Source organism: Hordeum vulgare, chromosome 5H (genome assembly GCF_904849725.1).
Source record: "Hordeum vulgare subsp. vulgare chromosome 5H, MorexV3_pseudomolecules_assembly, whole genome shotgun sequence".
NCBI lineage: Eukaryota > Viridiplantae > Streptophyta > Magnoliopsida > Poales > Poaceae > Hordeum > Hordeum vulgare.
The window spans coordinates 443,034,047-443,106,135 of NC_058522.1; the positions used below are offsets into that span (position 1 = coordinate 443,034,047).

The window sequence follows — 72,089 nt, forward strand, 5'->3', positions numbered from 1 at the left end:
GGCTTTGGGATAGCTTGGCATGGCGAGTGATGGGAATGGGCTGTCCCTACGGCATTGAACGTTGACACCTGCAAGTTCCAAGCTAGGGCCATTGGAAAATTCGGTCTGGCGGTTCAAATGGAAAAAGTACCAGAACAAAGGAAATGAAGGTTCCATCCACAAGTAAGCTTCGCAGAACACTTGGAACTAACATAAGTTACTAATCGAGTTAGGTCCTAAGTCTTGGAGGCGGACGTTCATGAAAGTCATGGCATCTCTGAGAAATTTGGACCCTGGCGGCTTAAAACCCCGTTCGAGGTACTCAGCGAAGACAACTATTCCCCTTCCTTCGGGTTAGGAATTTCTTCTCCAAACCCGGATCGCCATCCGATAACCTCTTTCGGGTTGAGATTTCCCGTCTTCACACAGTCATCGAGAAAAGCTTCAGTAACTTTGGTTGGGAGCCAATCGGCTTTGAAAACGGTACCCATGGCTACAAAGGAAAAGATTACAGATAAGTTAACTCGCCGAGTGCTTACTGAGGGGTTAAAAAGGTTAATTAACTCGCCGAACAATTGTCAGGTGACTACGGGAGTCTGTTGACTCGCGAACAAGGAGCCGGGTCAGAATACAAGGGCGATTTAGGAATTTCCTATTGCTCAAAAGGAGACAACTCGGAGCTTCAGAGATGTTCGCTAAAATGGTGAAGGGCGAATTTATAAACATGTTTTACACAGCAAGCAGTAACACATAGATCTACGGAGCAGGCAAAAATGAATGAAAAAGGCCTGGATAAAGTAGAACAGCCTATGGCTAGGGTAAGAATAGCAAAGCTGATTTGATAGGAGCCTTTTTTGGATCTTCAAACAAGAGCTAGTCAACTAAGGATATGGTCGATGCTATCATACCTATCATTATCATTGTGATCTAATCAACGTCTATGGAGGCATTCGAGGTGTTCTAAGAAACCGGCAAGCGATGAACCTTGAGGAGCTAAGATCTACCTCTAATGGCAAAAGACTGACCTGATGGTGGCCACCGGAGGTGACCGAGGAAGATCCGTGACGAATGTTGCGCACTTAGTCGGCCTGGGGATGCGTCGGACGCGGCGGCCAGAGACGGAGGTCCTTGGGCGGCGATGGGTTTCTCGGTGCAGTCGCAAGGAAGAAGGGGTCGATGAAATGGGTAGGTGGGGAAGTTTCCTACCCCCTTCCCCCAGCCTATTTATTGGGTCGGGCGCTGGAATCGAGGCGCCTCGTGCGGGAACTGACGACAGGATAATGATTCGCTATAATGGCGCCCAAAATTTTCAGGATATCTGTGCCGAAGGATCCGTTGGGGATTGCGTCATCATTTCTTCCGAGATTAAAGGGATAAGATGATGTCAACAAGAAGCGATTCGGCGACTTGGATATCTCCATGATAGAATGGTGGATAAATCGTATGATGTATAAAGGAAGCAGAGTGAGTCGCCCCTGGCAAGGTGAGAATTGGCATGAACAGGTTCAGGTCAATCTGGGGCCTAATGTTGGGGATATTATCTGTTGTCTGACCCGCCCTAGTTGGGCCGGGTCACCAAGCGGGCGACTCATCCTTTGGCGATTCAAGCTTTGGCCTGTGAGCCCAGAAGCTAGACGGCGGTTCAAGATCCTCGTGGAGTGTCAATCATTGGAAAGACCTCTAAGTCTTGGAAAGCAAGGCGACTTAGAGATATAAATAATCATGACTTGCATAATGGTAAGGACTCTTGTAAACCCTAAGGGCTTGACCTGTATATAAAGGCGAGTCCTGGGGGAGGAGAGGGTAGGTTAGAAATCATCGAGTGCTAGGTCAGGCGAGTTACGACCTCCTTGTAATCGAAACACCATCAATACAACACAAAGCAGGACGTAGGCTTTTACCTCCTTACGAGGGGCTGAACCTGGATAAATCTTTGTCTCGCTCCCGTTCAACCCCTTTGAGTCGCCCCCAAGGTGCGATGGCTCCAACACTAAGTCCTTTCACGAGGACATCTGCCGTGACAAAACCACGACAGTTAGTACCTCAGGGATTTCTTGCAAACCTTCAGATCTCTCCTACCTTGGAAGATCAGGTCCGAGCAGCATAGCTTCTTGATGCTATGGTGAAGAAAGTCAAGATTGGCGTGGCAAAGAGTCTTCCAAAGTATAAGTGCTTCACTGTTGATGCCAGAGACACGTTGTTCTTCGAGGATCGCCTGGTCGTCCCGAAAGGTGATCTCAGAAAGGTAATCATGGAGGAAGCTCATAACTCTCTGCTCTCTATTCATCTTGGAAGCTCCAAGATGTACCACGACTTGAAACAAACCTTCTGGTGGACTCGTATGAAGCGTGAGATTGCTCAGTTCGTAAATGAATGTGATGTATGTCGAAGGGTGAAAGCAGGACATCAACGTCCAGCAGGTCTTTTCCAGCCTTTGCCGATTCCCGAGTGGAAGTTCGATCACATTGAGATGGATTTCGTCACCGGGTTTCTGAAGTCGAAGAACGGTAATGATGCCATCTTCGTCGTCATCGACAAGTTGAGTAAAGTGGCTCATTTTCTTCCAGTCAAGGAATCCATTTCAGCAGCGCAGCTTGCAGAGTTGTACACCTCCAGGATTGTGTCCTTGTACGGTGCCCCTACAATGATCTCTTCGGATCGCGGAAGTATATTCACTTCCAAGTTCTGGTACTCCTTTCAGTCTGCTATGGGCACGAAGATCCGCTTCAGCACAATGTTCCATCCTCAGACTAGTGGTCAAGTGGAGCGAGTGAATCAAGTTCTTGAGGATATGCTGAGAGCATGTGTTATCTCTATTGGCATGAAGTGGGAGGATTGTCTGCCTTTTGCAGAGTTCTCGTATAACAACAGTTATCAAGCTAGTTCTGGCAAGGCTCCGTTTGAAATTCTCTATGACAGGAAGTGTCGTACCCCGCTCAACTGGTCCGAGACCGAAGAGCGCCAGATCCTTGGGAATGATTTGATAGAAGAAGCTGAGGACATGTGTCGGGTCATTCGTGACAACCTCAGAGCAGCTCAGTCCCGTCAGAAGAGCTATTCTTATGAGCTTGATGACTTCGTCTATCTCAAGGTGTCGCCTATGAAGGGCATGCAACACTTTGGCATCAAAGGCAAGCTTGTGCCTCGTTTCGTTGGTCCGTTCAGAGTGGTTGGCAAGAGAAGCGACCTTGTGTACCAGCTCGAGCTTCCGTCAAACTTTGCAAATGTTCATGATGTGTTCCATGTTTCTCAGCTTCGGAGGAGCTTCAAGACCCCCGAGCGCACTGTTGATCTTCTAGACATCGACCTTCAGCCTGACCTTTCTTATCATGAGCATCCAGTTGCGGTTCTCGAGGCGACTGAGCGCAAGACCCGCAACAAGACCGTCAAATTTCTCAAAGTGCAGTGGTCACACCATTCCGATAAAGAGGCTACTTGGGAACGCGAGGATCACCTCCGTTCTGAATTTCTGGGGTTCTTTCAGGCGTAGATCTCGGGGCGAGATCTTTTTTGTAGTGTTGTAGAGTTTGTAATGCCCCAGATGTGTAACCTTCCCTATTTGGAACCTTCCTATGTGGTTCCACCTTGTCAATGCTATGAGAGTTATCTGTGTTATGATTTCATGTGTTGTCTCCTTATCATTTCTTCCTTTGCATGCATGCATATCATATCATTTCATGTGTCAGGTGTTGTTGCTTTGAGTCATGTGGTTTCATGTGATCTTATGTGGTGATGTGAGATATGATCTTGTGTGGAGTATGACTTGTGCAAGTAGGTTCATCTATGTTGGGTTGCTTAGGATTTAAAACCTTTCCTCTCTCTTTTATTCCAAGTTCAAGATACTCTTCTTCCTTTCCTGTTTTAAAAATGCCTATGAGTTAGCAGTTTTTGTGTTGGATATGGAGGGGTATGTTTGCTATTTTGAAAACAAGTTTAAAAGGTGCAACTAGTTAAAAAATAGCCAATGATAATGTTGTTTTGTAAATATTTAGTTGCCCCAAATACATCTTAGTTATTTTATTCAAATAGGTTGTATTTTTCCTTGGTCAGTGGTATTTTTGTTGTATTTTTATCTCCTTTCCTGGGTATTAATATCTCCTGGGGCTTTTCCTGTAAATAGAAAAGGCACCAGAGTATTATTTTCTTTTAAGTGGCGCCACCTTGTGGGCTCCCTCCCACAAGGCCGCCCATCACTCCCATTCCTTCACGCACAGGAGCCCAGCATGCGCGACCTCCCTTCTCCTCCTGCAGACGGCGTTTACCCCCCTCCTCTGCACCTTTCCTTCAGGCATTTCAGAGAGCGAGAGTTGCCGTCGTGAGGCACTAACGTCGAGGTCACCCCCCTTATTTATCTCGGCGTCCATGCCCTCTCCCTCTCCTAGGTTTTCCCCCTCTCCCATCCGCTGCCGCCACCATCTCCTTCCCCATCTCTCTTCTCCTCCTCCTGGTAAGGTTCTGCAGATAGGAGCAGAGAGAGAGAGAGCAGCCCGCCGTCGTCTAACCCCCGTTCTCATTGATGGTCGCGCCATCCGCCATGTACACGGGCGAGGGGTTGCTCCCCGCGTCCCATTCCCGACCTCACTGAGGCTGGGGAACGCCCTCCTCGATGGCCAGGAGCTCGCCATCGCCGCGGCTTCGGTGAACTCTTTCATCGTCCTCGGTCTGCAGCAGGGTCTACGTCAACTCCGCTTCTTCCTCTTCGGCTCGGCTCCAGAGCGCCTCTTCCTTAGTTCAGCGCCCCCTCTTCCTCCCTAGGTGAGCCGGCCGCCTTCCTCCCCTCTCCTTCGAGTAGATCCGGTTAGGTGCAGTAGCGATGCACCCCTGTCCCGAGCAGCAGCCGTGGATCTGATGTGCGTGTATGTTGATGGGGTGCTCTGTGTAGTTAGTTCATGTGGTGGTGCAGATGGAGTAGCACCAACCGTAGCTAGTTACATGCATTTGTCAACCTCCCTGGCGCGGCGCAGCTCAGCAGTTAGCCCCGGCGGCCTCCCTGTCACCGACACTTATTGGTGCAGAACAGAGCATGCAGTAGATATAGTATTCCTTGCAATATGTTCCTTTCTCCGAAGCTCCTGTCGTGTATCCCAGTGGTGGTTGTGAGGGCGCTGTTGTTTGGACTAACCGCAGGTGCAGGGTTCGAGTCCTATGTGGTGCACCCCTTTTTTCCCTGTTTCCTTCCTGTTCGACAGTAGATGCAGCACCAGAGGTATAACCTGCTAGCTGAGTCTTCTCTGTCAGAGCCTGGTGTCTAACAGGGTGGCAACAGCAGCAGTGCACTGCAGAGAGGGCTTGGCTTCGACCCCCCCAAGCCTCTTATTTTTTTCCCTAATTTATTTTTCTTTGTCGTGTTGTATTTGCTGCTAGCAATAGTGTTTGCAGGTGTATGTGTTTCAGATTATGTTAGGCTAGATTTTCTTTTAGTTTTTGTTGCCCTTGTTTGCTGCAAGTGAAGATTACATGTTGGAGCATTTTGGTATTTTGATGTGTGTGTGTGCACTAGGTGTAGTGGATGTATATGTGCATTTGGAGTTGGGTGCGAGAGTGTATATGTGTGTGTGTTTATATACTTGGTAGCAGCATGTGTAGTTACCCCTCATGAGATATAGTGAAGTGATGTGATTTGCGATTGTGATCTGAAGAGTGTGTAGTGTAGGTGATGGTGTTGTGTTGTGTGTGTGTGGTAGCACACATGCAAGAGGTGGATGTGTGTGTTTGCATCTCACACACATGAACAAGAGTTCATGTGCATGAGTGTGGTGCAATCACCAAGGGTGACCTGCTTGTGCACCTTGAGTAGATGTGGTGTAATAGTTGTAGTGTGTGTGTGTGTAGTTGTGTGGGTGTATGTGGGTTCACCCCACCTACTAAAGCTAGGTGCACCAACACATGTCCATATGTGTGAGTGTGTGCCCTTCCTTGTGAGTGTGTGTATGTTCATGGTGTAGGTGTTGAGCTAGTGGAATCACATGTGATGATGCATATTCATCTCTATGTGAAACTATGTAGTTTTCTTTCCTAGTTTGTGCTCACTTGTTCCAAGCAAGTGCATATGTATTTTATATGCTTTTGGGGTAGAATCATCCCAGGAATCCATTGCTGAGATTAGTTTTAACATTGGAACAATTTCTAGATATGACATATTATAGATTTGTTCCATGTTTAGAGCTTGGTTCCATGTGATTTGATGAGCACAAAGGTTTGCTTCTTGGTTGTGCTAGTAGAGGGTGACCCCCTCTACCACAAGTTGGTTTCATTTCATGTTTAGGAATCCATGTGTGTAAGTTGTGCCCACTCAAAGTAGGCATGTGGCTGAAATTCCAGATTAGTGAGATTTTCACTAAGTGTGAGAATCTGTTTATATTTTCTTCTCCTATAGATGAGCTTGTGCAGGTCAATGTGTTGTGATCTAGCCTTAGGTTTTAACTGGAAAGTTGAAGCTGATATGTTTGTCTAGCTCCCTGTAAATATTCATTCCATTTGGAGTCCTGTAGATGTTGTTTTGGCTGGTGTCAAAATGCTTCAGAGCATAGACAAAAAGTGAGAATCTGGAATTTTCACTAAGTCCCTGAAATCTGGTATTTTTGGGCAAGTTTGCAGCCTTGTAACTTTCTGTGTTTAATTACTTTGTGTGTGATTCTTGGTTTTGATTCTAGTAATCTTGGATAGCTACAGCCACATATATTATTTGTCATATTTGGGTGGTTGTAGGTGCTTTGCATGTAGCTCACAAAGTGCTATGATGCAGTTTATGGCAGATTGTGTAGTTTTGGTATTTTGATGTTTGTGAGTGCTTAGTTGATGATGTGGTGTTCTTCCTTGCTCCACCCCATCCATGTTGGTTTTTTTTATGTCTTGGCTACCTGGAAATACCAGAGTTGAGCCATTTGGGTGTGGTGTGATGAATTTGACACGCAGCTCTTCATGTCTTGCTTCGTCGATTCACGTTTATCTATAGCTCCGATTGATATGTTCTTTATATGATTTTGCATTGTATTATCGAGACGCATCTGATCATGTCATTCTCATGCATGTCAATATAGCTTAGGATGCAGTTCTTTCTAGGAACATGTATTTACTTCTCATGCTTGTGCTAGTGAGTAGAATAGTGATGCATGCTCATATTCATCTCATGCATCATGTGCTTGTTGCATCTTGAGGTGTTGTTGTTCATTGGGTGTTATTCTTATGTTGGGTAGCACCGGGAACGGAGAACGAGTACGTGGATTCGGGAGAGTACGTGCAGGACGAACAAGAACCATTCCAAGCTGAGGATATCACAGGCAAGATGATATGACCTTGATTCCATCTCTAGACTTGTTATGCTAGTTTAGGATTCCTTGTCATATTCTCGCTTCCTACCACTGAAATAATTGCCTCCTGAATTGCCATGAAACCCAAACACTTATCCCTTCCTAGCAAACTTGAATGGCTAAGTAGGCTTTGCTCAGCTACTAATGTTAGCGTTGCTAGATGCAGGTGCTTTGCCTCATGTGATAACATGAGCTTGATATCATTATCTTAATTTTGTTATTTAATTAATGCACCTATATACATGGTAAATAACGGAAGGCCTAGCCTTTTGCTGGGTGTTTTGTTCCGTTATTTCCGCCATAGTTACCGGCTACTGGTGTTTGGTTCCATATTGATCGCTCCTAACACGTTCGGGGTTGTTATGGGGACCCCCTGGATAAATCGCGTAGTGTTAAGACTTGTCCGGCAGGACCCAACATTGGTGTTAATTTTCTAATCACTTAATAATAATCTGCATAGGGAATGATCACCCCGAGGATCTTTAATCAACAACCCGGGCCAGTGCTCCTCATGAGTGTTGGTCCAAAATGGACACACTGCGGGGGCCACCACAGGGAAACTTGAGGTTTGGCTCCTTTAGGCTTTTCCATCCGTCGTGTCCTGAGACTGAGATACACGGCTCTTATTGTTGGGGAACGTCGCATGGGAAACAAAAAAATTCCTACGCGCACGAAGACCTATCATGGTGATGTCCATCTACGAGAGGGGATATTCGATCTACGTACCCTTGTAGATCGCACAACAGAAGCGTTAGTGAACGCGGTTGATGTAGTGGAACGTCCTCACGTCCCTCGATCCGCCCCGCGAACTGTCCCGCGATCAGTCCCACGATCTAGTGCCGAACGGACGGCACCTCCGCGTTCAGCACACGTACAGCTCGACGATGATCTCGGCCTTCTTGATCCAGCAAGAGAGACAGAGAGGTAGACGAGTGTAACATCCCAATTTCCCTAATTGGGAATGTTTTACATTGTAGCTAAGCATCTATGCATATTGATTGAAATAAAATTGGCATTCGAATTCTTTCGTCTTTTGTTTTTGCATTTTCTATTTTTTCCTCACACGAGAAATGCCGGGAAAATACTCTCTTGCACGCAAGAGAGAAAGCGGAGGAAAATGACCCTCCAAAGTGCGGGCATTTCTGAAATATTGGAGCCAAGAAATCCAAAGTTTATTTGCAAAAATATTTGCAAAAAGAAAATAAAGCATTTTGGGGAATTTCTGAAAAAAAAACATTTTTTTAAAGTTTTTATTTTTTGCTTTGGAAAAATGTTATTCGGGTAAAGGATATTTTTCTGATTTTTTTGGTATATAATACTCCATATTAAATATTTGATTTACTTCCTTTTTATTCACTTTTGTTTTTCTGTTTTGGAAAAGATTTAAATTAGGAAAGTCTTCTTTAAAAGAGGCAACCGCCTGGGCGTTTAATAGCTGGGCCGAATCCCCCCCATAGCCCGGGATCCGAATTTCTTTCGGATCGGCCACCGCCCCCTTCCTTCCCCCGCCTCCTCCCACTACCGCTGGGTCCCCCCTGGCCGACCCCCTCTTCCCCGCGGTCACCCCCCACCTCTCCCCCTCCTCTCTTTCCTAACAGAGCACCCCGAACCAGCCCGTATCCCCACCACCGGGATCCTCTCGGACCCCCTCTCCCCTTCCTTCCCCAAGCCCCTCCCCGGCTATAAAACCCCGAGCCCCCGGCCGCACCCCGTTCCCACCACCAACTCGCCGAGCCGCCGCCCCGAGCCCCTGCCGCAGCCACCACCGGAGCCCGAAGCTCCAGTTCGGCCGCACCTGGGGCATCCACCCCAGTGCCACCCCCGACTCCGCCCGACGCCCCCAATCGCCGGAGGGAAGCCGTCGCCGCCTCCCCGTCCCGTCGCCACCACCGGAGCCCCTCCCCATCGCCGGCTCGCCTCGCCTCGCCGGAGTCAACCACCATCGGAGCACCACCACCTCGTGTGAGTTCCCCCCCCCTATTCTCATCTGTTGGATCGTATTCAATGGTGTAGATTAGAAGTAGGGTAACCTTTCGGTTTAGATCAGAAAACCGTCGGTTTTTATTTCGCTTAACTGTTAGCCGGAGCTTTTAGTTAGAATTCGGCCATTTTCTTATAAGCCTCGCAGCAAACACCCCCTTAGCCAATCACAACGCACCACGTATACCCCTGTCTGTTAGCAAATTAGTTTCTTTTTTTCTGTCTAGTTGCAAAAACAGCAAAGTTTTGTTTTGTTTTGGCCATAACTTTGATCCCGAAGTCCAATGATATTGATTCTTGTTCCAGTAGACTCCAATTTTTCTGTAGTTTAAAAAAATATAATTTGTCTATGTTTGAAATTTTCAAATATAAGTTAGATCAGATTTAGTTTAAACCTTGTTTTGCCTATTCCAGGAGTTTAAAAAATGATTTTGAGTTCATTCTTTTTGCTACTGCTTCCTAGTGATTATATCTTACTGTGGTAGAAGTTTCAAATTTTAAAGTATTTTTACTGGTGTTTTTAACAGAAACAAGTTTCTACCTTAGTAACGCATGTTGAATTCTTTCACTTAGGCCATAGCAAACTTTTACTTGTGATGTTATTTTTACTTGTTGCTTGATTGTAGTGCTTATGGTGTGTATTGTCTTTGTATCGGTAGATCACCCGGAGTGCGAAGCGTGTTACTTAGAAACGCTCGATCAAGACAACTATCATCAAGGCAAGTCATTTTGATCATGTTATTTTTCCTATGTTTTCGATGCATGGTAGTTCACCTTTCTTTGCCCAATTGCATGCTGCCTAGGTACTTGGAAATTTTAGTATAAGTTGTAGTATCATGTGGTAGGCACACAACAACCCCCATACTTGGCCCCGGGACGACAATTTCTTATTGCTATGCTTGAGTAGACGGGTTTTCGGTTGAGTGCATAACACGAGTGATGCGAGGTTGATTAAATAATCAAGACCGGTTAAGACAAGATTTTCAACACCTCGGACGCAATGCAACTCTGGGTAAAGGACGGTTGATCGGCTCCCTGGAGAACCCAGTGGATGACCCGGGATACTGGGGACGGCCATGACATCCTGCGGAAAGCTTCACCCAGGCTCGAAGAGACGGACGGAGACTTCAAGACTCAACGCTTACCTGCACAGCCACAAGTCATTATGGGCTCTGGCTTGGTTGGACAATGCGGCGACTCTGGACAGGCAGTGCTAGCAGATGTAGAAGAACGGTAGGAATGGATGGGCACCGACAGGGATTCAGAGGGACCCGTTGAAAGACCATGTTTTGATCATCCGGTCTTCAAACACCTTGAAGTGCGAGGACAAACACGGAGGCGATCAAATCTTGTGGGGAACGTGTGCAAAACTCTGCAGAGTGCCCAACCTAATCGATTAGCCGTGTCCACGGTCATGGACAACTTGAGCCGAAGGCATTGAAATTCCCCTGAACTCTCGACACAACTTAATATGTTACTTGCCCGAGATTCGATCGTCAGTATCCGCATACCTATTTCAATCTCGTTTACCGGCAAGTCTCTTTACTCGTTCCGTAATACAAGATCCCGCAACTTACACTAAGTCACATTGCTTGCAAGGCTTGTGTGTGATGTTGTATTACCGAGTGGGCCCCGAGATACCTCTCCGTCACACGGAGTGACAAATCCCAGTCTCGATCCATACTAACTCAACGAACACCTTCGGAGATACCTGTAGAGCATCTTTATAGTCACCCAGTTACGTTGTGACGTTTGATACACACAAAGCATTCCTCCGGTGTCAGTGAGTTATATGATCTCATGGTCATAGGAACAAATACTTGACACGCAGAAAACAGTAGCAACAAAATGACACGATCAATATGCTACGTCTATTAGCTTGGGTCTAGTCCATCACGTGATTCTCCTAATGACGTGATCCAGTTATCAAGCAACAACACCTTGTTCATAATCAGAAGACCCTGACTATCTTTGATCAACTGGCTAGCCAACTAGAGGCTTGCTAGGGACAGTGTTTTGTCTATGTATCCACACATGTATATAAGTCTTCATTCAATACAATTATAGCATGGATAATAAACGATTATCATGAAATAAGAAATATAATAGTAACTAATTTATTAATGCCTCTAGGGCATATTTCCAACAGTCTCCCACTTGCACTAGAGTCAATAATCTAGTTCTCATCACCATGTGATTTCAACGAATCCAACACCCATATAGTTATGGGGTCTGATCACGTCTTGCTCGTGAGAGAGGTTTTAGTCAACGGTTCTGAAACTTTCAGATCCGTGTGTTCTTTACAAATCTTTATGTCATCTTATAGATGCTGCTACTATGTGCTATTCGGAAATACTTCAAATATCTACTCTACTATACGAATCTGTTTCACTACTCAAATTTATTCGGATTAGTGTCAAAGCTTGCATCGACGTAACCCTTTACGACGAACTCTTTAACCACCTCCATAATCGAGAAAAAATTCCTTAGTCTATTTAGTTACTAACGATAAATTTGACCTCTGATCAGTGATTCAATCCTGGATCACTCTGTGTACCTCTTAACAGACTTGCTGCAAGGCACATATTAGGTGCAGTACTCAGCATGGCATACTTTAGAGTCTACGGCTAAGGCATAGAAGACGACCTTCGTCTATTCTCTTTATTCTGCCGGGGTCGGGTTTTGAGTCTTACTCAAATTTACACCTCACAACACAACCAAGAACTCTTTCTTTGCTGATCTATTTTGAACTCCTTCAAAAACTTGTCAAGGCATGCATCTTGTTGAAACTTCCATTAAGCGCTTTCGATCTATCTCCATAGATCTTTGATGCTCAACGTTCAAGTAGCGCAATCCAGGTACTCCTTTGAAAAACCCTTTCAAACAACCTTGTATGCTTTACAGAAATCCTACATTACTTCTGATCCACAATATGTCAACCACATATACTTATCAGAAATTCTATAGTGCTCCCACTCACTTCTTTGGAAATACAAGTTTCTCATAAACCTTGTACAAAACCAAAAATCTTTGATCACCTCATCAAAGTGTATATTCCAACTCCGAGATGCTTGCACCAATCCATTGAAGGATCGCTGGAGCTTGCATACTTGTTAGTATCTTTAGGAACGACAAAACCTTCTGGTTGTATCACATACAATGTTTGCTCAAGGAAACCGTTGAGGAAACGATGTTTTGACATCCTATGTGCAATATTTCATAAATAATGCAGCAACTAACATAATTCTAACAGACTTTCAGCATCGCTATGAATGAGAAAGTCTCATCATAGTCAACTGTTTGATCTTGTCGAAAACATCTTTGCGACAAGTCGAGCTTTTCTTAATAGTGACTTATCACCATCATCGTCTGTCTTCCTTACAAAGATCCATCTTTACTCAATAGTCTTATGACCATCAAGTAGTTCTTCCAAAGTCTACACTTTGTTTTCATACATGGATCCTCTCTCGGATTTCATGGCCTCCAGCCATTTGTCGGAATCCGGGCCCACCATTGCTTTCTTCATAACTCGTAGGTTCACTGTTGCTCAACAACATGACCTCCAAGACAGGGTTACCGTACCACTCTGCAGCAGTACGCGACCTTGTCCACCTACGAGGTTTGTAGTAACTTGATCCGATGCTTGATGATCACCATCATCAGCTTTCACTTCAATTGGTGTAGGCGCCACAGGAACAACTTCCTGCGCCCTGCTACACACTTGTTGAAGTGATGGTTCAATAACCTTATCAAGTTCTACCACCCTCCCACTCAATTCTTTCGAGAGAAACCTTTCCTCGAGAAAGGATCCGTTTCTAGAAACAAACAATTTGCTTTCGGATCTGAGATAGGAGATGTACCCAAGTGTTTTGGATATCCTATGAAGATGCATTTATCCGCTTTGGGTTCGAGCTTATCAGACTGAAACTTTTTCATATAAGTGTCGAAGCCCCAAACTTTCAAGAAACGACAGTTTAGATTTCTCTAAACCTCAGTCCATACCGTGTCATCTCAACGGAAATATGCGGTGCCCCATTTAAAGTGAATGCGGTTGTCTCTAATGCATAACCCATAAACGATAGTGGTAATTCGATAAGAGACATCATAGCATGCACCATAACAAATAGTGCGTAGCTATGACGTTCACACACATCATCACACTATGATGGTCCAGGTGGCATGAACTGCGAAACAATTTCCACATTGTCTTAACTGCGTACCAAAACTCGTAACTCGGATATTCATTTCTATGATCATATCGTACACAGTTTATCCTCTTGTTACGACGAACTTCACTCTGAAACAGAATTGAACTTTTCAATATTTCAGACTTGTGATTCATTAAGTAAATACTCTTGCATCTACTTAAATCGTCATTGAAGAAAGAACATAATGGTATCCACTGCGTGCCTCAGCACCCATTGGACTGCATACATCAAAATGTATCACTTCCAACAAGTTACTATCTTGTTTCATCTCAATGAAAACAAGGCCTTGCTCATGTGGTATAATTAGCATGTCACTTAGTGATTCAAAATCAAGTGAATATAAAGATCCATCAGCATGGAGCCTCTTCATGCAACTTATACTAACATGACTCAAGCGGCAGTGCCACAAGTAAGTGGTACTAACATCATTACCTCGTATCTTTTGGCACCAATATTATGAACATGTGTAACACTACGATCGAGATTCAATAAACCATTGAAGGTGATTATTCAAGCAAATAGAGTAACCATTATTCTCTTTAAATGAATAATCGTACTGCAATAAACACGATCCAATCATGTTCATGCTTAACGCAAGCACCAAATAACAATTATTTCGGTTTAACACCAATCCCGATAGTAGAGGGAGCGTGCGACGTTTTGATCATATCAATCTTGGAAACACTTCCAACACGTATCGTCACATCGCCTTTAGCTAGTCTCCGTTTACGCCGTAGCTATCATTTCGTGTCACTAATCACTTAGCAACCGAACCGGTATCCAATACCCTCATGCTACTAGGAGTACTAGTAAAGTACACATCAACATCATGTATATCAAATATACTTCTTTCGACTTTTGCCAGCCTTCTTATCTACCAAGTATCTAGAGTTGCTCCGCCTCAGTGACTGTTCCCCTCATTACAGAAGCACTTAGTCTCGGGTTTGGGTTTAATCTTGGGTCTCTTCATTAGTGCAGCAACTGTTTTGCCGTTTCACGAAGTATCCCTTCTAGCCCTTGCCTTTCTTGAAACTTAGTGGTTTTACTAACCATCAACTATTGATGCTCCTTCTTGATTTCTACTTTCGCAGTGTCAAACATCGCGAATCGCTCAAGGATCATTGTATCTATCCTTGATATGTTATAGGTCATCACGAAGCTCTCACAGCTTGGTGGCAGTGACTTTGGAGAACCATCACTCTCTCATCTGGAAAATTAACTCCCACTTGATTCAAGTGATCGTCGTACTCAGACAATATGAGCACACGCTCAATGATTGAGATTTTCTCCTTTACTTTGTGGACAAAGAATCTTGTTGGAGGTCTCGTACCTCTTAACAAGGGCACAAGCACGAAATCACAATTTCATCTCTTTAGAACATCACTTATGTTCCGTGACGTTTCAAAAAGTTTTCGGCGCCTTGCTTCTAAGCCATTAAGTATTTTGCACTGAACTATCGTGTAGTCATCAGAAACGTGTATGTCGGATGTTCACACCATCCACAGACGACGCTCGAGGTGCAGCACACCGAGTGGTGCATTAAGGACATAAGCCTTCTGCACGGCAACGAGGAAAACCCTCGGTTTTACAGACTCAGTCTGCAAAGTTTGCTACTATCAACTTTCAATTAAATTTTCTCTAGGAACATATAAAAACAGTAGAGCTATAGCGCAAGCTACATCGTAATTCGCAAAGACCATTAGACTATGTTCTTGACAATTAGTTCAATTAATCATATTACTTAAGAACTCCCACTCAAAAAGTACATATCTCTAGTCATTTGAGTGGTACATGATCCAAATCCATTACCTCAAGTCCGATCATCACGTGAGTCGAGAATCGTTTCAGTGGTAAGCATCTCTATGCTAATCATATCAAATCTACGATTCATGCTCGACCTTTCGGTCTCATGTGTTCCGAGGCCATGTCTGCACATGCTAGGCTCGTCAAGCTTAACTCGAGTGTTCCGCGTGTGCAACTGTTTTGCACCCGTTGTATGTGAACATTGAGTCTATCACACCCGATCATCACGTGGTGTCTCGAAACGAAGAACTGTAGCAACGGTGCACAGTCGGGGAGAACACAACTTCGTCTTGAAATTTTAGTGAGAGATCACCTCATAATGTTACCGTCGTTCTAAGCAAAATAAGGTGCATAAAAGGATTAACATCACATGCAATTCATAAGTGACATGATATGGCCATCATCATGTGCTTCTTGATCTCCATCACCAAAGCACCGGCACGATCTTCTTGTCACCGGCGTCACACCATGATCTCCATCAACGTGTCGCCATCGGGGTTGTCGTGCTACTCATGCTATTACTACTAAAGCTACGTCCTAGCAATATAGTAAACGCATCTGCAAGCACAAACGTTAGTTTAAAGACAACTCTATGGCTCCTGCCGGTTGCCGTACCATCGACGTGCAAGTCGATATTAACTATTACAACATGATCATCTCATACATCCAATATATCACATCACATCGTTGGCCATATCACATCACAAGCATACCCTGCAAAAACAAGTTAGACGTCCTCTAATTGTTGTTGCATGTTTTACGTGGTGACCATGGGTATCTAGTAGGATCGCATCTTACTTACGCAAACACCACAACGGAGATATATGAATTGCTATTTAACCTCATCCAAGGACCTCCTCGGTCAAATCCGATTCAACTAAAGTTGGAGAAACTGACACTTGCCAGTCATCTTTGAGCAACGGGGTTACTCGTAGCGATGAAACCAGTCTCTCGTAAGAGTATGAGTAATGTCGGTCCAAGCCGCTTCAATCCAACAATACCGCAGAATCAAGAAAAGACTAAGGAGGGCAGCAAAACGCACATCACTGCCCACAAAAACTTTTGTATTCTACTCGAGAAGACATCTACGCATGAACCTAGCTCATGATACCACTGTTGGGGAACGTCGCATGGGAAACAAAAAATTTCCTACGCGCACGAAGACCTATCATGGTGATGTCCATCTACGGGAGGGGATATTCGATCTACGTACCCTTGTAGATCGCACAGCAGAAGCGTTAGTGAACGCGGTTGATGTAGTGGAACATCCTCACGTCTGTCGATCCGCCCCGCGAACCGTCCCGCGATCAGTCCCACGATCTAGTGCCGAACGGACGGCACCTCCGCGTTCAGCACTCGTACAGCTCGACGATGATCTCGGCCTTCTTGATCCAGCAAGAGAGACGGAGAGGTAGATGAGTTCTCCGGCAGCGTGACGGTGCTCCGGAGGTTGGTGATGATCTTATCTCGGCAGGGCTCCGCCCGAGCTCCGCAGAAACGCGATCTAGAGGTAAAACCATGGAGATATGTCGTCGGGCTGCCGTGGCAAAGTTGTCTCAAATCAGCCCTAAAACCTCCGTACATATAGGGGGAAGAGGGGGAGCCTTGCCTTGGGGTCCAAGGACCCCCAAGGGGTTCGGCCGAGCCAAGGGGGGCATCCCTCCCCTTCCAAACCGACTCCAACTAGGTTTGGAAGGAGGAGTCCTTCCCCCTTTTCCCACCTCCTCTTTTTTTTCTCTTTGATTTTTTTCCTATGGCGCATAGGGCCTTCTTGGGCTCTCCCACCAGCCCACTAAGGGCTGGTGCGACACCCCCAAGGCCTATGGGCTTCCCCGGGGTGGGTTGCCCCCCCCCCCCCCCGGGTGAACACCCGGAACCCATTCGTCTTTCCCGGTACATTCCCGGTAACTCCGAAAACCTTCCGGTAATCAAATGAGGTCATCCTATATATCAATATTCGTTTCCGGACCATTCCGGAAACCCTCGTGACGTCCATGATCTCATCCTGGACTCCGAACAACATTCGGTAACCAACCATATAACTCAAATACGCATAAAACAACGTCGAACCTTAAGTGTGCAGACCCCGCGGGTTCGAGAACTATGTAGACATGACCCGAGAGACTCCTTGGTCAATATCCAATAGCGGGACCTGGATGCCCATATTGGATCCCACATATTCTACGAAGATCTTATCGTTTGAACCTCAGTGCCAAGGATTCATATAATCCCGTATGTCATTCCCTTTGTCCTTCGGTATGTTACTTGCCCGAGATTCGATCGTCAGTATCCGCATACCTATTTCAATCTCGTTTACCGGCAAGTCTCTTTACTCGTTCCGTAATACAAGATCCCGCAACTTACACTAAGTCACATTGCTTGCAAGGCTTGTGTGTGATGTTGTATTACCGAGTGGGCCCCGAGATACCTCTCCGTCACACGGAGTGACAAATCCCAGTCTCGATCCATACTAACTCAACGAACACCTTCGGAGATACCTGTAGAGCATCTTTATAGTCACCCAGTTACGTTGCGACGTTTGATACACACAAAGCATTCCTCCGGTGTCAGTGAGTTATATGATCTCATGGTCATAGGAACAAATACTTGACACGCAGAAAACAGTAGCAACAAAATGACACGATCAATATGCTACGTCTATTAGTTTGGGTCTAGTCCATCACGTGATTCTCCTAATGACGTGATCCAGTTATCAAGCAACAACACCTTGTTCATAATCAGAAGAACCTATCTATCTTTGATCAACTGGCTAGCCAACTAGAGGCTTGCTAGGGACGGTGTTTTGTCTATGTATCCACACATGTATATAAGTCTTCATTCAATACAATTATAGCATGGATCATAAACGATTATCATGAACTAAGAAATATAATAATAACTAATTTATTATTTCCTCTAGGGCATATTTCCAACACTTATCGGGGTCGTCGACACGACGGGAGGTCCTCCTAGAGTTGTCTTACCTTAGCGATATATCTTGCGTATAGGAATCCTGGTGAAGCTTTGGTTCTCCCCAGAGTTGAGGTTTTCCTCTAAGGAATCCGACGAGATCACGAGATTCGTGATAGAGGATTACTTTGCGGCCCGTGTACGTTTGTGATGGACTAGTTGGAGCACCCCTGCAGGGTTTAATCTTTTGGAAAGCCGTGCCCGCGGTTATGTGGCAACTTGGAATATTTTGTTAACATCCGGTAATAGATAACTTAAACATAAGCTAATAAAATTGCCAACTGTGTGCGTAACCGTGACTGTCCCCTCGAAGACCTCTCTTAGATTGGGAATACGGTGGGGTTATGATTGACGTAGGTAGGTGTTCAGGATCACTTAGTGATCAAGTATAATCGACCGCTAGTATAGACCACCTTCATACAAGTTCTACGTAAGATAGGCACCATATCAAGCTTAGGATGCTGCAACCTAAATACTCCACCTATCCAACCTAATAACTTGACTAGTTCTGGCACCGAGGTCATAGATTGCTGAGTCCCCGTGGCTCACAGATTCCTTCACAACACCAACAGGTTCAGGTACCCCCAAGACAGATGATCCCGACGACACGCAGCTGGCGTGGCAGTACGATGAGGAGAACGACCGCCTCTACGTGAACTATCTAGAAGATTGAGGCGTGGTCATGATCGTGGGCCAGCAGGCAGGGTAGCATAGTCATTTCCCTTGTTTTGTAGTCCGTATCGGAACTACCTTGATTGTATGCATGATGTACTCTGATATATTAATGTGATGGCAATTGAACCCCTTATTGTCATTCTGTTGATTATATGTATGTGTTGTGTTACCCAGTTTGCGAAACGCTTAGATGCGCTCCTTTCCAATTCGGGGCCTCGATTCCTAGATCGGAAAGGACCGCATTTTAGTCGTTACAGTGGATGAGCAAGGGATAGTATGATACGACTATCGACTGTGCATACCTGACCAAGAGGACCTCAAGGCAAAGATTTTAGAAGAACCCACAATGCGCCATACTCGATCCATCGAGGAGGCACAAAAATGTACAAGTACATTTAGAAAAATATTGGTGGCACGGAATGAAGAGAGATATCGCCTCTTTTATTGCACGCTGCAATTCATGTCAACGAATCAGGGCCGAGCACGAGAAACCAGTGGGCCTACTATAACCTATGAAAGTACGTGAGTGGAAGTGGGATGAGATCGGCATGGATTTCATTGTTGGACTACCTTGGACACGACGCAATATGGGTTATGTCGTGGGAATGAACCTGACAGTAGAGGTGTAGGGTATGAAAGGAGAGGGTAGAGTCCTAGCTACAACAAGCTTGTATGCAAGATGTATGACTTCAGGCCCCTCTCGTAGAGGTAACAACCCTACGTCTCAGTGCTCATGGGCTCTTGCAGTGTAGAATGCATGTTACACGGGGTGCGAACCCTTGTGCCAGAGGGGAGGGGCGTCTTATATAGAGTACGCTGCCCTCATCAATACCACGTCGCTAAGGGTTCGATCAATGGAGTTTAAAGGTGTACATTATTGATAACGTTCGTAATTAATGTTACTTATGATGACTATCCGAATGCTCGTTTGTTTGCCTCCCAGGAGTGGCTTCTGGTCTTCTGCACCGACTGGCTTCTGGTTCTTTTGAGTGGAAGTTGGTTGTCGAGTGAAGGGGGAAATCCTCCGAGTGATTTCTTACCGAGTGACTCGGACGCTATGGCTATCCAATCGGAATCCTCCTTGTAGTCTTCAAGTCTTTAATGAGATGCCCTTAGGTAGGACATCTACGTCAGGCATGTGACCCTACCCTAGGTACATGTCCCCATCATTAGCACCTGAATGGATCGGGTTTCGAGTGAGAAAGGGGTCAATGCAGATTCTGTCGAGGCATACAAATCTTGAACGTGCTTCCGGGCTTAATAGAACTATTCGTCGATTGAAGTCTTTGTTATTCACCCTCATCGATTCTGTTGTGAAGTACGTCGTTGAGCATTGAGGTTGATCCGAGTGACTAACGAGATCTTGAGATGTGACGGATCACTTCGTGAGGTATGGATTTATCAGGATTCGGAATTTTGGTTAGCGTGCGCTGCGCGATGATGACGCAACAACCAGGGCAAGTGGGGTAGCGACGGTTTGATTATCGTGCCGCCCTTATCTCCATGTATTGCGTCCCCTTTGTTATCGGGATAGATAGAGATCCGTCGGGTCCACCAGTTAGTGACTCACTCGGGCTGTTATAAATCTGGCGGACGCTAGGGTTGGAGCAGTGCTTTCTCTGATTCTCCCTGCTTCCTCTACCTCTTCGGCTTGCAGATGCTGCTTTGATCTATCTCTGCCACCGCTACAATGACGAAAGGGAAGACGAGCCAGCTCGAGCGCGCCAAGAAGGGCGGAAAGTCAAAGAGGCGAGGCGGCCGATCTACGCTGCCGCCAGGGTGGGTAGAGGGAGATTTTCTCTTGTCAATTGTCCGGAAGGAGGATGTTTCGGAGCTTGTCGAACATGGGATGATAGCTGAGAAGTCATGGAGGCTGTCTGAAGGGGAGATGGATCCAGAACCACAGTAAGGGGAACGAGTCCTCCTCCTTACTCACATTGAGCGAGGTTTTTCTTTGCCCCCTCATCCTTTCATTCGTGGTTTTCTGCATTACTTTGGTGCGCAACTTCATCGTCTTCCTCCCAATTCCATCGCATACCTTGTTGCATTCGTTACGCTGTGCGAATGCTTTTTGGGCTGTCCTCCTCAATGGGGACTATTTAAACACATCTTAACTCTGCGCTCCCAATCAGCGAAGAAAGCTAATCCGAGTGACAGTAGGACCAATGTCATTCAGTTGTGTGGTGGTCTGGGGATTCAAAAGAGGAGTAGGAGTACGTATCCTCAGATGATCCTTCCCGAGTCAGTCCGGAACTGGCAGTCGACTTGGTTTTACTATAATGATATTGCATCTCCAAATACGTCGATGGCCTCCCCCCATTCACTTTGGAGTGACCGACTGCTCCTAGAACGATAAACGTGTCGGATGAGGAAAAGACTCAAGTAGGGATCCTGGTAAATGAGGTGGTGAACTTGGTCCGTGGTGGAGTGACCGGAATGGACTTCCTTGCAACATTCCTTGGTCGGTGTATTCAGCCTCTTCAGGTGAGGGATCATGATATGTGGCACTATTCAGGCCCTGAGGATTCCACTCGGTCGCACCCGGAGGAGGTTTATGAAGAAACTATGGCTCAGTGGCTCAAAGGCATCACTCGAACCTGGGAAAACCATTAGGAGCCAAGCGGGTCCTGCCTTTCTCTGCTGAAAACAAGCCACCGAACGTGGTCAGTTATTTCCTTGTTGATAACTTTTATATCTTTTTCGAGTGATTGACTCTTCGGTCGAATGAGTTTGCTATCTTTACATCTTGTAGGATCGGACAAACATGTATTCACCCGTGCGGAACGGGGATCAGCTTGACGTAGGTGGGCAAAGAGAAGGTGGCAGCATTGACAGCGACTATGCTGAAGACAGCGAGGGGAGTGAAGATGACTCGGATGTGGGTGATGAAGGGAACTAGTCTCCTCCGCGACCCTAGTCTCGATCCAAGCATCTCCATGATCCAGTGGCTACCCAAAGCAAGACCTTAGTGTCTAGCACTAGGAATGTGAAGCATGACAGAGCTGCCGCAACTGAGTCGACAGAAAAAAAACACCAAACTGTTGGAAATATGCGCTAGAGGCAATAATAAAATAGTTATTATTATATTTACTATTTCAAGATAATCGTTTATTATCCATGCTATAACAGTATTGAATGGAAACATAAATGCATGTGTGGATATATAGACAAAACTGTGTCCCTAGTGAGTCTCTAGTTGACTAGCCTGTTGATTAAGGATGGTTAAGGTTTCCTAGCCATAGACAAGTGTTGTCACTTGATGACAGGATCACGTCATTAGGAGAATGATGTGATGGACAAGACCCAAACTATGAACGTAGCATATGATCGTGTCATTCTGGTGCTATTGTTTTCTGCATGTCAAGTATTCATTCCTATGACCATGAGATCATGTAAGTCATTGACACCGGAGGAATGCCTTGTGTGTATCAAACGTTGCAACATTACTGGTGACTATAAAGGTACTCTACAGGCATCTCCGAAGGTGTCCGTTGAGTTAGCATGGATCAAGACTAGGATTTGTCACTCCGTGTGACGGAGAGGTATCTCGGGGCCCACTCGGTAATACAACATCACATATAAGCCTTGAAAGCAATGTGACTAAAGAGTTAGTCACGAGATCTTGTATTACGGAGCTAGTAAAGAGACTTGCCGGTAACGAGATTGAAATAGGTATAGAGATACTGACGATCAAATATCGGGAAAGTAACATACCGCAGGACAAAGGGAATGGTATACGAGATTATATGAATCCTTGGCATAGAGGTTCAACCGATAAGATCTTCGTAGCATATGTAGGATCCAATATGGACATCCAGGTCCCGCTATTGGATATTGACCGGGGAGTGTCTCAGGTCATGTCTACATAGTTCTCGAACCCGCAGGGTCTGCACACTTAAGGTTCGGTGACGTTTCGGTATAGTTGAGTTATAGGTGCTGGTGACCAAAGTTTTTTTCGGACTCCCGTATGAGATCCCAGACGTCACGAGGGTTTCCGGAATGGTCTGGAAACAAAGATTGATATATAGGAAGTTGGTGTTTGGATTCCGAAAAGGTTTCAGTCATTGCCAGCAGTGTACGGGGAGTGACGAATGGGTACCGGGGCCCCACCAGGTGGGCCCACCACTCCCCAAGAGGGCCACATGGACTTTATGGTGGCGCAATATCTCTTAGTGGGCTGACTAGTCTACCAAAGAAAGCCCATGAGGTAAAAGGAGAAAAAACCAAAAGAGGTGGCCAATTTAGGAAGGAGTCCTACTCCAAGTAAGATTGGAGGAGGACTCCTCCTCTCTAGCTTCGGCCGAGCCCAAGGAAGTTCTCCTTGGTGCTCAAGGCTAGACACCTCCTTCCTCCTATATATACTAGAGGTTTTAGGGTTTTTGAGACACAATTTCAGCCACGTGCAACCCTCTCCTCTAGTTTGTAGTTCTTCCTCTAGATCGGATTTCTGCGGTGCTTAGGCGAAGCCCTGCACGAATAGATCACCAACACCACACGCGCGTCCTCACTCTGCCGGAGAACTCGTCTACTTCCCCGTATCTCTTGTTGGATCAATAAGGCAGAGATCGTCATCGAGCTGTACGTGTGCTGAACGCGGAGGTGCCATCCGTTCGGTACCAGATCGGGACGGATCGTGGGACATCTGCGATTTGGATCGCGAAGACATTCCACTACATCAACCACATTTCTTAATGCTTCCCGCTTAGCAATCTACAAGGGTATGTAGATCCGATCTCCCTCTCGTGGATGATCATCACCATGATAGGTCTTCGTGTGCGTAGGAAATTTTTTGTTTCCCATGCAACGTTCCCCAACAGTGGCATCATGAGCTAGGTTCATGCATACATGAAATCTCGAGTAGAACACAAAAAACTTTTTGTGGGCGTTGATGTTCTATTTGCTGCCCACCTTATTATTTTCTCGATTCGGCGGTATTGTTGGATTGAAGAGGCCCAGACCAACCTTACTCGTACACTTACGAGAGACCGGTTTCATCGACTAACATGCAACTTGTTGCATAAAGATGACTGGCGGGTGTTTGTTTCTTCAACTTCGGTTGAATCGGATTTGACCGAGGCTTTCATTGGAGAAGGTTAAATAGCAATTTGCATATCACCGTTGTGGCTTTGTGTAAGTAAGATGCGATCATACTAGATACCCATAATAGCCACTAAAATATGCAACAACAAATTAGAGGACGTCTAACTTGTTTTTGCAGGGTATGCATGTGATGTGATATGGCCAAAGACATGATGTGATATATTGGATGTATGAGATGATCATGTTGTAATAGTTAAATATCGACTTGCACGTCGATGCTACGGCAACCGGCAGGAGCCATAGTGTTGTCTTTAAACTAACGTTTGTGCTTGCAGATGCATTTACTATATTGCTAGGTAATAGCTTTAGTAGTAATAGCATAGATAGCATGACAACCTCGATGGTGGCACAATGATGGAGATCATGGTGTGGCGCCTGTGATGATGAAGATCATGCCGGTGCTTTGGTGATGGAGATCAAGAAGCACAAGATCATGGCCATATCATGTCACTTATGAATTGCATGCGATGTTAATCCTTTTATGCAATTTTTTTCTTAGAACGACGCTAGCATTAGAAGGTGATCCCTCACTAAAATTTCAAGATAAAATTGTGTTCTCCCCGACTGTGCACGGTTGCGATAGATCGTCATTTCGAGACACCACGTGATGATCGGGTGTGATAGACTCAACGTTCACATACAACAGGTGCACAACAGTTGCACACGCGGAACACTCGGGTTAAACATGACCAGCCTAGCATGTACAGACATGGCCTCGGAACACAAGAGACCGAAAGGTCGAACAAGAATCGTATAGTAGATATGATCAACATGGAGATGTTTACCACTGAAACTATACTCAACTCACGTGACGATCGGACTTGAGTTAGTGAATTTGGATCATGCGACACTCGAATAACTAGAGAGATGTCTATTTGAGTGGGAGTTTATTAGTAATATGATTAGCTAAACTCAATTATCTTGAACATAGTCTAAGTAATCTTTGCAAAATTTTATGTTGTAGATCAATGGCTCGCGCAGTAGCAACCCTGAATTTCAATATGTTCCTAGAGAAAGCTAAGCTGAAAGATGATGGTAGCAACTTTGTAGACTGGGCTCAAAATCTGAGACTTATCCTTCAAGCTGGGCAAAAGAATTATGTTCTTGATGCAGCGCTAGGAGATAAACCACCAGCTACAACTGACCAAGATGTTTTGAACGCTTGGCAAGCTCGTAAGGATGACTACTCACTAGTTCAACATGCAGTTTTGTATGGCTTAGAACCGGGACTTCAACGATGTTTTGAAAGTCATGGAGCATATGAGATGTTCCCGGAGTTGAAGTTTATTTTTGAGAAGAATGCCCGGATCGAGAGGTATGAGACCTCCGGTAAATTCTATGATTGCAAAATGGAGGAGAATTCGTTTGTCACTGAAGATGTGCTCAAAATGTCTGATTACTCAAACCGTCTAGCTGAGCTGGGGATCACTCTCCCGCAAGAAGCTATCACTGACAGAATTCTTCAATCACTGCCACCTAGCTAGAAGAGCTTCGTGTTGAACTATAACATGCAAGGGATGAATAAGTCACTCGGCGAGTTATTTGCGAGGCTGAAAGTCGTTGACTCAGAAATCCAGAAAGAACATCAAGTGTTGATGGTCAATAAGACCACTAGTTTCAAGAAGAACGACAAAAGCAAGAAGGGTAACTCCAAGAAGAGTGGCAAAACCGTTTCCCCTCCGACGAAGAAACCCATGGTTGGGCCTAAGCCAGAAACTGAGTGCTATTATTGCAAGGTGACTGGTCCCTGGAAGCGCAATTGCCCCAAATATCTGGCCGATAGGGTCTAACTTTTTATTATATCATCATGGACTACAACTAAGGAAGGCCTCGTTGACACATCAAGTTCATCTTCCATTCCTCAGCGACGGTGTCCTAACAATACCTCTCCATTTCGTTTGTTCAACAGAAGGATGCATCTTTACAGCAGCACCGCCTATGCATCGTCGCAGAGCACTTTCCACTGGTTTAGGTAGACATTCAGCTTAGCAAGTATACATTTGACACTTCTCCATGTACACCCCTGAAAGAAAAACTCGTTCCTTAATTTTTAAATGCTCCACAAGGAGGCAACAATAACCAAATTAAGCACAATATTCCTTTTGGGATTCTTCCACAATGCAATAACATCACCCAAACCAACAATCTTATTAGTACAAAAAAATTCAGAGACAAAGTATCACAATTACTGGGCAACCACACAGTCAAAAATAAGATGTTGGTAGTTTCATCTTCTCCACAAAACAAGCAGGAAAAATCTTCTACTGGCCTACGTTTTGCTAGATTGTCTCATGTAAGAACCTTATTGTACACATATAGCCAAAGGAAAATATGAATCTTCCATGGACAAGACATCTTCCATAGCCACCAATAGCTGATACTACGCCCCCCCAAAGGTTAATTTTAGCATACATAGATTTGACTGAGTAAATTCCATTCAGTTCTAGAGTCCAAATTGGAATATCAACTTCCTCAAGGGGAGGGAACTTATTCACTAACGTAAGTAGCTGGTGCCACAGATCCATCCCAAAATGGTCAACACATCTTTTAAAGGTCAGTTTTAGATTAGCTCCGTACCAGACCTGTGCAACCGAGCTATCTTGTTGGTTATACATTTTAAACAGGTCCCAAAATTGCACTTTAAGGGAACAATCCCTTGCCTAGGTGTCGTACCAGAAACTAATCGATTCTCCATTACCTAGTTTCCATTTGTAAACATTCTTAGAAGCAGCAAAGCCCACGTAATACTCTTCCAAAAGGCAGATCATGTCCCCCCCCCCTTGGCCCAAAAAATATTTGGATCATCCACCTTATATTTATATGAATTAATCTTTTTCCAATCTGTATCAGAGCCATCATAGAACCGCTTCCCCCACCAGGCCAATAAGGCCATGTTAAATTTCTTAATATTAGGAATACCTAGGCCACCGAATTCTTTTTTCCTAGAAACCGTACCTAGTTAGCAAGGTGATATTTGTGTTGATCACCCATGTTTCCCTAAAAGAAATGCACCATTTGTGAATTAATGGCATTGATAGCTCATTTGGAAAAAATTTACGCAAGAATACTGATAATACAAGCACATATCAAAATACTTTTACCCCTATAAGTGAGATATCTCCCCATCCATCCCGACAACCCTTTAATGATCCTATCGATCAAAGGTTGTAGGTCTTCCCTTTTCAACTTGTCATAGTGCAAAGGCACCCCCAAATATTTGATAGGAAAAGAGCCTAATTTACAGCAAAAATCTGGGCAAATTCTTTAGCAACATCTTCCTCAATATTAACAGTCATCAAGTCACTTTTATGGAAAATGATTTTCATGCCACAGAGGTTCTCAAAACAGGATAATAGCCATTTAAAATTCCCGGCCTTATCAACTAAATCCTCCAAGAAGAGGATAGTGTCATCTGCATATTGCACACTGACAACACCCCCAGGAATGACATGAGGCACAAGCCCCCCAATCAAATCTTGATCTACTAATTTTTGAAGCATTTTAGAAAAACATCTGCCACTAAGTTAAAAAAGAAGGGAGTGAAGGGTCCCCTTGTTTAAGCCCTTTCCCCCACAAAGTGGGGGCCTATCTCATCATTGATTCTCACACTAAAGGAGGCATATTGCAGACTGATAACAAAGTGGGGCATGAAATCTCTTGTCGATTTGCTGATGTTGGCGGCGGCAACACCTACGGGCTTCGGGTGTTATCCCTTTTTTGGAGACGCGGTCATAGCCTTCTCTCCCCACGCTACGCGACTAGCAATGGAAACCCTATCCGGTTCGCTCGACTATACAGCAGCCGTGTTTCGATGTTCTCCCCTTCATCAAGACATTGTCTAGGTTGTTCACGATGTGCTCAATGTTGGATTTGAAGATGGTGGACATAATGCTTGGTTCGGGCTGCTAAAGTCGTGGGCATTCGGGACGCCATGTACAACATTGTTGACGCTTCCCTCCATGGCTTCATCCTTCGGTCCGGGCGGGTCATGCAACCCACTTGCAGACTCTACTAGACACTTGAGGTGGGGGTTAAGTTGATCCAATCAGTCCTGGAGTCGCGACCTAGTGTGATACCTCCCTCTCTCATACTCCCTCTGTCTTAAAATAAGTGTCGCAAAATTTGTATGAAATTACTAATACACATGCTCGTGCCTTGCACCGGGCGAAAATTAAATATGCAAACATTTATTTCTATATCAACTGGTGCCCTTGCTGGAACATGCCAAAAAGCGAAGCTTTTACGATGTCCTATACTACTCGTAACACTGCTGGATTATGCAGAAGTGACACAAAAACATACATGTTTTCACTGCAAAAAATGCACATTTCAGGACCTATTTTTCTAGTACAAAATCATTAGCACATCAAGGATTTTGCAGCCATATGGAACAAAGGGAAGGAACATGTATTGACTTGTCGTTAAATTGTTGAATAAGAAAGGGTGTCTTTCTATATTTGCTAGAAGAATGTGAGGCTGCCTAATCATGTTCCTACATTCCACATACGACGCACCAAACTGAAATCATGTTCCTACATTCCACATATGTGAGACTGCCTAATCAGGTCCTGCTCGGGTGGCCGACCCTCCCAATCTCCCGTTCGGCCGCCCACATAGAAAAAACATTGAAGATTGGAGATATAAAAGTACATGTTATAAATCAAAGAATTACCTTGTGGGAGATAGTCATATGGTTCATCAACTTTGATGTGTGTATCCTCATCTCTTTCATTATCATCTTCTATTGAAACTTTTGCTTCATTCATCAACCCGAAATATGGAGATAATGTCAAGCTGTTTGGAGAATGAGGTGATTGCAATGGGTATCGGATTCCGGCACACTTGATGCAAAACATTCAAAAATCAAAGATGATGTTGAGATCGATGGTGACGTAGGTGATGGCTCCAAAACACCTAATCCAGAACATTTTGCTTTTTTCGAAGGCCGGTTATCGAAATCTTGTACAAAGGTCAATTCAGCGATGACATTCACTTTCTGTAATAAGAACACAATTTAAAGTTAAACCTTCAATTATGAAATCATCTAATAATATTGAAAAGCTAATTATAGGGTGGATTTTCGGATTCCAGCAAGATATGGGCAGAGAACTGTGTATATATGTAACCAGCAAGCTGAGTCGGATCAAACCAGCTATGTCATATTAATAAAAAAATAAGAGGACGGTGGTATTGTGATACACTGAAACTGCAGCAAAAAAGAATTGTATTGTACAACACATACTACACAATCGGGAATTCTTGTTCATGGTTACTACATCTTGTTCATGGATTTTCGGATTCCAGCAAGATATGGGCTGAGAACTGTGTGTATATGTAACCAGCAAGCTGAGTTTGATCAAACTATCTATGTCATCTTAACATAAAAATAAGAAGAAGGTGATATTATGATACATTGGTACTGCAGCAAACAGAATCACAAACATCTTGTTCATGGTTACTACATCTTATTCATTGTTACTACTTGTACTGTGTGCTAATGAAATACAAAATTAAGATGATATGTTGCAATACTGTATTCTGGTCGCCCATCTACATTAGCAATATCTTTATGTAAATAGCTGTAAATAAAACATAGTTCCATTATAATTTGCATAGAGAAAACATATAACGGGTAACTTCTTTTTAGAAAATGGAATTGTTCCTTATTTTCAATTAAGATACAAAATTAAGATGATATGTTGCAATACTGCGTTCTGGTCAGCCATCTACATTAGCAATATCTTTATGTAAATAGCTGTAAATAAAACATAGTTCTATTATAATTTGCATAGAGAAAACATATAACGGGTAACTTTTTTTTAGAGAATGGAATTGTTCCTTAATTTTAGTTAAGATACAAAATCCTCCTCCCAACAAAGAGTTAATAACCATGTATATGTCCAGTAGCACTGACTTTAAGTGTACATGCATCTGCGGACGTATGCGCTAGCTAAAGAAAAATACAAAATCCTCCTCCCAACAAAGAGTTAATAAACATGTATATGTTCAGTAGCTCTGAAAGGCATCCGCATATGGCAAAGTCGGCGGAGACGATGACAAATGGTCTTGTAGCGAAGTCGACGACGGTGAAGTCGATGGAGACGACGGCGACGAAGTCGATGGAGACGACGGCGACGAAGTCGACGGAGACAACGGTGGCGAAGTCGACGGACACTATGACGAATGGTCTTCAGGCGAAGTACACGGAGGTGACGGCCAAGTACGCGGAGGCGACATTGATCTGTTCGTCTTTAGAACTTGTGATCTATTCAAGTGGAGGCTTTCTTTTTATGACACCAAAGAATATGTGAAATCGAGGTCACGCACCCATGAAAATCCTGCTGGAGTAGTTCCCTGACCTGGCAATGAATCCGATTTTTGATCCAAGTCGGACATGGCTGCCAGCGCAAGAAGATCGACATGGAGGAGGCTGGGTGTGGCCCTGGGTAGGATTGAGGGTGGGTGGGAAGGGGAAGAAGAGCAAGGGGCTGGAGAGAAAGCGGAGAGTCCAGATCGACGGCGTCATTGAGAGAAAGGAGGAGTTGTGAGCGTGTGCATGTATTCGTGCAAGTTCAGAGGAATGAGAAAGAGTTTGGAAGTTTTTTTAATACAAGATAGTGGACGTTTGGAAGTTTTTTTTTTAATACGAGCAAAGGAGGCCCAATACCAACTCCACACGAATCATATAGGCCCAAATCGAAAACCTTCTTTTTCAGTGGCCCAAATGGCATTGGTGTAACTAAAAATTTGAGCAGGAAGTGTGTAGGGCTTGGTTGGTTCTTTCTTCGTGGTTTGTACAAAGAGGTCATGGGTTCGACTCCGATTGTGTGCATCATTTATTTTGTCACTTATTAAAAACCGTGGTTTGATTATTGATAAAGTCAAGGCTAATATTGCAAAATCTGAATCATTTTTTTAACTTATACCAATACCGCAGGTTTATAAAAATTGAAGGGGATTTTGCAAAATGTCATGACAGATCAAGAATACATATTTCTTTTATTAGTACGTATAGACATATAGATATAGAATATAAATTTTATATACTAGATGAACAACATTTATTTTAGAATGAAGGAAGTATATGTTATTGTTGTTGTTTCCTCCTACCTATCAGTTAATGATACACAACCTTTGCATATTCACGGCATTAGAGAAGTGGTGGCCATGGAAAAGTTAAAGTTAACCCATGCAGTCGAGCCAAAACCAACCCAGTTTGTTGAAAGTTGGGCCCGTAACGAATGGTAATTTGCAAATGACTAGTTGATTGCCCATGCGTTGCCACGGGATAAAAACTCAAACATAGGGACATTGATCAAACATCTTGTACTTCACAACGTTTACCTTGATGTCGATGATGAAGCTCATGTCTGCATGCTCCCCTATCGTCACACGCCATGTCCGCGTGATGATGGTGAATTCATGTTTATTTTTTAATCTATCCCTCTCCTTTATGTTATCCTCCCATTCATGTTTATTTTTTAGTTTATAGCCCTCTCCTTTATCTTATCCTCACCAACCCTACCTAGCGCCCCGCATGGCTGCTGTCTTTCTTTGTCAACCCAAACACGCACCTTACTTCAAATCTTTGGTCTTTTCATCATTTTTGTAAGCATCCGGGGCACTATGTATTTCATCATCAACACCTCTTTGACGACGTCTTTTTCGAGTTTGTTTTTTTAACTTGACTGACATTCAATTGACTTAGAAAGATATATGATGTATATCATATTAAAAGGAACACCAAGAACTTGTGTAATTAAAACTAACATGGCATTACTTGTTAAGTGCATAAGTGTGGTTTTCACACAATGGTAAAACGAGGGACAAGGTTGGTTTTGACACAAGCCTAATGACGATCTGCACATACATTCGTGTGAATAAGATATAAAAAACAGCGCTTGCGAGAGATCAAAATGACACACTTGTTCATGCACGGTACATAATGGCATCTCTCCCATGGGTACAGTAGACATCATCACACTTCACAATGGCTACATGACCCATTACGAATATTACTCCAAAACCACAACTGTGCTCAGTCCTATCTACAAACAATTCTGAGAAAATGTTTTAACCATTGTCACCTTATAGTCACTCGGTACCTTCATCCAAACAACCATGGCCGCTTTGTCGAGTGTTCATGCCCCTATTCTTCTTCTTGGTCTCCTAGTCTATGGCGTTCACGATGGCAATGGTGACGACGATGGGCAGAAAATACCCGGGCCTCCCAAAGAACTTCGATTGTTGAAGAATCCCATCGATGCCATCAAAATTATACACAATGAGGATGACATGGCTCTTCAGCCCAACGAGTACCAGCCTGGGCAGTTACTGCTAGTCCATGTTCACCTCCCAGCTATCCAATGGCCCAATTTTGTGGCTCGCTTTGGCGTAATAGGTTGCTGCATAACTATAGTGTATAAATCACTGTGATGAGAAATGAAAACATGTATGCTTTTGAAAACTATAAATGATAAGGTACAGCTGCACATGTAGTATGCACGGAAGAATAGAGCAGGTAGCATGCCTCGTTATTCTCTAGAAAATCGACAACACTCAGTGTATAACAAGAGTTCAACCTTTAGATTTATATATCATTAGTTCTTTAGTAGTCCATGACTTACGACAACCACAGCCAAATTGATGGCAAACTCCTGAATGAACGTATGTACCTGTTTATTAATTAGCATATCACTCGGAGAGTGTTGTTCCGTGAAGTAATCTCTTCCAATTCCAAGTAAACTTTATGAGTCCTTTATTAAAACATAATGTACTTAACTAATTTTATGAGCAATAACACATTGATGATGCAAACTGAATTCTCACCTGAAGTCTGATGCCAATATGCTTGCATCGCATTTCTTCATCATTTCCAGTATTTTCCAATATAAAGGGAAACACTCGCAGATGTCAATATTTTTGCCCGACAGTTTGTATTTATGACTTATTACAGCACTATATAGGTCAGCCACTCCATGAGAAATAAACTGAGCTAAGAAAGTCTATGAAAAAATACTGCAATTCAGATACTGGGACTTGGCACTAATAAGAGTTGTGGTAACCAATATTTTCATCAACTACACGTCTACACCTCACCTGTAGGCGTCTTATTCTAAAATTGATGGTAAAAAATGCATACCCCTGCCTTTCGTAAAAGTAATGAAATATGAATCAGCACAAAAAACCATTCACGTATGAATTAGTGTGCATTGCTATGCATCTAAACTTTTGGAACATAACCAAAAAAAATGCACGACAAATTTCAAGTAATAGTCATCTGCCCCTTGTTTCCGTAGAGGAGCTTTTGTAAAGGTAGGCATGATATATCTATGATTGTAAGTAATATATGTACTTCGGTGTTGTAGCACTACCATTCTTGAATAACTCGCCAAGAGAGAAAGTGTCATTTCTCCTATAGTAGCCTCACACGATGCAAGATCTTTTAACATCAAAGGCATTATCTGTTGTAAAATGGTTTAGATATGAGTGAAGTTAAGAGGGCACTTCTAATGATAAAAAAAAGCATATCTTTTTAAGAAAATTATAGGCAAACAAAGATAAGCAGAAATAGGAGCACCCATTTGTAGGCTGAAACGAACTTAATCTTACTATTTCTACATACGTGTGAATATATAATTCAAAGCCATATAAAATCATATGGGCTTAAAATACACTATCACCACAACCAGACGAACGATAAACAGTGGGGTAATATTTCTTTTTTCCTTACCTTAAGACCTCATCAGCCAAATTACTATTCCTCTGCATCCAATATCCAACCACAACCTACAGAAACGAATCACGTTACTCCTACAGTCCTTGTATTGTATCCCATATAACTATAACTAAAGTTTTTTTCTAATGCCCGTAAAGCTTAAGTTCTCAAGCTTAGTGACAAAGAAAAAGCATCATAATGTAGCATCGTTCAACTGGTTACCTTGTAGTTAAGTAGCGATCATTTCAGCCAAAAAAAAGTAGACTGTTGTATCTGGGCCTCGCCCGAACACAACCTGCAATAGATAATGGTGCCAAGAAAGAGAGAAATTAATCTATTAGGCTGCTCCTGATATAATAAATAAGCTTCAAGATATGTGTAGTCCATCATTATTTTATGAAAAATGCAGAAAATTTATTCATTTGCAAATCCAGTTAGAGCCTAACTGAATGTAATAAAATCTCTTAGGAGAAAAACACATAAAAATAGAAATAAAGTATATCAATGGACAAGCATTACCAGATGTTTATCATAAAGTGTTTGTTCATAATTGGCTTAGCAGCAATGGAAAATCACCACATCTTTAGTAAATGCTAAAATTCTTAAGAAACAAGACATTTATAAGTAACTTTGCCATCTTTGTCACCTTCTTTCTTCAGGAGCTCACTAACTCGGTGGTAAGCGGGATACCATGCAAAGATTTTAGGTGCAAAAACAAAGTAACAACATTTAGTGATTTAGTCATATTCCTAGTAGCATATGCATTACTTTGTGTCAGAAACAATGCACTAACCTTATCAATGTCGCTGTACCATTCCATCATGGTTGCAAGCTCCTTATATTTTTTTTAATGTTCTCCTTTGAAAAATGTATCCTTAAAATCATCTCTTTGCTCTCTTAGTATTAAGGAGTGATCTTGCAAATACAAAATGATTAAAATATGAGCATCAAATAAAGAATGGTGACACCTAGACATTAAGTCAGCACGATGGTTGGTATAGTAACAAAGGCACTGACTGGTGACACCTTAGTTCCTGCACCAAATATAGAAAAACACTAAGGCAGGGCAACACAAATATAAGAGCAGAGTTAGAACCCAGAGGGAAAATCAGCTTCCTATATGGTTTAGTTCCCATAGAACTGTCAGAGCTACACCCAGCATCATGAATAATATAAGTTCTATATGCTCATATATTTATGGATTCAGCAATACGGCAATACCATACACACATGTTCAGAAAACTAAAATGAAGGGCAGTGCAGTTGATTTTCTTACTTTGATAGTTTAGAAACAACAGTCGTCGGGTTACAAAAGAGTGTCCCCATGTCCCAGCTCCCCTTATGCTAGAAATAAAAATAGTGTTAAGTAAGAAACATAACAAAATTAAGCATCAACTCATACTTCATTTCGACCCCATGAGAAACCACGGCTGTCAGAACTGAAAGCAAGATAGTGGAAAGCCCCTAGCAAAATACAGGAATACATTAGAAAATTCGATATGACCATAAATCAATTTTACTGCTTGACAACATTCAAAAAACGCGATGACAATCCAGTAATACATGCATTTCCACTCACAAAGAGGACGACTTCACATGCCCTTTTATATTAGATGAAGAAATACAGTGGAGTAAAGTAAGGAAGTCGCGGAGGAGGAAAGTAAGGAACTCACGGCAGTGGAGAACGGATGTCCACGCCCACGAGAGGGCACAACCGCGTTGGAGATATGTCTCGTGCCCCCTTTCATTTTTGTTCATGTATCCCCAGTCACAGCCAGGCAGCTGTATATTTTGTCTAGTGGTTTATCTTGAATTCGAAAGAGAAATCTTGAAGAATATGTCTGGACTGAGGAGCTGATTTTCTGTTCAATTATAGTGTAAAAAATCATCATTTGAGTTTTTTGTTCATACTTGAATTATGGCAAGTTTCTATGGAACTGGATTTTGAGCAAGTCATCCACATCGACTGCTCAAAGTGGGAGAGCACAAGAGCACTGCAGAGAGAAGTCGCAAAGCAGCCGAAGCTTTCCAATTGGGTGATGAAGATGTTTGACAAGCAGGATGAGGAGGATGATTTCAATGGGATTACTGATCAAGGCTCTCGCGCAGAGATAGCAGATGTCGCAATTGAGATCCAGAGGAGCATGCAGGGCCGCAGGTTTCTTGCTGTTATTCACAACGGAGGCAATGAGGAGATTGACATATCTAGACTTGGTCTTGCACTATACCCGTATTTAACCAACAAGGTGATATGGACCTTCCAAGGGAGGTTTCGGATGGACCCCAAGATGAAAGACAAGGTCACGAAGAACACAACAGATGTTCTTCTCTCAGCTTCATGCTCCAAGCTGTCACAGTGACTGCAGCACCGTGCAGTTGACGTAGTACCCGTGCCTGGCGCCTACGAGACGGCGCATGTTGGCCGTGAACGAGAGGGTCACGCGGGCCTCGGTCCGGCACTGCAACAGGTGCACAACACCGCTGCGACGACGAACACCGTGCACAAGTCGCCGAGGCCGGTGGCGTCGAACTCGACCCTAATGTCTCCGATGAGGCCGACGGGGATGATCACGTCGAGGAGCACGAAGTTCGTGCTGAACATGGAGCTGCCCTCCAGCTTCTATGCGGCGACCATTGACGGCGGCAGGCGTGGGAGCGAGCCGTCGTCGGTGCCATGAACGCCCCACGCGCGAGCTCCCCGACGGCCCCTAGGAACTGCGCCATGTCATCGCCGTCCGTCAGCTCGTGGTTCCACGTCGCCGCGACCGTGAACCCGTCGCAGGTGAACTCGTTGACCTGCACCAGGAGCAGCGGGTGGGCAAGGCGGCCGAACCTGCCGGTAAGTACCGCGCCACGAGGCCCCCGAGCAGCGGCACAGTGAGGTCTGCCATGCGCGCGCCGACGCGGCAACAAACGGCATGCCGGCTGCGCCCCTGATGCGTAGGAGCTCGCCATCGTCGTCGGCGGTGAGGCAGCCGGTGACGGGGCGGTAGTGGGCCAGCGTCCTCTAGAGCGGCAGATCCATGGATGCCCGCATGAGCGCCTGCGTCGGCACGATGGACGAAGAGGAGGATGAGGGGCACGGCTGTGGTAGCGGGCGCGGTCACAGTCCTTACGGCCGCCAGCAAGAAACCATGCCCGCAAGCGAGACCCTAGAAGCCGTGATCGCCTCCCGATCGCTCGTGTAATGCCTTGACGTGGTGGACCATGGCTTGGTCTAGCGCCAGTTGGGGATCATGACTACGTGAGGCGTGCGTGCGTGGAGTAGGTGGAAGTGGGACGTATGGTGAAAGAAAATCGGTGGCCTGGGACGATCGTTAGGAGGTGGTCGAACAAAAACGGAGGGATATGTTGATTGAATCGCTGGGTTCTTCTGTTTTCTTCCTGCGGTTTTTGGAGGGATCGAAGGACTGAAAAAATAAAACGGTGGGAGGACGTGGGAGGAGCTAGCGATAGCGATAGGAGGGGGATCGAAGGAGGTAACGGCAGATCCCCTTTAATAGTATATAGATAACAGGTGCGACTGAACCCAGTTCCTACAAAGCCATCACATAATTCAAGTGCACAGCAGCACAGGGCTACATGCTGCAATAGTCGCGCTTCACAACCTTCCCTACAAAAGCCACAACGACAATGCCTTGCAGACCCACAAACGCACTTCATTTCCCTGCGCTGAGCTTTTCCCGGTGCTTCTTCCCATAACGATGGCTTAACAGCGTCTCACTGCTGCTACACAGCAAATTGCAGACCTCGCAGAAGTACAACGTTGCTTTCTTCTCCGCCTTCTCCGAGCTTGCGTTCCTGCCGCTAGAGCCATCCGAAGATGGTTCATTTGCAGTCCTCATGCTGCTCGGTTTTGCAGTCTCACATTTGCCGATTATCGCCTCGATCTTCTGTTGGTGCCTGCTGCCACTGCAATGATTCTCAAACTGAGATTTGGAGTAACATTTGGCCTCACACATTATGCAGTTCCATGCCGGGTGTGGTCCTTTGTTCTTGACCATTTGCGGTGCATTGTTTTTCTTCAAGTTTGTCTCAGGATTCCTTGCCATGTTCTTGCTCTCTTCAAGCAGAGACTGAACCTTCTCTCGGTGTCTTGTGCCACTCAGGTGGTTCTTCAAGTCTGTTTCGCAGGTGCATGTAGTTTGGCAAATGCTACAGCTCCAGACCGATGATGGCTTCTTTGAATGGTTCGGCATGGTGACGCCGTCCGATTTTGCTTCCCCCGCCGTTGCATTCTTCGGTGCGCCATTGCCATCACCATCACCATCGCCTTTTACTGATGCCTCTGCGATGTTCTGCTGATGTCTTTTGCCTTGGAGGTGCGCATCGAATGTCGATTTGGACGTACCGCGGGCCTGGCAGGTACTGCAACTCCAATTTATCGAGGATGTTTTCTTCTGCTCTGTGCCAAGAGAAGGTTCTGCTGCTGCTGCTTTCGCTTTCTGATCAGTTGGCTTAGTTACTGGGTCCAGCATTGCTACATTTGCCAAGTGCTTCTGGCCAGCATAATGCATCTGTAAGTTCTTCTCACAAGTCGCTTGCACCTGGCAGACGGTGCAGTTCCATTTCATGAGTGGTTTGGGCTTCTTAACTGGTATGTTTATTCCTGTTAATTCCAACTTCTCCGCAAGCGACGTCTTACTCTGAGGAACGGCCTGTTGATAATTTAACTAACATCATTAGTAAGTGAACCTTTACAAACAAGGAGAGCGAACTTGGCAAGGATTAAGAATTTGGATGCAGAAAAACATGGAAAGTAAACTTGCTCCTATCAGTATTTCCACGTAGGAAATCCTACGTGACCCAAATATTGAGTTAACTATAAATTTGTCATCACAAAATAAAAAGTAAATTTTGGTTTGTAGACTCATAATTCTAAACAGTATTCTAAAATGTCAATAGTCAAGACACAACAGATGAAGTTCTAATCTCACGAGCTGTTCTCACCTTATTGGAATCAGGCGGTTTATGCTCATCAAACTTTGCATTCTGTTGCGACATGAACTGGTCGGCGCTTGACGGACACGGTTTAGACCGCCCAGCATCTGCCGCAGCCGCTCCGTGCAATGGTATTGGAATGACCTGGTGGCCAGCGGCCGCAGCGTGTACGGTCATGGGCTGCTCGGCACTAAACGGCAATGGCTTAGACCATCCAGCATCCGCGGCATTCGCGCCGTGCAATGGCATTGGCGTGGCTTGGTTGCCACCAGCTGGAGCACACAGCGCCATGAGCTGCTGGACACTGAACGGCGACAGCTTAGACGGTCCAGCATCTGCGGCAGCCACACCGTGCAATGACATCGGGGTGTTCTCATGGCTGCCGGCTACAGCAAGCAAGGGCATCGGCTGCTCCGCACTGAATGACCATGGTTTAGAACGTCCAGCATCTGCGGCAGCCGCGCCGTACATTGGCATCGGCATGTTATGGTGGCTACCGGCCGCAGCAAGCAAGGACATGGGCTGCTCAGCACTGAATGACCATGGTTTAGACCGTCCAGCATCTGCGGCAACCACGCCGTACATTGGCATCGGCATGTTCTGGTGGCTACCGGCCGCGGCAAGCAAGGACATGGGCTGCTCGGCACTGAACGGCCCTGGTTTAGACCGTCCAGCATCTGTAGCAGCCTCGCCGTACATTGGCATCGGCGTGGCATGGTGGCTATCCGCCGCAGCGCGCAGGGCCATGAGTTGTTCGACACTTAACGGCCACAGCTTAGACGGTCCAGCATCTGCAGCGGCCACGCCATGCAATGCCATCTGCGTGTCCTGGTGGCTACTGGGCGCAGCGTGCAGGGCCATGAGCTGCTCGGCACTGAACGGACATGGCATAGACTGTCCGGCATCCGCCGCGACCACACTGTGCAATGGCATCCGCGTGTCCTGCTGGCTACAGGCAGAAGCGCGCAGGGCCATGGGCTGCTCGGCACTGAACGGACATGTCGTAGACTGTCCGGCATCAGCAGCGACCACACTTTGCGATGGCATCCGTGTGGTCTGTTGCTCACAGGCAGAAGCGCGCAGGGCCATGGGCTGCTCGGCGCTGAATGGCAAAAGCCCATACCGTCCAGCATCTGCGGCGGCCAGGCCGAGCAATGGAATCGGCGTGGCGGCGCGCAGGGCCATGAGCTGCTCGGCACTGAACGGACACGGCTTAGACTGTCCAGCATCTGCGGTGGCCACGCCGGCGCGGAGGGCATTGGCGCGCTCCATCTTGGCCAGCTCGGACACGATGATCTCCTGGCGAAGGTGGTCCATGTGGAGCTGCGAGAGCAGCGCATTCCTCATCACCGTCATCGGCTCCTCCTCTCCTGCACCAGGCATTGCGCAGCAGTTAGATGGTCGGCGTGACCAAAATTCCAACTCTTCCTCAAATTCTCAATGTGTTTCTTGAAAAATCTACATGCGATTTGAACTAGCAAGATGTGTACTGCTATGCTAGGATGGACTTTAAGTCTGTCCAATGGAAAATGAGGGAACATGTTTGCGAGATTTCTCGAGGGAGAGATCCCAATTTTGCCATGTTCTGCCCCCCACAAAACAGATCGGAAACTCCTTCTGTGAAACAAACTAATCCAAATCACACCCAATCTACACCTGAGTATTGAAAGAAACTGAGGCCTTATTTTCGATTTCTAAACAAAAAACAACGCATAGCATGGAAGCGGCCGAGATTTTCGGGGTTCTCGACAACAATCGCAAGCATCTGACCCCAGGAGAAGAGAACTGAGAGCAAAATGGGTCCTGCCATTACTTCGTTTGCGGTTATTTACCAAGGAAGAAACGACCACGGCGACAAGGGCGAATGTTTAGATTGGCTCGACGCATACCGTGCGGCGGAGGGTCAGGGAAGCGGCGGCCGTCGCCGGTGGCCGGACCGCGGCGAGGGAACTCCATCGGTCGGGTTCCGGTGGTGGCAGTCCCGGCCCCTGTGGTTGGTTGGTTGGTGGTTTTGTTTGGGGCGAGGAGGGGGAGAGCAGGAGGCGCGCGAGAATAGAGGAGCGTGCAGTGGAAACGGATTTCTTTTATTTTTATTTTCAATAGAACGCGTGGGTGTGGCAGACGAAACCCTCTCCGCGCCTTCAATCAATGCCGAGGAAAACTGGGCCCGATCACGACGACTGGGTAGCTTGGGCGGCTTTCGCTCAGCACTCGCAAACTTTTTTTTAACATAGTACATATACTCATCTCTCCCTAATCTATACCTATATCTTTACCTAATCTTTACCTAATAATAAAGAGGCAATCGTTCCCGTCGAAAACCCACCAAGATGATTTTACAAAAAAAAACCCTTACTGTTTATGACATTAAACTCGTAGTATATATTAAATATTTTTTTAAATACTTATATCTTTTAAACCGTAACTCCAAATTTAACATATTATACATGGAATTTGATTAGAAAAATATGTAGAATTTAAATATGATATTATTTTATCTGTTAAACATTTAATAAAAATACTATCTAGGGTGCAATCTTAATAAATAAGTCATTATTCGTCTTTCTTTCGTACCGGTACTCATCCGGGTTGGGAATGAACACGTCAACAAAATCAGGATTAGAGATGAAACTGAAGGTCACTTGACTGATTCTTTGTACGTATTAAATCTACATGCAAGCCGTGTTAAAATAGAAGACCTGTGAAATTTTGAACTGCATTTTTGTAGGATAAGACCATCTTTATTTGTATCGTAACTATAAATTCTCAAATTATAGACATTTTTTATAAATTAAAAGCGTGTGCCGTGTGGTATTTCTTTCTCCCGTTGCAACGCATGAGCCCTTTTGCTAGTTTAATAATAAAGAGACTATCGCTTCCGTTGAAAAACCCACCGAGGTGATTTTATAAAAAAGCCCTTACTGTTTATGACATTAAACTCATAGTTTATATTAAATATTTTTTTTTAAACTCATATCTTTTAAACCGTAACTCCAAATTTAACATATTATACATGAAATTTGATTAGAAAAATATGTAGAATTTAAATATGATATTATTTTATCTGTTAAACGTTTAATAAAAATACTATCTAGGGTGCAATCTTAATAAATAAGTTTCGTCTTTCTTTCATACCGGTACTCATCCGGGTTGGGGATGAACGCGTCAACAAAATCAGGATTAGAGATGAAACTGAAGGTCACTTGATTGTTTCTTTGTATGTATTAAATCTACATGCAAGCCGTGTTAAAATAGAAGACCCGTGAAATTTTGAACTGCATTTTTGTAGAATAAGACCATCTTTATTTGTATCGTAACTATAAATTCTCAAATTATAGACATTTTTTATAAATTAAGAGCGTGTGTCGTGTGGTATTTCTTTCTCCCGTTGCAACGCATGGGCCCTTTTGCTAGTATATATATATATATATATATATATATATATATATAATAATAATAATAAAGCGGCTATTGCTTTCGTCGGAAAACCCACCACGACATTTTTATAAAAAGCCCCTGTAATTTATGTTATTCAACCCACGCTCCATCATTTATCTGCAACGCAAAAGGAAAAAAAAACGATTCGCTGCAAAAATTATATCCGTACGCATCGCCTCCTCCCGTCGACCCTGGGCCACCCTCGCCTGTGCCCAGGCCGCCGCCACACCACTCGCCGCCGCGGCCGACCTCAACCGCCACCGCTGCCAATCTCAACCCACCCGCCTCCGCGGATGTACGTCTCCCCGCTCATTGCCCCCGTTGCGGCGCTCGAGCGCATCGCGTCGACCCTGGTCCATCCTTGCATGTGCCCAGGCCGCTGCCACACCACTCGCCGCCACGGCCGACCTCAACCACCAATGTTGTCGATCTCAACCCGCCCGCCTCCGCGGCCGTACCTCTGCCCGCTTGCTGCCCCCGTTTCGGCGCTCGAGCACAGCTTCTGGATCAAATCAACGCGGCAGCTACAGCGACTTGGGATGATGCGTCTGCTCGATGCAGAACGGCGGCGACGCGCGGACAAGGCGTGGCGGAGCGAAGTACTTGCAGGTTGAGGCGGGCCTCCATGGCTCACACGGGGAACTCCGAGGTTATGGCGCGGCAACGGCGACTCCTTATGGCCAGATAGAGGCGCCTAACCCTTGCTCCCCTCATCGTATCCCCTCCTCCGGCAGGAACTCATCATCTGATGAGATCCCCTCCCCATGCCTCCAACCGTGTGCCAAGCACCGGCAAGAAATTTTGTTTTGTGGAGATTTGTTTGCTGATGAATGAATGTATTGAATGTAAGATTGCATTGTTGTAGAGACAGAGAAAGGAACACCACCTTCAGTTTGTCATCTGATCCCACATTCTCTACCCCATGAGTGAAATAAGATAACAATCCATTGATCAATTCACGTAGCCTCTTTGTTTTGTGTTGCTTGTTCCGCTCAATTTCTCATCATGGTAGAATTTACAATGGACGGGTTGATTTCTCAATAAAAAAGGATAGGACTGACTACATTAGTTAGTTAGTTTATTATTTTAATAAATCAAAATTATTATAGAAAGATTAAAAGCGTGTGGTATTTTTTTCCCGTTGCAACGCACGGGCTCTTTTGCTAGTAATAATAAAGCAAATACGGTTTCTGTCGTCCGTCGTGGCTGTTTTGCAGAAAAACCCCTGTCTTTGTTACAATTTAACCCGCAGTCCTCAAGTCAGCCTGAAACGCTACATGCCGGAGAAAAAAGAAACACCCGCACAATGCTGCCTACCCTCCCGATCCCATCTGGACCTCGAGCCCGCCGCCACCTCCTTCCACGTCCCACGCCGCCGACCGTCGTCGCGAGCAGCTGTCGCCTACCGCGGGCCTTCTCGTCGGCGAGGCAAGGCGAGGCTGAGGGGGCCGTGCGTGCCCACGAGGAGGCGGGGCCGAGGAGGCAGGAGGACCCCTACCGGCGGTGCTCCGTCGAGGACTTGGCGAGGGCGGGAGGTGGCGCGCGGGGGCGAGCCTACTGCGCCGCCCTTGTCGGCCCCGTGGGGGTCGGCAAGACGACCATCGTCGAGGGCCTCGCGCAACGAATCACTGCCGGGAACGTCCCCGACACGCTCGTCGGCGCGCGCATCATAATGCAAACGGAGACCATTTATGTAGATAGCAATTGGAAGTGATCCTCTATTTATTTGCAGTAACATGTATGGCATGCTTCACCTCTTCTTTAGCCAAAATATGAAATTTCAAATGATACATTCATTATGTGCGTTGTCGTTGATTTCCATCAACTATTGGGAAGTACAACATAGAACATAGTGACCTTGTCACATTCAGTTCTTAGGGATTGCTTTGTTACTCCACTTAAACGAAAAATTGCGCATACCTTAAAAGTAGAACTCACCATCAGGTGTATTTTAAGGTATATTTTCTGTGAATCTCATTGCTGTTTCATATGCCAGCGTCGGCGTTGCCGTGTGGCGTCCAGGCGGTGCTGGTAACCTCCGGCCAGCTCCGCAACCTCAACCCGCAGCTCCAGGTGCCGCCGCTCCTTCTCGCCAACACCCTCATCGCCGCCTTCTCCCGCGCCGCCCTCTCGCGCCTCGCCATCCCGCTCTTCCGCCACATCCTGGTAGCTGTCAAGCTCCGACAATAGTTGACTGCTTGTCTGTGCAGTAAGATGATGATCCCAATCTTCCAATGAATCACTGTCAAATCCATCTATTTCAACATTGTTTGTGTGTATCTATCTGCTTTGATCTGATGTGGTGTGATCTCTTCACTCAACTGCAGGACTGTGTGCTCATTCTGGACCCTGCACAGGAGCAACGGAGTTGTGGGAATGCCACAGCAAACGCTGGTGGTTATGGCGGGTTCCGTCTGCATTTGTCGGGAGATGAGGATACGCCTGCTGCAAGTACTCCAACAAACAGAGAGGTAGGCTAATATTCTTGATGCTTATCACTGAAGCTTGGTCACAACTTAGGCTATTGTGACCATGTTGGATCAAATAAATCAGAAGATGGTAGTACATGTACCTGTATCCTTTAATGATTCAATCCTGCATAACAGTTATGATGATTCTGTGGATTTCTTCTTTACCCTGAGTTACATTGTTTGTTCCATGGATGCACACTTGTACAATCTACTTACTTTTGTTCCATTTGTTTGTAATCTTCCAATGAATGGGGAAAGAATAAAATTGTAGGTTCAGTATGCCATTTTCATCTTGCCTATTGTGTGTTTCTTCATGTCAAATGTGCTTGTGGTTTTAATGGGGTTCTAAACTTTGTGCATGTGTTTTCATTTTCAGTCACCTCGATGGATTGCATTATAAGTGAATAAGTTAGTATAGTAGCAAATATAGGCTTGTAACAGTCAAAATAATTGGCTCTTTCGTCTGCTGCACAAATATAATCTTCTTCTTGTCGTGTGCTGTTATAACATGGGTTGAATTTTTCCCTCCAGGTGCTGCCCCTTCTCGTCGCCGCCTTCTCGCTGCTCTTCGCAACGGCAACTCTGATTAGGGACGTCGCTGACACCTGCTCCTCGCAAGTGTAGGGTATATATAATCCCTTCCTTCCTTCCTCCTTACACCTCCATGCTTAGTGACTGGGCTGTGTTCTCTCTTGCTCATGCAGCTGGATCAAAGATAACTGCTTTGTTGACTTGATAAAAACAGTAGCACTACATGCTTAGTACTCCATTAGAGATAGTTAAGTAGGATGAGAAAAGAGTATGAGTCTGAAATAGCTTCAGTAAGAGCGAAGTTTAGGATATTTGTAACTTCACATCAGATGATTTTGTGAAGAGAAATAACCTGAGGACGAGTACAGTACTGGTGCTCTAACTCCTGCACCTGAATTGCACTAATACCGTGGCACACATGCATGGTAGGCCGAGAGAGCTCAAGTTTTAACTTCACCCATATGCATCACGCCGTAAAAACGTTTTCCAACCCGCCCTGTGTAAAACCGCACTACTGAGGATGGACAGTAATAACTGTATGAGAGTCGATAGCCATGGCCGGAGCCAAAACTTCAAAAGTGAAATCCAGATAGAATCTCTTTTGCCAATTCTTTTATCTGCCAGCAAGCAAATAATTCCAGCATAACCACCGCCATGTTGTTACTTCAAAAGGGAAATCCAGATAGAATCTCCTCCCAACAGCCCCTCCCTTTTGCCAATTCTTTTATCCGCCAGCAAGCAAATAATTCCAGCATAACCACCGCCATATTGTTAGGATGTCCTTCCGGTAACTCATCTCTTGTATCGAAGCTTAGTATATTTCATTCTTGCTGGCTGGCTTGCACACTTGTTGAAGCTCACTCTGATAGCTCATCATGCTCCCTGATTGCATGATGATTTCTTTGGCTAGCAGCAACAACGCAGGGGTGATGGCGACCCCTTTCTCCCTCCCGAAGGACTATTGGCAAGAGCAGAAAGAAGGACAAGCGACGACATGGGCAGGGTACCGTGTCAAAAAAGAGGACACATATATGTGGGTTTTTGAGTTATGCTTATTGACTAAGGATGTGGGATATTATTATTTTCTCCCATTGCAACGCGGGCTTTTTTACTAGTCCTTATAAATGCATAAACCTTCGAGAAACTAAGCCGGTATATTATCTTGAGATTTACGACGTTATCATAGGCGTCTCGTCGTCGACGGAAACGTCTCCTTTCACTTAAAGCGTGTCGTGGGTATAAGTCTGACAGTAGAAGTATGGGGTACGAAAGTATATGGGCAGAGCCTTAGCTACGGCGAGGATGTATGAGTTCAGGTCCCTCTACGGTGGAGGTAAAAGCCCTACGTCTCAGTGCTCTTGGGAGCTTTGTGTCGAGTGTATCCAGGGATTACAGCAAGTGCCAACCCATGTACCAGTGGTGAAGGGCGGCTTATATAGAGTGCGTTGCCCTTCATAATGATCCGGTGGACAGGGGTGGAGTAGTGGCGAGTAAACGCTGGCGTTACTGGTAACGTAACCCTTAAATGCTAGTTATGGTGTATGAAAACGTATGACCGTTGCCCTCCTTGGAGGTTACGATGTACAGAGTGGATTCCAGTCGGTACGTTAGATATGCTCCGAGTGGATCGTCGCCGACTGGATGATGGGGGCGTCCTTAGTTCAGTCGGAACTGTCTAAGGGCCTTATCCTCTATGATGGGTAGTCCTTGGGTAGGACCTATAGGGCAGACCTATGACCCTACCCTGGGTCTATAACCCCATCATTAGTCCCCGAATGGATCGGGGTTGGAACGATGAAGTGATGTCCGGAGTTTGGAGCCGACTGGTATTGAGGTGATCTTAGCGTTGTCTGCCTCGATCCATTTTATCATTGCGGCTAGTGATCCGAGTGAATATGCAAGCGGAACGAACCGTGAGGGACCGATTGCTTCCACGTAATCTTTCGACGTGACCGGTCATACTGACAGCGCCGGATTTTCCGGGATTCTCAAATTTTGGTTGCCGCGCGCTCAGCAGGGATGACGACATCGCCATCGAGTAGATTTCGCCTCCTCGATTACCGTGCCGCGATCTTCTCCACTAATCTTGCAGCAGCCGGTTGGGAGGATAAGATCTTGGGCCCACCTGTAGGTGACTCGGTCGGAGGCCTATTAAAGCCTTCCTGGCGGTCCTTCCTGTTGCGCTGCTCATCTTCCTCCCATCGATCTTGCCTCCCCGCAACTCCCTGCACACCTCTAGCCACCTCCTTCTCCTCCTCCTCTGCGGATCCGTCGCCCTCGCCATGACGAAGGGGCAAACCAGCAAGCTCGAGGCGCGAAGAAGAAGAAGAAGGGGGCGGCCTCCACTCAACGGCGGCAGCGGGCGTTGCCGGCGGGCTGGATCCAGGGGGACTTCCTCCCCTCCACGGTGAGGGAGAACGATGTGCTGGAGCTGGTGGAGCACGGCATGGTCGTCAACAAGTCTTGGAGGCTGTCGGAAGGCGAGATGGAGCCGTTGCCGAAGGAGGGGGAGCGCGTTCTGCTGCTCAGCCACGTGGCCAGAGGTTTCTCCCTGCCTCCCCATCCTTTCTTCCGAGGTATCATGAATTACTTCGGGGCGCAGCTCCATCACTTTCCGCCGAATGCGATAGCTCATCTTTGCGCATTCATCACCCTCTGCGAGTGCTTCATAGGATGTCCTCCCCACTGGGGGCTCTTCAAATATGTTTTCTCTGCTAGATCTCAAACGGTTAAGAAGCTTAGCCAGTCTGATGATAAGACACACATCCTCCAGCTCTGCGGGGGTTTAGGATTTCAGAAGAAAACAAAAAGTAGTTATCCCTCCCTTCAGCTATCCGAGTCGGTTAGGAACTGGCAATCGTCCTGGTTCTATTGCCAGGACATTGCCTGCGCGAATGCTTCGAGTGGGTTACCACCCTTCAGTTTAGACCGTCAGGGCTCTCCCAGGAAGCTAACGCTCTCTAAGGGAGAAAAAACCCAGATCCAGCCTTTGGTCGACGCGCTGATAGCCGTCGTCCGGAAGGGAGTCATCGGCATGGACCTGTTGGAGACCTTTCTGGGTCGACGCATCCAGCCGCTCCAGGCCCGAGACCACGCAATGTGGCATTACACGGGGCCTTCGGATGCCACTCGGTCCCATCCTGAAGACGTGAGCGAGGAGACCGTGGGTGCGTGGGTCCGCAGCATCACGGGCACATGTGATAACCCCGTGGGAGCTCGGCGGGTGAAGGCCTTCCGTGCCCAAAATCCTCCTCCGAATGAGGTGAGTACATGTTGTCGAGTGCTTTTAACCTTCTCCTATTACTTTTCTTATCTCGCCGACTGACATTGCCGACTGCGTTTTGTGCAGGAGTGGACGAACTGGCATTCTGCAGTCTCAGGTGGGGATCCGGTCGAGGAAGAAGAAGGCAGCATGGAGGGTAGCGCGGGTAGTGCCGAGTACGTCTCTGACAGTAGGGAGACGGAGGAGGAAACAGAAGAGGAGGAGGAGGAGAGTGAAGAGAAGAGCTCATCACCCTCACCACTAGAACACCGAACCAAGCACCGTCATGACCCCGCTGTTCCGCCGGCTCCTCCCGTGGCCCCGAGTGCTCGGAGTGTGAAGAGAACCAGGGGTTCTTCTGCCGAGCCTGTGGATCAGCCGTCCAAGGTGGCTAAACCCAGCGGGTCTAAACCTCGGAAAGCTTTGCCCCGGATGAGGATCGCTGTTCCGGTCGCCTCAGCGTAAGTATCTTTGCTCTTCCATCTTCCTTCAGTATCCGATTGGACTCTTCTTTATGAGAATTCAAGTTTACCTGTCGAATGGATTTCACTCAACAAAGCTGCTACCTCCGCCACCTCTCTGCCGTGTCAGGGTGACGATCCCATGGACACTGATAACGCCGCCACGTCCCAGCAAGGTACGTTGTCACGACTCCGAGAGCTATATTACCGTTTGACGAGTGTTGTCTTTGATCTTGATCTTTTTCTGTATTTTTATTTTGTTGAGTCGGGCTTCCTTCGGAAGTGATCCATCTGGACGACGACGACCAAAGGAGGTCGGAACCAGCTTTGGCACCTGTCCCTGGGGTTAACCAACCTGCTGCCAACCCCGCCATGAGCGTGCCGCCGACTGAGAGGGTGGCCTTCACAGCAGAGCTCGGGATGCCCAGGGAGCTCGGGATACCTAGGGCGCCTTCTGCCAAGCCGGGTCCATCGACTGTTCACTATGCTGCCCGACGCATCCCGGAAGATCAAGTAGGAGCCGCCAAGGACGCTATGGTACAAGTGGAGCTGATGGTGGGCGAAGCCAAGGGAGCATATGACTCCATTGCGTCCTTGTACAAGAAGAGCTTGGAGCTTCGGGATGATATCCGAGTAAGTGCGCTAGTAAGTGTTTACATTCCTCTTGGCACCCACTGGGGGTAGATACTCGGATACAGTAGGTTAATTTTCCAGTGGGTTCACTCCGAGTGAACCCAGTGGGTGTAGTACCCAAGACTTCTGTCGAGTGGTTGCACCGGCAGTTGTCTTTATATGTATTTTCCATAATCTCTACAGATCAGAGCTGATCTGCCCGAATGGTACTAGTGGGGGCACGCCGAGTGCATGCACTGGGTGTAGTCTCCAAGAGTAGTGTTACTCGGGTCGAGTAATAGTAGTCTCATAGTGTTGTTGGTTTGCTATGGAGCTCAATGGGACCGACCTATTCGAGCTTCATACCAGTGGGGTCACTCTGAGTGAACCCACTGGGTGTAGTCCCCGAGACCGCTGTCGATTGCTTGCATCGGCAGGGGTCTGAAGAATCTTGAGTTTTGATTGTTTTGTCATATCTGTCGAGACTTTTTCCTTGTTGAATCTGGCTGATCCTCCCTTTGTGTCTCTTTGACAGAAGACTTGTGAAGTGGGATCGGCCTATAATGCTCTGATGGCTGAGAAGACTCAACTTGCTGCCGACTTGGAGGTAGCTCCGAATGATATGGCTGGCATGAAGAAGGCTCTCTCTGAATGAGAAATATCTTTGGAGGAATCTCGGGATACTAACAAGGCACTGTTAGTCGAGTTCAAAAATATGAAGAAGAAGAGATTTGATTGGGTGGGCCAGCTGAAGTCGATGAACACTCGATGCAATGCGCAGGAGAATTACATCGGCAGCTGGGCGAAGAAGATGGTCGCAATGCTTGGTGCTAAGTTTCTTGTCGAGTGCTCTTTGACTTTGGAGTTCACTCCGCGCTTATTTTCTCCCTGTCTTTTCTTTGCAGATTTCTGTCGGGACGTTGAAGCCGAGACCGCCGAAATTGAACCGGCGCTTAGGCAGCTGCATGTTCCACTCGGTGATGAAGCTAACCGGGACATGTTCCGACTGAATACCCGCCTTAACAAGGTGGGTCCTTTCATTGGTCGCCTGAGAGAAGTTGTCGGCCGAATTGACCAAGAGCTGTGGCCTGAAGATGACTCCCGGAATGAGATAGAGGGGTTGATGACTGGACTAGAGGATGTCCCAAGCAGAGTGCAGGCATGGAAGAAGTCTGCCGCTCGATGTGGCACGGACGTGGCGCTATCTCTGGTCCGAGTGCATTGTAAGGAAGCCCGTGAAGACAAGTTGAAGACGTTGTAGGTTTCCAACACCAAGAAGCTTCGATTTGAAGACTTCATGGAGACCTTCCTCGACACGGCCACTCGGATTGCTGATGGAATCGACCTCGACACCTTCGTGGAGCCTGCCAGCCCCGGCGCTTCTTGATGGACTTTATGCTGAACGCGCATTTACCTCGGTATGCCGAGTGGAGTTTGTATTAAACTTTGGCCACTGCTGTTGGCCAGTACATTCGTGGCTTAGTGTGGATAAACTTGATTCACACCGAGCTGAGTGATCGTAGAACTCAACTTGAATTCGAACCGGATCTTTTCCTCTTCTTTCACTGAGTTTTTTTTGACGCGATTTTGGCTCGTGGTTTTTGTTTAGGCGACTCAGCTAAGCCTCCCAGTGTAACTTGTGTGCCCACTCGGAGGAAGCTCTTTACTTAGGCAACTCTGGTTCACAGCTAAATCCTCGAGTGTGACTTTTGGTGCACACTCGGAGGAAGTTGTTTACTTAGGCGACTCTGGATCGCAGCTAAGTCCCCGAGTGTGACTTTTGGTGCACACTCGGAGCAAGTTGTTTACTTAGGCGACTCAGGGTCGCAGCTAAGTCCCCGAGTGTGACTTTTGGTGCACACTCGGAGCAAGTTGTTTACTTAGGCGACTCTGGGTCGCAGCTAAGTCTCCGAGTGTGACTTTTGGTGCACACTCGGAGCAAATAATTACTTAGGCGATTCTGGGTCGCAACTAAGTCCCCGAGTGTGACTTTCGGTGCACACTCGGAGCAAGTTGTTTACTTAGGCGACTCTGGGTCGCAGCTAATCCCCGAGTGTGACTTTTGGTGCATACTCGGAGCAAGTTGTTTACTTAGGCGACTCTAGGTCGCAGCTAAGTCCCCGAGTGTGACTTTTGGTGCACACTCGGAGCGAGTTGATTACTTAGGCGACTCTGGGTCGCGGCTAAGTCTCCGGGTGTGACTTTTGGTGCACACTCGGAGCAAGTTATTTACTTAGGCAATTCTGGGTCGCAGCTAAGTCCCCGAGTGTAACTTTTGGTGCACACTCGGAGCAAGTTGTTTACTTAGACGACTCTGGGTCGCAGCTATGTCCCCGAGTGTGACTTTTGTTGCACACTCGGAGCAAGTTGTTTACTTAGGCGACTCTAGGTCGCAGCTAAGTCTCCGAGTGTGACTTTTGGTGCACACTCGGAGCAAGTTATTTACTTAGGCGATTTTGGGTCGCAGCTATGTCCCCGAGTGTGACTTTTGGTGCACACTCGGAGCAAGTTTTTTACTTAGACGACTCTGGGTCGCAGCTAAGTCCCCGAGTGTGACTTTTGGCACACACTCGGAGCAAGTTGTTTACTTAGGCGACTCTGGGTCGCAGCTAAGTCCCCGAGTGTGACTTTTGGTGCACACTTGGAGCGAGTTGTTTACTTAGGCGTATCCGGGTCGCAGCTAAGTCTTCGAGTGTGGCTTTTGGTGCACACTCGGAGCAAGTTATTTACTTAGGCGATTCTGGGTCGCAGCTAAGTCCCCGAGTGTGACTTTTGGTGCACACTCGGAGCAAGTTGTTTACTTAGGCGATCTGGGTCGCAGCTAAGCCTCCGAGTGTGACTTTTGGTGCACACTCGGAGCAAGTTGTTTACTTAGGCGACTCTGGTTCGCAGCTAAGTCCCCGAGTGTGACTTTTTTTGCACACTCGGAGCAAGTTGTTTACTTAGGCGACTCTGGGTCGCAGCTAAGTCTCCGAGTGTGACTTTTGGTGCACACTCGGAGCAAGTTATTTACTTAGGCGATTCTGGTTCGCAGCTAAGTCCCCGAGTGTGACTTTTGGTGCACACTCGGAGCAAGTTGTTTACTTAGGCGACTCTGGGTCGCAGCTAAGTCCCCGAGTGTGAATTTTGGTGCACACTCGGAGCAAGTTGTTTACTTAGGCAACTCTGGGTCGCAGCTAAGTCCCCGAGTGTGAGTTTTGGTGCACACCCGGAGCGAGTTGTTTACTTAGGCGACTCTGGGTCGCAGCTAAGTCTACGAGTGTGACTTTTGGTGCACACTCGGAGCAAGTTATTTACTTAGGCGATTCTGGGTCGGAGCTAAGTCCCCGAGTGTGACTTTTGGTGCACACTCGGAGCAAGTTGTTTACTTAGGCGACTCTGGGTCGCAGCTAAGTCCCCGAGTGTGACTTTTGGTGCACACTCGGAGCAAGTTGTTTACTTAGGCGACTCTGGGTCGTAGCTAAGTCCCCGAGTGTGTCTTTTGGTGCACACTCGGAGCAAGTTGTTTACTTAGGCTACTCTGGGTCGCAGCTAAGTCCCCGAGTGTGACTTTTGGTGCACACTCGGAGCGAGTTGTTTAGTTAGGCGACTCTGAGTCGCAGCTAAGTCCCCGAGTGTGACTTTTGGTGCACACTCAGAGCAAGTTGTTTACTTAGGCGACTCTGGGTCGCAGCTAAGTTCCCGAGTGTGACTTTTGGTGCACACTCGGAGCAAGTTGTTTACTTAGGTGACTCTGGGTCGCAGCTAAGTCCCCGAGTGTGACTTTTGGTGCACACTCGGAGCAAGTTGTTTAGTTAGGCGACTCTGGGTCGCAGCTAAGTCCTCGAGTGTGACTTTTGGTGCACACTCGGAGCAAGTTTTTTAGACCCGAGTCTGCAAACGCGGAAGAATTTTGAATCGGCAAGAAATTAATCCGCTTCGTATTACTTCGATGACATTTGTTCTTTACATTGTCTCTGTCGGCGGTTATGTGTAGAAGCGCTTCAGTAGATCTCCATTCCATGCTCGCGGCTCGTCCGTCTCTCTCTCTCGGTTGTAGAGTCGATACGCTCCGTTGTTCAGCACCTTAGAAATGATGAACGGTCCTTCCCAGGGGGGAGCCAACTTGTGTGGTCTCTGTTGATCCACTCGGAGCACGAGGTCGCCTGCTTGGAACGTGCGGCTCCTGACGTGCCGCGCATGAAATCGCTGCAGATCTTGCTGATAAATTGTTGAACGGATCAATGCCATCTCGCGCTCCTCTTCTAAAAGGTCTACTCCGTCTTGACTGCTTTCTCTGCTTCAGCTTCGGAGAAGAGTTCGACTCGTGGAGAGTTGTGAAGCAAGTCACTCGAAAGGACTACCTCTGCTCCATAAACAAGGAAAAACGGGGATAATCCTGTCGATCTATTCAGAGTCGTTCGGAGGCCCCACAACACCGAAGGCAGCTCGTTGACCCATGCGCCGGCGACATGTCCAACTTCCCGCAGGAGTCGAGGCTTCAACCGTTGAAGAATGAGTCCATTCGCTCGCTCCGCTTGTCCCTTTGTTTGGGGGTGCGTAACGGATGCAAAATCCACTCGGATACCTTGGCCTGCGCAAAAACCTTTGAACATGTCCGAGTCAAAGTTTGTGCCATTGTCGGTGATTATGCTGTGTGGAACCCCGTATCTGGCGATGATGTCTCTGATAAATTTGATGGCCGTAAGGGCATCAAGCTTCTTGATTGGCTTGGCTTCAATCCACTTGGTAAATTTGTCGACTCCTACCAGCAGATGGGTGAATCCTCCTTGGCCTGTTCTGAATGGTCCGACTGTATCTAATCCCCACACGGCGAATGGCCAAGAAAGGGGAATTGTCTTCAACGCGGACGTTGGCTTGTGGGATTTGTTTGAATAGAACAGACAACCTTCGCAATGGTCGACTATATCTTTTGCCATTTCATTCGCCTGCAACCAGAAGAAGCCAGCTCTGAATGCTTTGGCGACGATTGCCCTTGAGGAGGCATGATGGCCGCAGGTTCCCGAGTGAACTTCTTCCAAAATTAACCGACCCTCCTCAGGAGAGATACACCGCTGAAGGACGCCTGAAACACTTTCTCTGTATAACTGGTCATTAATGACGGTGAAGGACTTCGACCTGCGAACGATCTGCCTAGATTGGACTTCGTCTTCCGGTAACTCTTGCCTCAGGATGTACGCAATGAATGGCACAGTCCATTCGTGAATGACAGCTAGAATCTCCATGACCAGGTCAACCACAGCGGGAACCTCGACTTCAGTCTGATCTGTTGAGCTCTTCGGTTGCACAGGTTCCTCTGTAAAAGGATCTTCTTTTACCGAGGGGAGGTGTAGGTGCTCAAGGCAGACATCACTCGGGACAGGTCTCCATGTGGATCCAAGTTTTGCCAATTCATCTGCTGCTTGGTTTTTGAGTCGAGGAACATGGTGAAGTTCGAGACCTTCGAATTTCTTTTCGAGCTTTCTTATTGCGTTGCAGTATGCACTCATGGTGGGGTTCCTTACATCCCACTCCTTCATTACTTGATTAACCACTAGATCTGAGTCGCCATAGACCATTAGGCGACGGACGCTGAGTGTGATGGCCATGCGCAACCCGTAAAGGAGAGCTTCGTACTCTGCTTCGTTGTTGTAAGAATCAAAATGGATCTGCAACACATACTTGAGTTTATCACCTTTCGGGGATATGAGCACTACGCCGGCGCCGGAGCCATTCAACATCTTGGACCCATCGAAGAACATGGTCCAATGAGTCGAGTAGATGTGAGTCGGTTGCTGTTGTTCTACTCATTCTGCTATGAAGTCAGCGAGAGCTTGAGACTTAATAGCTTTCTTGGCTTCGAACTTGATGTCACAGTATAGCATCTCCATTGCCCACTTTGCCACTCAGCCTGATGCGTCCCGATTGTGGAGAATTTCCGACAACGGAGCATCAGATATGACAGATACCGAGTGGTCTTGGAAATAATGAGCCACCTTCTTCGTAGTAATGTAGATCCCATAAATAAGCTTCTGATAATGGGGATACCTCTGCTTGGAAGGAGTCAGGACTTCGGAAACATAATATACTGGCCGCTGAACCTTGTACGCTTTGCCTTCTTCTTCGCGTTCGACTGTCAGAACGGTGCTGACGACTTGATTTGTAGCCGCGATGTACAGAAGAAGGGGTTCTTTACTGAGCTGGGCAGTAAGAACCGGCTGGGTGGAAAGCAGGGCTTTGAGGTCATCGATGGGATATGGGCTTCGTCTGCCCACTCGAAGGTATCTCACTTCTTCATGAGTCGGTACAGAGGTAACGCCTTCTCGCCGAGTCGAGCGATAAACCTGCTCAAAGCCGCTAGGCAACCTGTGAGCTTTTGTACGTCATGTACTCTTACCGGCCGCTCCATTCGAACAATGGTCCCGATCTTTTCGGGGTTGACATCGATCCCTCATTCGGAAACGAAGAAACCGAGTAACTTCCTGCTCGGAACGCCGAATGAACACTTGGCTGGGTTGAGCTTGATATCATACCTACGTAGGTTGGCGAATGTTTCTGCCAAGTCAGTCAGCAGGTCGGAACCTTTGCATGACTTGACTATGATATCGTCCATATATGCCTCCACATTTCGACCAATCTGGTCTAGGAGGCATTTTTGGATCATTCACATAAAAGTTGCTCCTGCATTTTTCAAACCGAATCGCATAGTGATGTAACAGAAGCACCCGAATGGGGTGATGAAAGATGTTTTTAATTCATCTGGACCATACGTACGGATCTGATGATAGCCCGAATAGGCATCAAGGAAGGATAAGCGCTCGCAACCCGCAGTCGAATCAACGATTTGATCAATGCGGGGGAGCGGGAAGTGGTCTTTTGGACAGACCTTATTAAGGTGCTTGAAATCGATGCACATATGGAGAGACTTGTCCTTCTTGGGCACCATGACAACATTAGCGAGCCACTCGGAGTGGTGTACCTCGCGAATGAAGTTGGCTGCCAGAAGTGTAGCCACCTCCTCTCCGATTGCTTTCCTCTTGTGTGCGGCGGACCGACGCAGGCGTTCTCGGATGGGTCGAGCGGCAGGATCCACATGCAGTCGGTGCTCAGCCAACTCCGTGGGTACACCTGGCATGTCAGCAGGCTTCCATGCAAAAATGTCCCAGTTCTCATGGAGGAATTGGATGAGCTCGGCTTCCTATTTTGGATCAAGGGTGGTGGAGATGTTTGTTGGGGCGGCGGTGGCATCCGTCGGGTGGATGCTTACTTTCTCCGTGTCTCCCGCCGACTGGAATGCGGACTCGGAAGCTGGCTTCTTTGAACACATCAGGTCGGCGGGGTCGTCAATCTTCTTGTACTCATCCAACTCGAGTACAGCCATCTGATGGTCTGCAATTCTCGACCCCTCCTGCAGACACTCCTCGGCCCGCTGTCGATTGCCTGTGACAGTAATCAGTCCTTTGGGACCAGGCATCTTCAGCTTCAAATATACGTAACATGGACGGGCCATGAAACGTACATATGCCGGACGACCCAGAATGGCATGGTATGCACTCTGGAAGTCTACCACCTCGAATGTTAACTTCTCTTTCCGGAAATTCTTGTCAGAGCCGAAAACGACATCCAACGCAATCTGGCTGAGTGATTTGGCCTTTCTTCCTGGGACGACTCCATGGAATTGCATACTGCTCTCGCTAAGTCTGGACATCGGAATGCCCATTCCCTTGAGAGTATCGGTGTACATGATATTCAAGCCACTGCCGCCATCCATGAGGACATTGCGCAGCCTTACTCCTTCTACCACCGGGTCGACGACCAGAGATTGCCTCCGTGGGGTGGGTACGTGTGCTGGGTGGTCTGACTGATCAAAAGTGATTGCAGTCTGTGACCACTTAAGGAACGTGGGAGTGGATGGGGTTGCCATGTTTACCTCCCTGTTGACCAGCTTCAGTCGACTTTTGCTTTCTACGTCAGCAAAAATCATTAACGTTGCATGGACTTGAGGGAACGGATCCTCCTTGTCCTCATCATCTTGCTCGGTGTCTTTCTCACTCGGCTGCCCTTCACCGAATCCTTGGATCAGGAGGCGACACTGCCGAGTGGTATGTTTCGGCAATATGACATTGCCTTCTTCATCCGTCTTCATGTGGATTGGACACGGTTGATCTAGGATGGAATTTCCTGACTGTTTCTTCTTGGGGGGTGTACTGTGGTTTCCCTTTGCCTTTGAACTTAGTGTTTGTAACAACTGCCGCCTCTGCTTGCGGAGTGTATTGGGCTTTTTGGTTCTGCTTCCGACTGCTGCTCCCATCTCCGTCGGCGACTGACTTATGCTTGCCGCTACGTATGCGGTCCTCCTCTTCGCCATTTGAATAGCGTGCAGCTATCTCCATCATCTTGCTCATGGAGATGTCGCCTGTTCGACCAAACTTCAGATATAGATCTCTGTACCGAACGCCAGCCTTGAAGGCGTAGACTGCTTGGTGTTCTGTAACATTCTCCACCATGTGGTAGAGGGTTGTCCAGCACTGGATGAAATCGCGCAAGGGCTCGTTTTGCTTCTGGACACAGTGCTGAAGCTCTGTGAGACAAGCAGGGCGTTTGCACGTACCCTCGAAGGTCCTGATGAAGACTCGGGACAGATCTGCCCAACTGTAAATGCTTGATGGAGCTAACTGGTTTAGCCAAGCTCGAGCCGAACCGTTGAGCATCAGTGGGAGATGTTTCATGGCGACATGGTCATCTCCGCCACCGATCTGGACCGCCACTCTGTAGTCGTCTAACCAAGTTTCTGGTTTGGACTCTCCTGTGAATTTGCTGATTCCCGTCGCCAATCGGAAGTTGGGAGGGATGTCAGCCGAGCGAATGGCCCGACTAAAACACTCGGGACTAGAAACAACGGTCCTGCTTCCACTCGGATGATCTTTATCATGGCCATCACGGTGGGCTCGGCTTCTATCAACCTTCCTTTGAGTGATATACCCTCTTGCATCAGGCCTTTGATCATGCGCATCACCGCTCGAACGATGATCATCGTAATGCCGGGAGGAGTACGCGAACAGCGACGATCTTCGGGACGAGACCGAATGGAAGCCGGATTCCGACTCCGGTCCCTCGAACGATCGTTCCAGAGGCTGCCCCCTCTGCGACGCTGGTGAGAGCTGTGACTGAAAACCGACCGATGTGTGTTCACTTGAACGGAACTGTTGTGGATCTTGTTGTGCGACTAGGAGACTGCCGAGTTTTGCTGCTACGCCGTATGTAACAAGGCACGGATCTGCTCGATTCCTCTACCAGCCTCCGAATCAGTCGGCTGGAGAGAATCAACGATCCTGGCGGCTGCAGCCAAGTTGAGGATGGGTGTGCGGAACACCTCGACGTTGCTATGGCGAGCGCGTCGACCGGAAGAACGAGGGTGTTGACGACGAGCGCCGGATGATTCTCCGATCTCACCCTTGTTCTGACCAGTCCCGGAGGGACTTTTGTGGGAATCGGCCATGAGTACTTCGGCTGCAGGCCCGTGATCGTGATACTCGGAAGGTAGTTCAGTCGGAACTGACTCCAAGCATTGGGATGACCGTGGGACCACAACCGATTCGAGCACCACCACTTGAGAGGACATGTTTTGTCGCGCTAGGGCGTGTCACACCCAACGCTGGAGCCGCGAATTACCGGATCGCTTGTTGCAGCGCTAGACGGGGGCGAAGATCGACACCGGGGTCGATGGATGGAGAAGAAGAACGCCGCAGGAACTGGCACGGAAGTGTGTAGCCCCGTGACTCGGAAGCGTCTCGATGTCGAGGGGCGCATCCTGTAGCCATGCCGAATCATCGGCGATGAAGGAGAGTGTACCGAAGAGGATCTCATGACCCATGCACAGATCTCCGCCGGATGACATGACGAAAAGATGAAATCGCAAACTCGCCGGAAGTCGCTTAGACGCCTGCCCCACGGTGGGCGCCAACTGTCGTGGGTATAAGTATGACAGTAGAAGTATGGGGTACGAAAGTATATGGGCAGAGCCTTAGCTACGGCGAGGATGTATGAGTTCAGGCCCCTCTACGGTGGAGGTAAAAGCCCTACGTCTCAGTGCTCTTGGGAGCTTTGTGTTGAGTGTATCCAGGGATTACAGCAAGTGCCAACCCATGTACCAGTGGTGAAGGGCAGCTTATATAGAGTGCGCTGCCCTTCATAATGGTCTGGTGGACAGGGGTGGAGTAGTGGCGAGTAAACGCTAGCATTACTGGTAACGTAAGCCTTAAATGCTAGTTATGGTGTATGAAAACGTATGACCGTTGCCCTCCTGGGACGTTACGATGTACATAGTGGATTCCAGTCGGTACGTTAGATATGCTCCGAGTGGATCGTCGCCGACTGGATGATGGGGGCGTCCTTAGTTCAGTCGGAACTGTCTAAGGGCCTTATCCTCTATGAAGGGTAGTCCTTAGGTAGGACCTATAGGGCAGACCTATGACCCTACCCTGGGTCTATAACCCCATCAAAGCGTATCTTGAAATCTACTTTATCTCTATATACATCCGTACGTAATCCATTATTAAAATTCTTAAAAAGACTTATATTTAAGAACAAAGCGAGTAGAAAGAAAGTGACTTGAAACGGCGGCTGCATGCATCACATGCAAACTTGAAATCTAGCACCGATTCTACAATGACGAGTGTCGGGGGGATAACCCCGGGGTAGGCTCATCAAGCCTGCTCCTTCATTTCTGGCTCAAAGGACATGAACATATACAGTTTCCTAAGGCCCAAGTCTTCTGGCCGGCTAGGTTGCGCCTACCGGCTAGAGGACGAGGCGACCATCTCTCTGGCTGGCCAGGCAACCCCTGCCGGCTAGAGTCGAGGCGGTTACCTCTTCTGGGCCGGCCTGGTCCGGCCAGCCGTCTAGGAACAAGGCGGCCGCGACCAAGCCAGCTGGCCAAGCAGGCTAGCCGGCCGGGAATCACAAGTCACATCAGATCGTAGGTCAGGATGAGACCTTACGATTAAAGGTAGCTACGCGTCAGCAAAGGTACTGGATCGGGGCGTCCGGCAGGTACGAGCGTCGGCGGCCATGCCGCTGACCTACCCCGACTCTGATCCATCACCTAGCATAGTGTTGGAGCATCGCACTCCCACTCCATTACTGCACTCGGCGTGGGGAATAGTGGAGGCGGTCGTACTACCTGCCCATGACGAATCTCGCTGGACGACGCTCGATGTACAACGCGTGCTCGACGTCAACCTTACACGAGAGCTTCATTGGCCAGCCGGCGGGTCCCACTGCCAATCGAGACCATGCAGCCGGCGGGTCCCTCAAGCGACAAGACAAGACTCTAGTTGGCCCGTGGCCAGCCGCCAAGGCTGCCAGCCGGGTCCCACACATGTACCCTTTATCCAATTGTAGGCAGGCGGGTTCGTCTCTAAAACCCCTCGGTCGCCCCCCATGCAGGGGGGCCGATCATTCCACGGACGAACAACACTGCACACTCACAACCACATAGAGAGAGGCAGAGACGAGCCGGCTGCTCCCCTCTTCCTCCTCCCAACACAGCTCCAGGAGCCACTCTGTAATCTGTTCATACACATCAAACACTCTGGCAGGACTAGGGGTCTTATCTCTATGGAGAGCCCTGAACCTGGGTACATCGTGCGTTCCATGCTTGTACCAACCTCGTTCCCAGTGCCCTCCTTTGTCCCTTCGGTTCTCACCGACTTTAGCCTACCTATGGCATATGTTGTGAGTATTCACCGACAACGAGTCAATGCGTGGTTGGATGGTTGGAGGGACAATGATATCTTTAACCTATTAGGATTTAAGTCATGTTGCTTGTATTAATTCTGAATTTATTTCAAAAATTTCTATGATGCTTATTCAGTAGAAGAAGATGTTTTCGTCGATGACGAAGTGTCTACGATGACCTCGTAAATCTCAAGATGATATGTCGGTTCAGTCTCTTAAAGCATATGGATATAATATGTATATGTATGTTCATATGCGTGAGTGTATTGTTAGAATTAATGGGCTTGGCCCATTTACAAAATTCTGAAATCACAAATGAGCCCATGAATAAAATGACAAGTGGTGGTGTGGTGATGCTAAAGTTTAGTCACATATCGCTAGTTGAGGAAGAGTTGGACATCTTTATATAGTGAGTTTTCCCCACCACTCTAAGTATGTGTTCAGAATAGAAAGGAGAAGACCAGACGCGCTCGCTCGCTCGCCTCACCTCGTCTGGCGGGGCGTACGTGCGACATGCGCGTGAATGGTCCGCCGAATTCCGGTCCATTACCTTGCGGGGGCACGACTTCCTTTTGTCGTTTTATTTTTATGTCTTGGCAGACAATTTGAGAATTTCTTGTCCGGTAAGTATACGACTTGTAAACTAAGTTTGTTTGAGACGTGATCGCGACACAGAACCGACCTTGGTCCTCCTATATATACTGCTTACCGTGGTCAGCCAAAGACATACCGAAAAACATCTAGGGTTTTGCCTCGTCTCACCACTTTCATCGCCGTCATAGTCTACCTCATCTCGAACGCCGGCGTGCATCGACATGCGAGAGGGCAGGTCTTCGGAACTGTTCATCTTTGCGATCCTGCACCGGGAGAGGTTGAATTAGGTTTTTGGGAAGCGCTTTGCACGACTGCTCAAATCCTTCACCACGGGTCGTCTATCGTCCAAGTCGGGTGGTGCTACTCAACGTCGTCTTCATCGCCATCAACAAAAGATTGTCACCAACATCATCATCAACACAGTCGTTCCTGCTGCAACTAACGAACAGTACGTTACTCATAATGTGTTAATGTTCTTCGTTGTAGCTTCTACTTCGTGCGCGGTGATGATCTGCATGTTCGGTTTCTCTTCTAGATTGATAGACTATTGCATGCTATCTTCTGTTCTAGTCATAAATTATTTATTGGAATTAATAATGAACTTTCCTAATCTTCCAAGAATCCAAAACCTAATTGTAGGCAATTTCCTGAGTTAACTATGGCTGGTTCTGCTGATGCACTGAGGCCAGATAAGTTTACCGGCATGCACTTTAAGAGGTGGGAAGTGAGATCCACGATCTGGCTTACTACTCTAAAAGTTTTCCATGTTAGTGCTCGCATACCAGAGGGAGCTTCTGATGAAGATCATAGAAAGTTCCAGGAAGCCAACACTATGTTTGTGGGATGTGTTTTGAGTGTTCTTGCTGACCGTCTCTGTCATGTGTACATGCACATATAAGATGGAAAGACACTGTGGGATGCACTGAAAGCTATATTCAGTGCGACAGATGCATGCAACGAACTGTACATCATGGAGAATTTTCACGACTACAAGATGGTGAATAACCGTTCTGTGGTTGAACAAGCTCATGAGATACAGTGCATTGTGAAGGAACTTGCACTCCTTAAGTGTGATCTACCCGATAAATTTTTGGCTGGGTGCATGATTGCAAAGTTGCCTCCTTCATGGAGAAACTTTGCCACTTCCGTGAAACATAAGAGACATGAGATATTAGTTGGAAATCTGATTTCATCTCTTGATTATGAAGAGAAAGCTCGGGCTAAAGACACTACCGAGAAAGGAGGTGAGGTTCAACCCATTGCCAACATGGTACAAAGTTTCCCACAAAACAAGAACAAAGGAAAGAACAAGACTGTTTTCAGCAAGCCTATAAAGACAACTACCTTCAAGAATAAGAAGTTCAACAAGGTTGAGCTATAGTGCTACGCCTGTGGGAAGCTCAGACACTTTTCCAAGAAATGTCCATAACGTGCAGACTGCAGAGGGAAAACGAGATCCAAGACATTCAACATGGTGAGCGCTAGCAATACTGATGGGTATGGTAATTTACCTATTGTGCTTTCTGTATTTCAATCATCTTCATGGTGGATTGATTCAGGTGCTAACGTTCATGTGTGTGGTGACGTCTCTTTGCTTACTTCTTATCAAGTCGCAAGGGATACTTCCGTCCTAATGGGGAATGATTCACATGCTTTTGTTCATGTCATTGGCACGGTGGATCTGAAGTTTACTCCGGGAAAGGTCATGCAACTAAGGAATGTGCAGCATGTCCCTACTATGAACAAGAAACTAGTTAGCGGCTCCCTTCTATGCCGAGATGGGTTTAATGTAGTTTTAGAGTCAAATAAAGTAATCATGTCAAGATTTGGACAATTTATAGGCAAAGGCTATGAGTGCAGAGGCTTGTTCCGCTTTTCCCTTTCAGATTTTTGCAATAAGTCAGTAAACCAAATTTGTGCTAGTATTAATGATGATACAAGTGTTTAACATTCTCGTTTATGTCATATTAATTTTGGTTTAATGTCTCGGCTATCCAGTATGAGTTTAATTCCTAATTTCATTCTTGCCAAAGGTTCTAAGTGCCATAGTTGTGTGCAATCGAAGCAACCTTGAAAGCCTCACATGGCTGCCGAGGAGAGAAACTTGGCACCTCTAGAACTCATACATTCTGATCTATGTGAGATGAATGGTGTGTTGACAAAAGGTGGAAAGAGATATTTCATGACATTGATTGATGATGCAACTAGATTTTGCTATGTTTATTTGTTGCAAACTAAAGATGAAGCTCTAGATTACTTTAAGATCTATAAAGCTAAAGTTGAAAATCAACTAGAGAGAAAGATCAAGCATCTTAGGTAGGATCACGTGGAGAGTATTTTCCCAAAGTAGTTGATGAATTTTGTGAGGAACATGGTATTATTCATGAGAGGACGCCTCCCTATCCGCCCCAATCAAACAGGGTTGCCGAGAGGAAAAACCCAACGTTTACTCACTTGGTGAATGCCATGTTAGACACTCCTGGTTTATCTAAGGCATGGTGGGGGAGGCTGTGTTGGCTGTATGTCATGTCTTAGATAGAGTTCCTAACAAAAATAAAGAGAAAACCCTTATGAAGAGTGGGTCGGGAGAAAACCATCACTTTCTTATTTGCGCACTTGGGGATGTTTGGCAAAGGTCAATATTCCTATCCCTAAGAAACGCAAACTTGGACCAAAGACAATGGATTGTGTTTTTCTGGGTTATGCTCAGTGGAGCATTGCTTATAGATTTTTAGTAGTTAAATCTGAGGTTCCTGATATGCATGTTGATACTATAATGGAATCTCGTGATGCAACATTTTTTGAGAATACATTTCCTATGAAAAATATACATAGCATTGCTAGATTTTATTCTGAGATAAATTCTGAATCTAGTACATTTGATGATTATATTGAACAAACATACGAGGAAGTCTGTGAGAAGGATAATGATGAAGCTCCTGTAAGGAGCAAGAGACGAAGGGTTGCAAAATCCTTTGGTGATGATTTCATCGTATACCTTGTGGGCGATACTCCCAAGTCTATTGAAGAGGCATATGCATCTCCGAATGTAGATGATTGGAAATAAGTTGTTCATAATGAGATGGACTCAATTCTTTCTAATGGAACTTGGGAGTTAACTGAACGTCCTTATGGTTGTAAACCTCTGGGTTGTAAATGGGTGTTCAAAAAGAAGTTAAGGCCTGATGGTACTATTGATAAGTACAAGGCGCGACTTGTGGCCAAGGGCTCCACTCAGAAAGAAGGCAAAGATTACTTTGACACCTATTCACATGTTGCTAGAATAACCACCATTCGGGTGCTACTTTCCTTGGCTGCCTTTTATGGTCTGAACATTCATCAAATGGATGTAAAGACAAATTTCCTAAATGTAGAGTTGGAAGAGGAAATTTATATGGATCGGCCTAATGGGTTTGTAGTAGAAGGACAAGAGAGAAAGGTGTGCAAGTTGTTAAAGTCTTTGTATGGTCTGAAACAAGAACCTAAGCAATGGCATGAGAAGTTTGAAAGAACTATGACTTTTGTGGGATTTATCATTAGCGAGGCTGATAGGTGTGTCTACTATCGCCATGGTGGTGGCAATAGTGTCATATTATGTTTGTATGTGGATGACATATTGATCTTTGGTACAAACATTGTTGCAATCAATGAGGTCAAGTCTTTCCTATCAAATAGTTTTGACATGAAAGATCTGGGAGAAGCTGATGTGGTCCTAAACATCAAACTTATTAAGGATGAGAGTGGGATTACTCTAACATAGTATCACTATGTTGAGAAGGTCTTGAGACATTTCGGCTTTATGGATAGCAAGCCTTCTCCAACACCTTATGATCCCAGCATGACACTTAGAAAGAACAAGAAAGAAATGAGAGATCAATTAAGATAATTTCAAATTGTCGGTTCACTCATGTACCTAGCTAGCGCTACAAGACTAGACATCTCTTTTGCTATGAGCAAACTGAGTAGGTTCATCTCCAACCAGGGTAATGATCATTGGCATGCACTATAAAGGGTCTTGCACTATTCGAGAGGTAGTATGAGTTATGGAATTCACTATTCAGGGCATCCCGCTATGCTAGGAGGATATAGTGATTCAAATTGGATCTCCGATGTTGATGTACTCTACGCTACAAGTGTGTATGTATTTACTCATGGAGGTGGTGCAGTGTCATGGAGATCTTGCAAGAAAACCATACTGACAAGGTCAACTATGGAAGCAGAACTAACTGCTTTAGACACATCCACTGTTGAGGCAGAATGGCTGCGTGAATTCTTGATGGACTTGCCCGTGGTTGAAAAACCTGTACCGACTATTCTTATGAATTGTGACAACCAAACGGTTATCGATAAAGTGAATAATTCTAAGGATAACTCAAAGTCATCAAGACACATGAAGATACGTTTGAAATCTGTCACGAAGTTGAGAAACTCCGGAGTAATAACTATAACGTATATTCAAATAGACAAAAACCTGGCAGATCCTTTTACAAAGGGACTATCATGAAATGTGATAGATATTGCATCGAGGGAGATGGGTATGAGATCCATAGACGTTACACCATAGTAGTAACCCAACCTTTGTGATCGGAGATCCCGCGAATTAGGACCTCGGAAGAACAAGTTGTTGGTTAATAGAGGAGAGTAATAAGTGACCGTCTCTAAGTGAAGATGCAAAAATCTCACAGTTGTAAGGCTTAAGTGTTGTAAGGCAGCTTGTCAACATGCCTTAATGTGATTCTATTGGCTATTATAGCAAAGATGATGTCCTATAGAGTAATCTTGAAAGGACACACCTATATGAGCTCCGATTGTAAAATGTTGCAATCTAGGAGATTTGGGTAATATCTAGTAAGCTCACGAAGAGACCAGGAAGTACGACGCATAGGCTCCAAACCGCGGGGTAGCCTATTGGCAGCCAGGTACTGGTTAACACTTTGAGTGAAACATGTTCACACAAAACTAACAATTCAAGGCATAGTAGATCATCAACTTGTGGATGGATGTAGCTTAAAGTTCTAGGCAGAAGTTCAACTTAACACTCTGTGCTGAAACACTGGTATATTAAACAAGTGGAGAGAAAAGGAAAATCTCTAAATGGGTATTTGAGATATGGTGGGGGATTGTTAGAATTAATGGGTTTGTCCCATTTACAAAATTCTGAAATCTCAAATGAGCCCATGAATAAAATGGCAAGTGGTGGTCTCGTGGTGCTAAAGTTTAGTCCCATACTGCTAGTCGAGGAAAAGTTGGACCTCTTTGTATAGTGAGTTCTCCCCAGCACACTAAATGTGTGTTGAGAAGAGAAAGGAGAAGACCACATGCGCACGCTCGCTCGCCTCGCCTGGCCAGGCGGGGCGGGGCGACGTGTACGTGCGAGATGCGCGTGAATGGTTCACCGAGTTCCAGTCCATTGCCTTGCGGGGGCACGACTTCCTTTTTCCGTTTTATATTTTTTATGTCTTGGCAAACAAGTTGAGAATTTCTTGTCCGGTAAGTATACGACTTGGAAACCAAGTTTGTTTGAGACGTGATCGCGACACAGAACCGACCTTGGTCCTCCTATATATACTACTTACCGTGGTCAGCCAAAGACATACCGAAAAACATCTAAGGTTTTGCATCGTCTCACCACTTTCGCCGCCGTCGTAGTCTACCTCATCTCGAATGCCGGCGTGCATCAGTGTGTGAGAGGGCAGGTCCCCGAAACCGTTCGTCTTTCGATCCTGCACCGAGAGAGGACGAATTAGGTTTTTGGGAAGTGCTTTGCGCGACTGCTCAAATCCTTCACCACGGGTCGTCTACCATCCAAGTCGGGCGGTGCTACTCATCGTCGTCTTCATCGCCATCAACAGAAGATCGTCACAAACATCATTTTCAACACAGTCGTTCCTGTTGTAACTAACGAATAGTACATTACTCATAATGTGTTAATGTTCTTCGTTGTAGCTTCTACTTCGTGCGCAGTGATGATCTGCATGTTCCGTTGCTGTTCTAGATTGATATAGTATGGCATGCTATCTTCTGTTCAAGTCATGAATTATTTATTGGAATTAATAATGAACCTGTCTAATCTTCCAAAAATCCAAAAACCTAATTGTAGGCAATTCCCTGAGTTAACTATGGCTGGTTTTGCTGATGCACTGAGAATGGATAAGTTTACCGGTGTGTTCTTTAAGAGGTGGGAAGTGAGATCCACGCTCTGGCTTACTGCTCTGAAAGTTTTCCATGTTAGTGCTGGCATGCCAGAGGAGCTTCTGATGAAGATCAGAGAAAGTTCCAGGAAGCCAACACTATGTTTTTAGAATGCGTTTTGAGTGTTCTTGCTAACCGTATGTGTGATGTGTACATGCACATACAAGATGGAAGACACCGTGGAATGCACTGAAAGCTAAATTCGGTGCGACAGATGCACGCAGTGAACTGTACATCATGGAGAATGTTCACGACTTCAAGATGCTGAATAACCGTTCTATGGTTGAACAAGCTCATGAGATACAGTGCATTGTGAAGGAACTGGAACTCCTTAAGTGTGATCTACCTGATAAATTTGTGGCTGAGTGCATGATTGCAATGTTGCCTACTTCATGGAGAAACTTCGCCACTTCTGCGAAACATAAGAGACATGAGATATGAGTTGAAAATCTAATTGCATCTCGTGATTATGAAGACAAATCTCGGGCTAAACACACTATTGAGAAAGGAGGTGAGGTTTGTTGGGAAACGTAGCATGGGAAACAAAAAATTTCCAACGCACACGTAATACCTATCCATGGTGATGATCATCTATGAGAGGGGAGAGTGAATCTACATACCCTTGTAGATATCTAAGCGGAAGCGTATATAACGCAGTTGATGTAGTGGAACATCTTCGCGATCCAAATCGCAGCCCGTCCCACGATCTCATCATGATCCGTCCCGCGATCCCATCATGATCCATCCTGATCTAGTGCCGAACGAACGACACCTCCGCGTTCAGCACACGTACTGCTCGATGATGATCCCCGCCTTATTGGTCCAGCAAGAGGGGCACAGAGGTAGATGAGTTCTCGAGCACGACGGCATGGTGGTGGTGGTGGTGAACTAATCCAGCAAGGCTTCGCCTAAGCACCGTCGAACTAGACTAGAGGAGAAACAGATCTAGAGAGAGGTAGAGGGAGCACATGGCAATTAGGGTTAGCCCTCACCTCTAAAACCTCTAGTATATATAGGAGGGAGGGAGGGGAGGAGGCAGCCTCAAACCCTCAAGGTTTTGCCTAAATTGGAGGTGGAGGAGTCCTACTCCAATCCTACCAGGAGTAGGATTCCTCCTCTCCACTTGGAAACCCTTTCCACCTTTGGGTTTCTTTCCTTCCCACCTCCAATCCGGCTTGGGATTTAGTGGAGGCTTCGGACAACCCACTAAGGGGTTGTCCACGTCCTCCCATATCCCATAAGACCCTTTGGGGTGGGTGGGCCCACCTGGTGGACCCCCGGAACCAATTTGTCACTCCCGGCACACTATCGAAAATGCCCGAAACTTTTCCGGAGTTCAAAACCCACTTTCCTATATATCAATATTTACCTTCGGATCATGAACACATATGGTTGTAGTATGGATAATAAACGATTATCATGTATCTATGTATCCACACATGTATTTGAGTTTCCAATCAATACAATTCTAGCATGGATAATAAACGATTATCATGAACAAGGAAATATAATAATAACCAATTTATTATTGCCTCTAGGGCATATTTCCAACAGTCTCCCACTTGCACTAGAGTCAATAATCTAGTTCACATCATTGTGTGATTGTAATGAATCTAACACCCATATAGTTCCGGGGTTTGATCATGTCTTGCTTGTCAGAGAGCTTTTTAGTCAACGAATATGAACCTTTCAGATTCGTGTGTACTTTACAAATCTCTATGTCATCCTATAGATGTTGCTACTACGCGGCATTTGGAACTATTCCAAATGACTGCTCCACTATACGAATCCGGTTTATTACTCAAAGTCATCCGGATTAGTGTCAAAGCTTGCATCGACGTAACCCTTTACGACGAACTCTTTTATCACCTCCATAATCGAGAAAAAATAATCCTTAGTCCACTAGTTACTAAGGATAACTTTTGACCGCTGTCTAGTAATCCATTCCTGGATCACTTTTGTAACCCGTGACATATTCATGGCAATGCACACATGAGGTGCGGTACACATCATAGCATACTATATAGCCTATGGCTAAAGCATAGGGGACGACCTTCGTCCTTTCTCTTTCTTTTGCCATGGTCGAGCTTTTGAGTCTTACTCAAATTCACACTTTACAACACAGCTAAGAACTCCTTATTTGCTGATCTATTTTGAACTCCTTCAAAAACTTGTCAAGGCATGCATTCCATTGAAAGTTATATTAATCGTTTTGATCTATCTCTATAGATCTTGATGCTCAATGTTCAAGTAGCTCTATCCAGGTTTTGCTTTGAAAAACTCCTTTCAAACAACCCTTTATGCTTTCTAGAAATTCTACATTATTTCCTATCAACAATATGTCAATCACATATTCTAATCAGAAATTCTATAGTGCTCCCACTCACTTCTTTGAAAATACAAGTTTCTCATAAACTTCATATAAATCAAAAACTTTGATCATCTCATCAAAGCATATATTCCAACTCCGAGATGCTTGCTCCAGTCCATAGAAGGATCACTGGAACTTGCATACTTTTTAGCATCCTTAGGATCGACAAAACCTTTTGTTGTATCACATACAACCTTTCCTCAAGGAAACCGTCGAGGAAACAATGTTTTGACATCATATCTGCAAGATTTCATAAATAATGCAACAAATGCTAACATAATTCCAACAAACTTTTAGTATCGCTACGAGTGAGGAAGTCCCATCATAGTCAACTCTTTGAACTTGTCGGAAACATCTTTGCGACAAGTCGAGCTTTCTTAATGGTTCCTTTTCACCATCATCGTCTGTCTTCCTTTTAAAGATCCATCTATACTTAATTGTCTTACGACCATCAAGTTGTTCTTCCAAAGTCTACACTTTGTTTTCATACATGGATCCTCTCCCGGATTTCATGGCCTTCAGCCATTTGCCGGAATCCGGGCCCACCATCGCTTCTCCATAGCTCGTAGGTTTATTATTGTCCAACAACATGACCTCCAAGACAGGGTTACCGTACCACTCTGTAGCAGCACGTGACCTTGTCGACCTACGAGGCTTGTAGTAACTTGATCCGAAGTTTCATGATCACTATCATTAACTTCAACTTCAATTGGTGTAAGCGCCACACGAACAACTTCCTGCGCCCTGCTACACACTGGTTGAAGTGACGGTTCAATAGCCTCATCAAGTTTCCACCATGATGGGGTTATAGTCCCAGGGTAGGGTCATAGGCCTGCCCTATAGGTCCTACCCAAAGACTACCCTTCATAAGGGACAAGGCCCTTAGACAGTTTCGACTGAACTAAGGACTTCCCATCATCCAGTCGGTGACGATTCCCCCATCTCCAGTCGATGACGAGCATTCGGAGCGTATTAAACGTACCGACTGGATTCCACTCTGTATATCGTAACCTCCCTGGAGGGCAACGGTCATACGTTTTCATACACCTTTATTAGCATTTAAGGCATACGTTACGTGTAACATAGGCATTTATTTGCCATTACTCCACCCGTGTCCACCGGACCATTGTGAAGGACAGCGCACTATATATAAGCCGCCCTTCCCCACTGGTGCAGGGGTTGGCATTTACTGTAACCGATATTCCACTCGACACTAAGCTCCCAAGAGCACTGAGACGTAGGGCTTTTACCTCCACCGTAGAGGGGCCTGAACTCATACAACCTCGCCGTAGCTAAGGCTCTGCCCATCCTTTCGTACCCTACACATCTACTGTCAGACTTATACCCACGACAGTTGGCGCCCACCGTGGGGCAGGCGTCTAAGCGACTTCCGGCGAGTTTGCGACTTATCTTTTCATCATGTCGTCCGGTGGAGATTTGTGCATGGGTCATGAGATCCTCTTCCACACACTCTCCTTCATCGTCGACGATTCGGCATGGCATCGGGACGCGCCTCTCGACGTCGAGGCGCTCCCCAGTCGCGGGGCTACACTTCCGTGCCGGTGCCCGTGGCGTCCTTCTTCTCCCGCAATCGGCTCCGGTGTCGATCTTCGCCCCCGTCACGCGCCGCAACAAGCGTCCCCGCCGTCCGCGGCTCCAGCATTGGGTGCGACATGCCCAGGCACGCCAGAACGCGTCCTCTCAAGTGGCGGTCCTCGAGTCGGTTGTGGTCGCGCCGCCGTCCCAGTGCTTGGA

The 72,089-nt window shown here is 46.2% G+C and overlaps 1 protein-coding gene and 1 long non-coding RNA gene across 2 annotated transcripts; both read right to left on the reverse strand.

Moving 5' to 3' along the window:
* Positions 1-32,945: 32,945 nt before the first annotated feature.
* LOC123397906 lies at positions 32,946-34,068 on the reverse strand. The gene is made up of 3 exons (XR_006610038.1): positions 33,966-34,068; positions 33,759-33,814; positions 32,946-33,489 (listed from the first exon to the last, which is right to left on the reverse strand). It is a non-coding gene; the product is annotated as an uncharacterized LOC123397906 (long non-coding RNA).
* Positions 34,069-37,223: 3,155 nt separating this feature from the next.
* On the reverse strand, positions 37,224-40,715 carry LOC123395583. Its single transcript, XM_045090602.1, has 3 exons — positions 40,574-40,715; positions 38,694-40,054; positions 37,224-38,401 (listed from the first exon to the last, which is right to left on the reverse strand). Exons 1-3 carry the CDS (start codon positions 40,638-40,640, stop codon positions 37,403-37,405), a joined length of 2,427 nt encoding a protein of 808 aa, XP_044946537.1. The 5' UTR covers positions 40,641-40,715; the 3' UTR covers positions 37,224-37,402.
* Positions 40,716-72,089: the final 31,374 nt, after the last annotated feature.

What these genes read in the sequence shown, in the direction of transcription:
- LOC123395583 (XM_045090602.1), bottom strand. Translation starts at nt 40,640, where the DNA reads ATGGAGTTCCCTCGCCGCGGTCCGGCCACCGGCGACGGCCGCCGCTTC. An exon ending in CCCTGACCCTCCGCCGCACG is followed by an intron (nt 40,055 to 40,573) that starts GTATGCGTCGAG and finishes TGCCTGGTGCAG; the next exon opens with GAGAGGAGGAGCCGATGACG. An exon ending in AACCGCCTGATTCCAATAAG is followed by an intron (nt 38,402 to 38,693) that starts GTGAGAACAGCT and finishes AATTATCAACAG; the next exon opens with GCCGTTCCTCAGAGTAAGAC.